The 72,089-nt window shown below is 32.5% G+C and overlaps 2 protein-coding genes across 2 annotated transcripts; both read left to right on the top strand.

Moving 5' to 3' along the window:
- The first annotated feature begins 34,888 nt into the window (after window positions 1-34,888).
- LOC139854717 (uncharacterized) lies at window positions 34,889-35,535 on the top strand. The gene is made up of 2 exons (XM_071844004.1): window positions 34,889-35,088; window positions 35,193-35,535. The coding sequence occupies exons 1-2, from the start codon at window positions 34,889-34,891 to the stop codon at window positions 35,533-35,535; spliced, it is 543 nt and encodes a 180-aa protein (XP_071700105.1).
- A 956-nt stretch (window positions 35,536-36,491) lies between these two features.
- On the top strand, window positions 36,492-37,100 carry LOC139854716 (putative F-box protein At1g67623). The gene has a single exon (XM_071844003.1). It carries the CDS (start codon window positions 36,492-36,494, stop codon window positions 37,098-37,100), a length of 609 nt encoding a protein of 202 aa, XP_071700104.1.
- The last annotated feature ends 34,989 nt before the right edge of the window (window positions 37,101-72,089 follow it).

Below are 72,089 nucleotides of genomic sequence, written 5' to 3'. Positions count from 1 at the left end.
TGTAGGAGACGGTTCGGACCGGGGATTTGGTTAGTGCTTAGGTCTATGTGAACTAACCTTGCACTAATCGTTTTGTGTTGTTTCAGCAATCATCAAGCGAGATAGACGTTGTACTAGCAAGTTAATGCGACGTGCTCACGTAACAATGATTAGCTACCATTGTTACGGGTTCAAGACGTGTCAAACAAGCAATGTACGACGAGTATCAACCAAGATGGGGCGGTGTGGTATATGTATGTCGTTCCTTTTCGTTTCGTTGTTTAATCTATATGCATTCTTTAGAATGAAGACGGAAGATGGAACCGAAACGGACGCGCCTATTCATGAGGGGAAGGATGAGTTAACATTAAGGATTGAGGCGGAGTTCGAATGCTATATCTTGATTTTCGCCAACAAGGTTAAGCAAGTTCTCCAAGAGTCGTTCGAGGGAATAGTGACCAAGATGGTTCGAGACCGAGTGCCTAAGGTCATGAAGGAAGAGTTAGAAAAGAGGTTTCCTAAACCTCAAAGTGACGGTGACGAAGGAGCAACTATGGGGATTGAATCTCATGCTTCAAAATTTGCTAATCACTCTTTGGGTAAGAGAAAGTTAGAATCAAGAGGTGCTCCTAGTAAAAGGGCGAGAAGTACGCCCGGAGGTGTTGAAAAAGTGAAGAAGAGGAGTAAGACAGGTTATGGGCCTACGTGCTTTCGGTGTGGAGGACGAGGTCATTTTGCACGGGATTGTACGAGTGTACCTTTAAGCACGATCAAGTGCTTTATTTGCCAAAAGAAGGGACACCGTAAGTCGGAGTGTTCCGAATCGTTTGTAGATCGGGTTAGGAGGTTAGAGCGTGACTGTCTGATGATCAGTGGAGCGCAAGGGTCCAACAATGATGTTTCAGGTATTTTCGTCTTTGGTACAAATATGCCTTATTATTGTTTATTTGTGCCGATGGATTCGTGTATGTATTAGGGACTTAAACTTTGCTTCGAGATCTATTTAGACTCAAGTGAACTCGGTGAAGATTCGGTTTGTTGATGGTTTTGATGATAGTGCACCAGGGTAGCGCCTGAGTCGTTGACTCGTGGAAACGCGCCCTGGGGACGAATGCATAGTGGTAATACGTAGTATTGATGCGGGTGACATTCCTAATGGAAACACCCTATGATGACATTTGTATTGACGGACGAGGGCGTAAGACTTGGTGCAACCAAGCATTTCTTAGTGATAGGGTAAATGAATCCACTAAGCCATGAGAACGAACTTTGGCGTTAGGTTGTGAGCGCGTGTTCGTGTTTGTAGTGAAGTGGGTGAAACCCTTGAGAGCATGTGTGTATCGTTGACCGGATGCTTTCGTAGTGGTAACGGGTAGAAAGGATTTGATAGTTGGAAAAGTCTACCTTGCGGGTAGCGGTAATTTCGTTCTAAAAGGATACGTGTTATGTGGACATTGTGTCATCACTTTAGTGGCGCAATCGGGTGACAGTAGACGTTAGTATTTATTATTATCGAATTGAGCTCTCGAGAATTCAGGAAGAGTGACCGACGCCAAGTATGGTCGTGTACGACGGTAAATGGCGAAATCATTTGACTTTGTAATCTTGACGATTTGATTTAGGAACGAGGTTCTACGTTGGGAAGTTGGTAGTGTTACATCAAAGAAATTGTGTCGACTTTATTAGGATTTATATTCCTACCGAGGAAGCGTAATGGGATTTGAGAAAGGGTACGATGCCTCATTGTCGTATACTTTGGGTAGTAGTTACAAAATAGCCATTTTGTGTACTACGAGGAAATTAGATATATGTGTTTATTTGGGGTCATCTCTCTGTTGACCGCGTTTGACTTGTGATAGGTGATGAGGGATATCCGGAAGGATTAACTCTTCGTTACCACCCTTGGTTGTGATGGATGGCAAGCGGCTCTCGGGAAGAACCGTTACTTGTATATTTACGATTTTAATTGCCCGTAGGAATTGTGCACATAGCCGTTTTGTGCACATGGTTGTGAGTAATAGTCGGTTTTACTCACACATTGGTATTAATAGTGCGGTAGCCGTGTTTCACACACATATTGTTGGTAGTGTTGCAATAGCCGTTTTTGCGCACTACAGATATATCACGATAGCTGTTTTTGTACACCTTGAGTTTTGTATTGAATAACCTTCTTATTGTTAGTATTGAAAACTACTGGTTGTATACGCCGGTGGTTCGGTCATGAGGACCATGTTGTGTGACTAGTGATACAATAGCCGTGTTCTGATCAAATACTTGTGGTAGATGCGTATTAGCCGTGTATGCGTACTAAGAGGGGTGTTAGGTGGAAGGTGTTATCCGTAAGGATTCATTTTTACTTGGCCTTCATCTTTTGGGTTGTTTACATTAGGTTGAGACTTGGTGGTTTTTAGCATTGTACTTGGTAAGGGTACGCTAGGGGATTGATATCTTGGCACGAGATCGGTTAAGTTCTTCCCGATATAAGGGATTGAGCAAACTTTGTACTCGGACTTGTGGACTTTAGTAAATTGCGGGTGACAATTTGGTTATTAATGTTGACTCTTAGAGAATGATTGCCTAGAGAAGTTGGAAGAATACGTGACGACTTCGCGTATTCTAAGTGATCATTATAGACTTCGGATGTTGTGTGTATTGCACGTTTCGGAATGCGTGCAAGTGTGCATTTAGTTATTGGAATAATCTTCGAATTAATGATTAATTGACGATTCGATTTCAATGGCGGTTTTGTGATTGTGTGGCGAGTGTTGTACGCTCTTGACGGCCACTCTTTTCTTTTATGATTTTGGGGGTGTACGCGGTGTGCCGTTCTAGAGGCATTTTCGTTTATCGCGTTCGTGTGCGAGTAGAGTCTTGGTGGTTAACTATCCTCATGTATGTAGGTAACCGGATTAATGGTTAGGACCAAGTTGGAAAGGTGTAAGCCTTGGTGTTCCAAGCGCCTCCTTAGTGTTGAGATGGAATATAAGTAGACTAGCTATGCGGCCTAGGTGGATAGTGACTAGCAGGTGCCGCTAGGAAGTCATGGGTATCGAGCCGTAAGGTTCGTTAGATTTGTGTGACCGCGTATAGTTAGGTGACGTGTGACATCAGGAGTAGACCCCGTAAGGGTCGAGTCTGGGAGACTCGGTGTTAGTAATCGGAGTTGGATAACACAACGTCAGGTGCCTCCTTATACCTACTAGTGTAACTTTTGACCTCGATGATGTGATTGCTTTGATTTTGGGTACCGGTGAGAAACTCGAATTTACAACGGTGGTATAGTGTAATGTTTAGCGAGCGTTGACACTCAAATGATTTGAAAGACCGAGGTTCGAATATCTTATAGCGAGCCCTTGGAAGGATTATTTAGTATGACCAACGCCGGAGAATGCGGAAAAGTTCCTATCTAGTAGACGTGATGAGCGAACGGGTGTCGCTCATTTAGGAAAGGAAAGCTTCGATGGTCTTCGAAAAAGCCCCAAGTTGGACTTTGGAGTTAATTGCGAATGTAGTTAGCGACGTGAGATGGTATGGCGAAGTTCCCGATAGAGGGATACGAGAGATTTTCGAAAAGTGTCAGGATGATTCCCGAATATTCCACGATTTATAGGCGTGACGACAATGATTGTCGGTGGATTGTACTACTTTTAGGACGATTGTGGAGTGTAGGGTACGAGTTTGGATACTCGGCGTAAGAGCAAACGGTTGTAGTTATTGGGTCTCGTGGGTTAGTTACCTAATATCGTGAAATGATGGAGTACTATGGCTTTTGGAAAGATATATTATGATGTTTTCACAGTGTATTTCCGAGTGAGTGGTGAGAATTTTGATCGAATGGAAGTGTGAAGTACGGTTGTCGTATTATGTTGCGTTAGTGTACGAAGTGAGAACCCGGATGAGTGATTGTTACAAGTGTAATTCCGCATTGGAGATGGAAATGTTCAAGGTAGAGTGCTTAACTTCAAGTATTTGGTGCGGATCACGAGGACGTGATCCAATCTATGTGGGGGAGAGTTGTAAGACCCTAATCAGTTTGTACAGCAGTGTAAATATGTTACATAAAGTGTGGGTGATGTTGTGCAGTTAAACAGAAGTCACTGAGTGAGCTGAGCCTAGTGCACGCCGCGCACACTAAAGGGAGCGCGCCACGCACCCTTACTGTAGTCGGGTTCCAGCTTTTTAAATCCGATATTTTGATGGGCATTTTGGTAAATTCACTTAGGGACGGGTTAAAGACAGATAGGTCAGTTTGTGGAGCACCATTACTCCATTATCAACAACCTTATCACTTTAACTTTAATTCTAGAGAGAGATTGTGATTTTTGAGAGAGAAAGCTTAAATCCAAGAGGAAGGAGCTTTTTTTGGGTTAAAGTTCAAGCATTAAAGTCGTTCATCTTATCTCTAGCTTCGTTGTGGTAGTTGTGGTATGTTCTAATTTTATTTTCCTTACTTTGATTTAGTGTAAGGGTTAGGGTTTGAGTAAATGATGAACACAAAACCCATTATTGGTGATTTTGGGTGTTCTTGGGTAAAATTGAGTCTTGAATACTAATTGGTGACTAGTCTAGGGTTTCAAAGTATTAAATGATGTTTATGAACCCTAATTGGTGAGTTAATTGCTAACACACCTAGTTATTTAGTAAATGGGTGTTGGTTAGTTAGTGGATGACCCGAAATGGGTGTGTTGTCTTAAAATAGTTATTTGGGTAATAAATTGACCTAGTTTGGAAAGATGGGTATGAATTACCCTAATTATGTATTAGTTGGTGTTGTTGGACCTTAATCACTAGCTTTTAAGTGATTAGTGGTGGTCTTGACTTTAATTGGGCGGTTTGGGTATAAATGGGCGATTTAATACATTAAGTCATTAAATGCTCATGTGTAAGTGTTAGTATTGAGTCCACTTAGCTTGTGTGTTGATCAAGTACTTATTATATTAGGTACTTTGCTTTGAAGCTTGTGGAGGTTGAAATCGTCATCTAATTGTTAAGGTGAGTGGAATAATTATATGCGTATGTATATAATGTATCTATTTGTTGTAGCGTGAAAGGTGTAGTGTCGAGGTGTTAAGACACCACGTTTCACGTGAATAGTGTAGCATCGAGGTGTTAAGATGCCACTCGGGCGTAGCATCGAGGTGTTAAGATGCCACCTAGGAGTGTAGTGTCGAGGTGTTAAGACACCACTCCATAAAATAATGAGTGTTGCATCGAGGTGTTAAGATGCCACTCGGGGTGATGTGCCGAGGTGTTAAGGTGCCACCCTAGGGGTTAGTGGTGCGAGGTGTTAACTGCCCTAATGGATGTTATGAACACCGATAGCGTTTTCGCGAGCGCCGTTCCCTTGTACTATTGGTCGACCATGGTTACTTGTGTTTTAAGCATATTATATCATTTCGAGTTATATTATTATGCGGTTGTTGCTAGCTTGTGGTATTGGAGATTATAGCTTGTTAATGTGACGATAAGCTAATTGTGTTGCTAGCATGTTTGCGGTTTGTGTAAGTGTATGCAAGTAGGTATAATTATATATGTATTCGTATAATTATTGCATTCACTAAGCTTTGCTTACCCTCTCGTTGTTTACCATTTTATAGGTTCGGTTTTGGACAAGGGTAAGGGCATCGTATTGGACTAGAGATCCCGCTTGATGCTAGGGGACGCTTTTGGCTTTAGTAGCTCTTGGAGTTTGACCGGTAGTTGGGTAGTTTAATCCCAAACGCCATGCTCATTGTGTAGTTTGGAACTTAAACTTTTTGGTGGTCGAAACTCTAAACTTGTATTAAACTTGTATTAAACTTGTATTTTGGGTCGTGTGGGCCCCGCTTGTAAAACATCATTTTTATGTTTGATTCGTGTTAGTTTTACATATATAAGTTTGTTGTGAAAAGCGTTCGGTCTAAAAATGTCGGGAAGTGGTCCATCTTTTTGTGTGTTAAAAACAGTTCGGACAGAAGCTGGAGTGCTCTGTGTGCGCCGCGCACTACAGGGGATGCGCGCCGCGCACTCCCCTGTCCAGCAGCTTTTAAAATTTTTTTTTGGGACTGTTTATGGTCGGTTATCGGGTTGGGTTGTTACAGGGTAATGGTGCAAATGGGTCACATGTGCACTATGGGTCAAAATGACACTAGGATGGTGAATGAGTTAGTTGACCAACTTGATTGTATGATTGATTATGTGCATAATGTAATAGGTGCATTACATTAAAGGTTGCGAGTTTGGTTTATCGTTCACCAAAGGCGTTAAGGTGAGTGGAATAATTATGCATGTATGTATATGGTGTATTTATTTGCGTGCTATGGTATGAACAACGGAGCCGGTAGTGCCATAGCATGTGCGAGTGTGCTATGATGTGAACCACGGAGCCGGTAGCATCATGGTGCGTGTATTGTAGTGTGAACTACGGAGCCGGTAGCACAATGGTACGTGTGTTGTAGTGTGAACTACGGAGCCGGTAGCACTATAGCACGAGTTGATGAGGTGTGGACCACATAGCCGGTAGCGCCTCAACGTGAGTATGACTCGAGTTGTGATGTGAACCACGGAGCCGGTAGCATAATGACAAAAGCGTATGGTGTGAACCACGGAGCCGGTAGTACCATGACGCGTGTATGGTTAACCATATGGTTGTGTATGTGTTGTAGTGCAGCATATTGTAATTGTTTCGAATACGTGCTATTGGATATGCTAGTTTTGGTATCGGTGGATAATACCCTTATACATGAGATGGTATGCTAAATAAATTGCTAGCGTGTATGCGGTATGTGTATAAGTGATTGCAAGTAGGTATATTATATATGTATATGTATAATTATTGCATTCACTATGCGTTTTGCTTACCCTCTTGTTGTTTACTCTTTTTAGGCTCCGGTGCGGATAAGGGCAAGGGTATTCGTTTGGATTAGAGATCTCCCAATTTTGATATGATAGTTGACGCTTTTGTGTTTTGACCTAGGTTTGAGGTAGTTTAATCCCAAACACCATGCTCGTCTTTTGTCTGGTACTTAATGTGATGACCCGGGAATTTCAGACCAAATTTAAACTTGAATCTTATTTAATTTCGATACGATAAGCAAAGTCTGTAATATTAAGTCTCAAAATTTTTGAACTGTTTTATGAAATCAAGTGACCTTGACTATTACCGATGATTCACGAACCTTTGAATTGTAAATACAAATATATATATATATATATATATATATATATATATATATATATATATATATATATATATATATATATATATATATATATATATATATATATATATATATATATATATAAATGATTATATATGTAAATAACTACATATAATAAATGAGATATATTAATGAACTATTTGGTGATTAAAGATAATTTAAAACAACTAAAACTTGTTATTTTAAATATATAGAGTATATTGAAAATAAATGAATTTGAATATAATTTGTTAACGTTAACAAAGTAGTTAATGTATAATGTTATACCCTGAGATTATTTGTTCAATATATATATAATTAATACATTTATTTACTAGATATTTAAAACGTAATTAATTGTGTAGTGGTTGGTGTATCTACATATATATTTATACATACAAATGATTGGGGTACATAATTATTGATTGTATGTATATTGATATATATATATATATATATATATATATATATATATATATATATATATATATATATATATATATATATATATATATATATATATATCTATATATATATATATATATATATATATATATATATATATATATATCAATATACATACAATCAATAATTATGTACCCCAATCATTTGTATGTATAAATATATATGTAGATACACCAACTACTACACAATTAATTACGTTTTAAATATCTAGTAAATAAATGTATTAATTATATATATATTGAACAAATAATCTCAGGGTATAACATTATACATTAACTACTTTGTTAACGTTAACAAATTATATTCAAATTCATTTATTTTCAATATACTCTATATATTTAAAATAACAAGTTTTAGTTGTTTTAAATTATCTTTAATCACCAAATAGTTCATTAATATATCTCATTTATTATATGTAGTTATTTACATATATATATATATATATATATATATATATATATATATATATATATATATATATATATATATATATATATATATATATATATATATATATATATATATATATATATAATTATTAAATATTCAATGTATGATATTATATATTATGATATTACATAAGTAATAAAAAGTAATATTAATATATGTAAATACAAGTTAAAATATAGTGATTATACAAATACTTCTATGACTATTTTCATTAATATTAAAAAGCAGTATTACTAATATATATCATATAAGTATTTAGTATACATAATTAATAATACGTAATATCTATATATGTTTACAAACTAAAATGTAGTTGTTGTATTATTAAAATAAATATTAATGTTAATATTGATATCAGTACTATTATAATTAGTAATAAAAAAAAAATTATGATATTAGTTATTATTAAGATTATCATTTTCATTATCTTTATAATTACCATTATCATTAAAATCATTATTAATATTTCAAACACTATTATAAATATAATGCAAATTATTGTTATTATCATTAATGATATCATATTTAAAAGTATTATTAACAATTATTTTATTATCAGTGTGGTTAGGATTATTATTAACTATTATTATTATAAATTATTATTATTATTAATATTAATGCTATTATTATTAGAAAATAATACATTTTATAATTATTAACATTAATAATATGATTATTGTCATTTTTATTATTATTAGTATCATTAATAACTATTATTATTATTAATATAACTTTAATAGTACTATTATATTTATTAATTATTAAAATGTATTAAATAAGCTATAAATCAAGAAAATTGTAAGAATTCAGTTACATGTTGTAATCAAACTGTACGTAAATCTTATTTATGTCTCTAATATTATTCTTAATCCAATTCAATCACAGATATAACAAGAATCTGTCATGATCAAATTTTACTTTTCTTAATTTCGTGTTATTTTTCTTCTGCTCGTACGAATGTCTCAATCCAGCTCAATACGAACAAATTTGAATCAATTATAAGTATTATACTTCGATCATTTACACAGACATATTCCATTTTCACTTCAATTCAAGAATTAAATAGAAAATTGCCATAAAAACCGATGAACATCTCTGTTCTTGACCACGAATGGTAGTAATTCGATTTCGAGTATTTTCTCAAAAACTAAAAATGCAGAAACATTTATATTCATCTCGTGAATCTTTCTGCAAATTTATAGTTTCCAATTCCTCTTAACGAATTATAATTTTGAAGTCAAAGTTTCTGATTTAAAAAGTCAAACATTATCCTTTGATCGAATTAGAGTTCTGTGATATGATTTCAGTCCAATTAACGATTTCAAAAGTTTGTAGGAGTGATTTGAAACACCTTTCGTGTTATAACCTTTACCTATAACGTACCAAATATCAAAATCAATTTTTTTTTTGTGAACCGCGAAGAACAGCTAGTCTGTATTTTTTTTTTATTTTGTTTAATTGAATAAAGAGTTCATTACAGGTTGTTTACTTTTATTATTAAATTTCAAGTTTTTAAAACGACCCTCTATTCGTTATCTGTTAAGAGTGGAGTTCTCTGATTGATTAATTGATGTGAAGAAGAAGAAAGTATAGGAACAAGATAAAACGGGTTTTAATAAATTCATAGGGAAATTAAAGCAGAAAAGATAAAATGGAAGAATGGCTGAGTACTTGGTCGGGTTTCGAGAGGTCTCGGGTTCGAACCCTGGCAGGGTCATTATATTTCTTTTTGGGCGAATTTTTGAGGTAGTTTTCTATTATTATTATTATTATTATTATTATTATTATTATTATTATTATTATTATTATTATTATTATTATTATTATTATTATTATTATTATTATTATTATTATTATAATTATAATTATTATTATTATTATTAGTTATTATTATTATTATTATTATTATTATTATTATTATTATTATTATTATTGTTATTGTTAGTGTTATTGTTATTGTTATGTTGTTATTAGTGTTAAGATTATTAACACTATGAAAATAATAAAAAATTTATTATTATTATCATTCATATTAGAAATTGTATCATTTTATCATTATTAGTATTATTATTATTAATAACTTAAGTATGATTATTAATCTTATCATTATTATTATTATTAATATGGTTATTAGTATTGATTTTATTAAACTTAATTATTATTATTATTATTATTATTATTATTATTATTATTATTCTTACTAAAATTATTAATTTATTATCACTAAAATTATATTATTATAAATAGATATTTTTATATACAACACATTACACTCTACTCTTATCATTAAAAAGATATTTATTAAGCAAAATACAAAAGATATTAATTAATGTATAAATATATTTTTTATTTATCATATATAAACTTTAATATACATTTTTGTTATTAATGATAGATAATAGTTATATAAAACATATAAACTAAATATATTAAATTTATCTAAATAATATATAGTATAACAAGTATATTAATAATAGCAATATATATATATATATATATATATATATATATATATATATATATATATATATATATATATATATATATAGTTGCTCGATTACGATTATATGTTTTAATATATATATATATATATATATATATATATATATATATATATATATATATATATATATATATATATATATATATATATATATATATATATATAGGTTCGTGAATCCAAGGCCAACCCTACATTTGTTCGATGTCGTTGTATGTATTTTTACTACAAAATACAATAGGTGAGTTTCATTTGCCCTTTTACTCTTTATGCTTTTGGGCTAAGAATACATGCAAATGCTTTATTAACTATTTTACAATATTTATATGCGTGAGTTTCATTTGCCTATTTACCCTTTATATTTTTGGACTGAGAATACATGCGCTGCTTTTATAACTGTTTTACGAAATAGACACAAGTAATCGAAACTACATTCTATGGTTGAATTATCGAAATCGAATATGCCCTTTTTATTAAGTCTGGTAATCTAAGAATTAGGGAACAGACACCCTAATTGACGCGAACTCTAAAGATAGATCTATCGGGCCCAACAAGCCCCATCCAAAGTACCGGATGCTTTAGTACTTCGAAATTTATATCATGTCCGAAGGAGGATCCCGGAATGATGGGGATATTCTTATATGCATATTGTGAATGTCGATTACCAGGTGTTCACCATATGAATGATTTTTATCTCTATGTATGGGATGTGTATTGAAATATGAAATCTTGTGGTCTATTAAAATATTGAAATGATTATTATGATAAACTAATGAACTCACCAACCTTTTGGTTGACACTTTAAAGCATGTTTATTCTCAGGTACGAAAGAAATCTTCCACTGTGCATTTGTTCATTTTAGGGATATTACTTGGAGTCATTCATGACATATTTCAAAAGACGTTGCATTCGAGTCGTTGAGTTTATCAAGATCATTATTAAGTCAATTATAGTTGGATATAATAAGAAATGGTATGCATGTCTGTCAACTTTAGATGTAATGAAAGATTGTCTTTTCAAAACGAATGCCATGTTTGTAAAATGTATCATATAGAGGTCAAGTACCTCGCGATGTAATCAACTGTTATGAATCGTTTATAATTGATATGGACTTCGTCCAGATGGATTAGGACGGGTCCCTTCAGTTGGTATCAGAGCGGTGGTCTTAGCGAACCGGGTCTTGCATTAGTGTGTCTAACTGATAGTCGTTAGAATGCATTAGTGAGTCTGGACTTCGACCGTGTCTGCATGTCAAAAGTTTTGTTTATCATTTTTGTCGAAAATCATCTACGTATCATCCTTAGGAAATTATCTGCTTATCATTCTTAGTCTAGACACATATTACTGCATTGATTGCATGAATAGTGTATAGATAAATTTATATCTTAGCGTATCTGTTATTGTTACCTTTGTCTGACAACTTCCGTAGATTCCTCCGTAACTTATGGGATTTTAGTATTATATATGCATATGTAAATTATGTATTGCAGGGTACTAATCTACATCCTATAATCTATTTCTTATCGAAAATCCTTCATCTGATCGTACGAGATGAATCCTGCAACCAGTTCGAGTCCCTCAGATTCCGATAGCTATTCCGATAGTTATTCCGACAGCTATTCCGACATAGATGTTCACCTAAGCTCCGAAAACAGCGTCATTGGCATGAATCAACCAATCAGCCATTATCAATTTATCTGATGGGTTCGTAGTCGACTTAATTAATGGAAACGCGCAGAAGGCAATCCCTTCCACCAACCGAATTCACCTCTTGACAATGAACCTGAAGCGTTTACCGGCGAACCTGTTCGAGACATCATTTTCAGTCTCATTTACAGGGTAACTCGACAAGATTACATTCTATCCACAATTCTGAACCTTATTCATCCGCTCGTTTCGACCGACAACCGTCCTGGAGTAATGAGTCAACGAACTTCGCGCTCGAATAATCAATTCGGAGAATATGGTGCAAAATGTACCAGCTTCAGCAACATCACCGGCACCAACAGTACAATCAATAATAGCACCAGTACCATCAACAATCCATGTTTCAATATCATCATCTGTACTTTGAGTATGATCTTCGTTCTACGTATCGTTCTACCTCATTTATCTTCGTGCGACATGGCGAATTTGTAATCTATAAAGTTTTAGAGATAATTTATTCTAGTTCCAACCGAAAAACAAATGAGTTTAATATCATATTATCTCATTAAATCCATTAATACATCTGAAGAAAATATATATGTATATATGTTTTCATAAAGATTGTCATTAAAAATTCTCTTGTACAAACTGTTAATGGTGAAAATATTTTAACGGGTAGGTAATACCCGAGGAATATTTAGATTTCGCATTAATAAGTTACACTGTACATTCTTCGAATCTGATTCAACAGTCATTTACTATCCTACTTACATCTACTGTTATACGAATCCGTTCACCACAGAATAACCATTTTCATTCAATTTCATAGTTGGATTTTGATTTATCAGAATCCAACAAGTGGCATAATGAAGAAACATTTGACAAAATAAAATTTGTTAGAAACAAACAAATTAACTATGAGAAACTTTGTTAAGAATCCACGCTAACAAAATCCTAGCTAACTGTTCCTAGCTAACTGTTAATTCCTTATTGTACATTTAATTATCGCAATTTATTTTTATCGCAATTTAATTCTCGCAATTTTATTTATTGTCATTTACATTCTGTTATTTACTTTACGCACTTTATTTATCGTCATTTAATTTCTGTTATTTATTTTACGCACTTTAAACATCGGGACACGTATACAAGGTTTTGACATATCATATCGACACATCTATATATATTATTTGGAATCACCATAGACACTCTATATGCAGTAATGATCGAGTTCTCTATACAGGGTTGAGGTTGATTCTATAATAATATATATACTTTGAGTTATGATCGAGTCTGAGACATGTACACGGGTCACGATACGTATTAATTCGAATATTATAAACTATATATGAATTATTGAATTGCTAACTGTGGACTATCAATTATGAACTATCAACATTGGACAATTAAAATGAATTAAAACATTGACTATAACATATGAAACTAAATAATTCTTCAAGTTTGCCACTTGATTTCATCTTAAACCTCGTTTGTATCTTGATGATTACAATCTGCGTTCAAAACTTTCATGATTCTTGAAAACACCTCAATCGATAGGATAAATCAACCACACTTCATCTACGGAAGGAAAGATTTATGCATATAATTATGCACCTGAGAAACTCTCGGCAACTGAGTAAAAGTTTAACACGTAGCCGTGTCAGATCCTTTGGCATTTATTAGCAAAAATAACTTTGCGATCCCTTTTCAAATTAGCCAATTTTGTCACAGCTCCACCAAATCAACTTTGACTTTCCGTTCGAAACAACCTTGTTATAACCTTGATATATATACGTGCTCTTTTATTGTTACCGGGGAACCTTTCATATTTTACCATATTACCAGCAGACGTACCAGCAACCTCATTGCTTCTTGGTTTAAATCTCTCTGATAAATCATTATATTTATTCATTGAAACCCTATCATATACTCATCCGTTTCTTGTAACGAGAACTGCCATACCAATTACCAGGAATCAGCTATCAGTACTTTAAAAACTCACAGCATATCTACATCAACAGTTATATGTATCCATATAACATTTATCTCTTAGAATTATGATCTTTCATTCTGAAATTCTAAAAAGCACTCAGTCTGCAAATCAATACTCTGAATGTTGAAAAAGCTGAATGAAGCAGCAGAAACTGTAGGCAACCGTAAATGACCTTAGTCGTCGGAAGTTTGATAATAAAGAATAATATGTTGGAAAAGCTCAGAAATGTTGGAACTGGAAAACGGATAGAGTTAACCATGAAGGAGACCAAGGACCAATATGAAAGGACCCGTCCTAATCCATCCGGACGAAGTCCATATCGATTGTAAACGATTCACAACAGTTGATTACATCGCGAGGTACTTGACCTCTATATGATACATTTTACAAACATTGCATTCGTTTTGAAAAGACAATCTTTCATTTCATCTAAAGTTGACGGACATGCATACCATTTCATAATATATCCAACTATAATTGACTTAATAATGATCTTTGATAAACTCAACGACTCGAATGCAACGTCTTTTGAAATATGTCATGAATGACTCCAAGTAATATCTTTAGAATGATCAAATGCACAGCGGAAGATTTCTTTCGTACTTGAGAATAAACATGCTTTCAAGTGTCAACTAAAAGGCTGGTGAGTTCATTAGTTTAGCATAAATAATCATTTCATAATTTTAATAGACCACAAGATTTCATATTTCCATTTCTCATAAACATACGTCCCATACATAGAGACAAAAATCATTCATATGGATTGAACACCTGGTAACCGACATTCACAGTATGCATATAAGAATATCCCCATCATTCCGGGATCCTCCTTCGGACATGATATAAATTTCGAAGTACTAAAGCATCCGGTACTTTGGATGGGGCTTGTTGGACCCGATAGATCTATCTTTAGAGTTTGCGTCAATTAGGGTGTCTGTTCCCTAATTCTTAGATTACCAGACTTAATAAAAAGGGGCGTATTCGATTTCGATCATTCAACCATATAATGTAGTTTCAATTACTTGTGTCTATTTCGTAAAACAGTTATAAAAACAGCGCATGTATTCTCAGTCCCAAAAATATATAGTGCAAAAGCATTTAAAAAGGGATTAATGAAACTCACAATACTGTATTTTGTAGTAAAAATACATATGACGACATTGAACAAGTGTAGGTTTGGCCTCGGATTCACGAACCTATATCATTGGTATATATATTAAAACACATAATCGTAATTGAACAAATTTATTTATTATATCTTTAATTTATTATGTAGGTTTAATTTGTGTATATATTCGTAATGATTAATATTCATATACTTATATTTATATATCCATATTTATATATAAATGTTTAGTGTTATATTTAAAAATCAATAGTTTGCTATATGTAAGTATTTATATAAATAATATTAATAGGTTATATATATATAGTTATGTAAAATATTAATATAATTATAATATACGTAATAAGTATATTTTATGCATAGAATATTTATTTGTTTAAAAAGATAGTTTTGATAATATTAATGATTTACTAATAATAATAACAACTTTATTAATAATGTTAACACTAATAACAAAAATGGTAATGGTAATAATAAAAATAATAATAATAATAATAATAATAATAATAATAATAATAATAATAATAATAATAATAATAATAATAATAATAGTAGTTATGTTAATAATAATAATACTAATAATTATAAATAATACAAATTCTAATATTCATGATAATAATAATAAGTTTTTATTACTTTCATAATACTAATGATAATGATAATAATAATCATAATCATAATAATGGTAATACTAATATTATTAGTAATATTTTTGATAATAATAATGCTAGTAACAACATTAGTAATAATATTAATAAAGATATTAATAACAATAATTATAATAGTAATAATAAATAATAATGATAATAATAATGGCAAAAGTAATAAAGAAGTTAAATAACTACCTCAAAAGAAAACTAGAAAAAAATGTTGTCGCGAGCCAGACTCGAACCTCCGACCTCTCGATTACCCGTCACTACCCTTAACCAGCTAGGTTGTTGCCCATATTCTGAACTAATAACGAACACCATTCTATATAACTCGTTTAGTTTTCAGTTTCCATTATCCTTTTCGGCCCACCAACCAAATAAACACAGCCCGTAATTAAATCTCGGCCCAACTGTAAGCACAAGCCCAACAGCAAGCACAACCCAACAGAAGCTTTTATTGCTAGTAAAAAAAACGCAGGTGCAAAGGTTCGAACTCAGGACCTTTTGTTAACCTAATAAAACCCCACACCACTCCTCTAATTTGTTTTATCTGATTAAACCTCCAGATTATTTTTTTTTAAGCTATAGTTTTCTGTTTCCTTTCTTCTTCATTCGTATCCATCACCATCGACTTACAACATCATCAAAACATTATCACCGATCGTCATCTTAACATGTATCATCTTTTCTTCATTATTATAAAATCATAATCGCTAATTTCTCATCATTTTTCATTAATCGTAATCACCCTCACTCGTTATTTTCTTCACATCATTATTATTATTTTATCTCATATATTATAATCTTCATATCATCTAACATATACATCATCATGATTATTTTCGTACGTTCTTCATCACTATCATCACCGTTTTATATTCACGGCCTAAACATCCAACATGGCAACCCAATAGACGGTCCATATTGCATATTCATTTAAAACTTAAATGATCCAACATTTAAGAGTTCATCATGACTTAATGGCCCGATAGTTTTAATTTCCTAAGCCCGCATAATATACTAACTTAATATATAGCTTAAGTTTAATAATCGACAAGTATCAATTTAGAAAGGAAACCAGAAACAGAAATATCACATCACTTCTCACCATCACACCTGCTATTGTAACAATACACAGATCATGAAATGGCAGCGGTGGTGTTGACAACAAAATAGCCGCAAAAATTGATGAGTAACTGCGAACTAGAAATCAAAAATATATATATATATATAGTAGTAGCCTTGAATGGAGATCTAAGGTGGTGTTGAATTACAATTAAAAACAACAACAGCTGCAGTCATAGCTGCGATGGCTGCTGTTTCAATACAGAAAAACAGCCCATAAGTAACATTAGTGTTTACGTGGGTGTTTTGGATTCACGACTCAACAGAAAAGAAGAAACAAAATGTAGAGAGAGAGAGAAGAGAGAGTATCGACTGATGGTGGTGTTTATGATGGTCGTGAAGTTATGAATGGGTTGTGACGATTTGTGATTAAAATAGAAGCAGAAAAACAAATCAAGCTCTAAAGGTAATGGTTTTGGTGGTAGTCGTAGAGTTATGGTCATTAATTTAAATTGGTTGAAGGTGATGGAGGATGGTGGTTATGAGGTGACCGAGGGTGGTGAAGTGGTGGTTTACGGTGGTTGATGGAGGTGACTTAATGGTGGTGACTATGAACCAAGAAGAATGGTGTTTGTGTGTTTTCTATATCTCTCACTGTATGCCTATGTATGGTAATATAATATGTATGATTTAGATTGGATCACACAGTAACTTAAATCATTTATCTAAAAGTCACGGATGTATTAACTATACACACTGCCGACACTTTTTACGGATGTTATTTCGTGTCCATTGCTAAACAGTTAAAATATAAAAGTGTTCCTAAAAATCTCAAATTTTCAAATTAAATATAATTAATTATTTCACTCATTAACTGTTTGAAACCTGATCAAAAAGGTTCTATAATTATTTATTTTCTGTTCCAATTATTATGTACGGAGTACACAAACTTAGGTTGAAAAGGTAAAAAAAAATATTTATCAAATTATTATCTTTTTAATCAAATTACGTACCAATTTTTATTTTAAAACTTCATATATATATATATATATATTAGACCTATTTAAAAATAATTAAACGTCAACCGAAAGTTACATACATTTACAATTTAAGTTCAAAATTAATTATATTTAATATACACTATGTATATATATAAACATTTTTAAATAACAAAATTTACTACGTAAATAAATATATATTAAATAATTAGATTAAATATAACAATATATATATATATATATATATATATATATATATATATATATATATATATATATATATATATATATATATATACAAGTAATATACATATATCATATATAAAATAATAGTTTTTATTACAATGTATTTTATTTTACATATTTATTTATAATAATAAATATATTTAATAGTTTATTAATGTTCATGTTATTATATATATATACATATATTTATATATACACATATTTACATATATTCATATATTTACAAGCAATGGTTTGTGAATCATCGAGAACAGTCAAAAGGTAATTGATTTTATAAACACAACATTACAGACTTTGCTTATCGTGTCGAAATCAATAAAGATTAAGTTTAAAATTTGGTCAAAAATTCCCGGGTCATCACAGTACCTACCCGTTAAAGAAATTTCGTCCCGAAATTTAAGTGAGGGGGTCATGGCTAACAATAAAAATGTTTTCATGACGAATATGAGTTGATAACTTGAGTTTTATCATCATTGAGTAATATGGATAAAAATAATTAGATTATTCGAAGAGTACGAATGAAGCTATCACCAAAAAGTGAAATAAAAAAAGTAAAGATTCATCTTAACTTTTGACAGAGTCAGGGTTGAATTCCGAAATTCAAGGGATTTAAAGAAAATCTTCGAAATCTAAAAGATTTGATTCTTCGGCTAGTAAGGAAATTAAGATCTCTATAACTAAATACGGTGATCTGCCTTGATTACTATGTCTGATATTTCCATTATAAATTAAGCTCTTCCGTTCCATTATTCTCACTATTCCTATACTTTCTTTCTTAGTTCATACATCCAAAAGATTGTGAAAATGCTTAGTCTAGCTCTAATCCTTAGTATTTTCCTAATTATTATTTCTGTCATCCTTCTTTTCAATATTCCATCAGAAGAATCTGTTTACTTCTACTATTACCTTGGGGTGATACTATTCTTAATTATACCGTGTCTTTATATTGCTATTCGTATTAATATCCATGGTTTGTAATTTCTGAGTTGTTGTTGGATTTTATATCTTCCCTTATATTTCAATGTCCCTGCTTTTGTCTCCTATAATTATTGCCATCGACCGTTAATGTGCTCTCTTATTTGCTGCGATTTATACCCCCTTTATATTTCGGAGTTTCATGCTTTTATTTACTTTTCGCAAGTAATGGTCCAAAATTCATAGGTATGGAGTTTCGAATTATCATAATATACAAGATAGAAAGGAAAGGTAGTAGCACGATTTGTTTTGTCAAATTACCTGAATCACTGAGAATAGAACTATCAAGAATATATTTTCTTGATATGTTCAGAAGTTAAGCAGAATGAAAGAGTTATGTAACATGGCACATGATGACGTTATGATTTGTGAATCATCACGTCCCATTAGAAACTCAGCATGACTTACTGTAATATAATCACGTTGATCAAGTGTCATTATATTATACTAACTCATGCATCAATTCCCAACATTACTTCAATAACATTCATATTTTAAGCTCGAAAGTTTACAGAATATAGAAACTAACAGTTTCTATATGATGTAAAACTGATAGTACGAAGAGATTAACGATTTCAGATAAGAATAGTTATGAAAACATCTTCAGAAATATGGAGGATATTTATAATGAAAGATACGATGATATCTTAGAATTTCTAATATCGAAGGATGGTGAAGAAAATTTGTCCGCAAGAGTTTGGAGTCAGAAGCAAGATATTCACTAAAGATTTCATCAGAAACAGAATCATCAGGATTCTTAATGTACAAGTTTAGTCCTTGTGATTTGTTCAGAGACTCTTTTCTAGTTTGCTCAATCAGTTTTTCAGTTTCAAACTTTTTCTGAGCTTTGCCAACATACAATTCTTTATCATCAACTTTTGGTTGTTGAGGTCGTTTACAGTTTTTTTGTTGCTTCATTCAATTTTTCAAAATTCAGAGTATTAATTCGCAGAATGAGTGCTTTTCAGAATTTCAGAATGGAAGATCATAGATCTAAGAGATAAATGTTATATGGATACATATAACTGTTGATGTGGAAATGTTGCGAGCCTCACAATACAGATTTGCTGATTCCCGGTAATTGGTATGGCAATTCTTGTTACAAGATGCGGATGAGTACATGATGAGACTTCAATAGATAAATTTAGTGATTTGTCAGAGAGATTTAAACCAAGGAGCGACGAGGTTGCTGGTACATCTGCTGGTAATATGGTGGAGCATAATAAAAGGTTCCTCGGTAACAATAAAAGAGCATACATATAAATCAAGGTGATAATAAGGTTGTTTCGAACGAAAAGTCGAAGTTGATTTGCTGGAGCTGTGACAAAATTTGCTACTTTGAAAGGAATTACCAAGTTATTTTGGGTAATAATAACACTAAAGGAATTATCACAACTATGTGTTAAACGTTTACTCAGTTTCCGAGAGTTTTTCAGATGCATAACTAAATGCATCAATCTTTTCTTCCATAGATGAAGTGCGGTTGATTCATCCTATCGATTGAGGTGTTTTCAAGAATCATGAAAGGTTTGAACGCAGATTGTAATTGTGATGATATGAATGGGGTTTAAAATGAAATCAAGTGGAAAACTTGAAGAATTGTTTAGTTTCATATGTTATAATCAATATTTTAATTCATTTTAATTGTCCAGTGTTGGTAGTCCACAGTTGATAGTCCACAGTAACAGTCCAGTAATTCATATATAGTTTAATATATAATATTCGAATTAATTAATAAATATCGTGACCCGTGTACATGTCTCAGACTCGATCACAACTCAAAGTATATATATTATTTGAGAATCAACCTCAACCTTGTATAGAGAACTCGATCATTACTGCATATAGAGTGTCTATGGTGATTCCAAATAATATATATATATATGCGTCGATATGATATGTCAAAACCTTGTATACGTGTCCCGATATTTAAAGTGCGTAAAATAAATAACAGAAATTAAATGACGATAATTAAAGTGCGTAAAGTAAATAACAGAAATTAAATGACGATAAATAAAATTGCGAGAATGTAAATTACGATAAATAAACTGCGATAAATAAATTGCGATAATTAAATGCTAATACGGAATTAACAGTTAGCTAGGAACAGTTAGCTAGGATTTTGTTAGCGTGGATTCTTAATAGAATTTCATATTGTTAATTAATCTGTTTCTAATCAATTTTTATTGTGTCCATTATTTCTTCATTATGCCACTTGTTGGATTCTGATAGGTTAAAATCCAAATATGTAATTGGATGAATATGGTTATTCTGTGGTGAACGGATTTGTATATCGGTGGATGTAAGTAGGATAGTATATGACTGTTGAAACAGATTCGAAGAACGTACAATGTAACTTATTAATGTGAAATTTAAATAGTCCTCGGGTATTACCTACCCGTTAAAATATTTTCGCCATTAACAGTTTGTACAAGAGAATTTTTAAATACAATCTTTATGAAAACATATATACATATATATTTTCTTCAGATGTATTCATGGATTTAATGAGTTAATATAATATTAAACTCATTTGCTTTTCGGTTGGAACTAGAATAAATAATCTTTAAAATTTTAGAGATTACATATTCGACATGTCGAACGAAGATCATACTCAAAGTACAGATGATGATATTGAAGCATGGATTGTTGATGGTACTGGTGCTGTTATTGATTGTACTGTTGGTGCCGGTGATGTTGCTGAAGCTGGTACATTTTGCACCATATTCTCCGAATTGATTATTCGAGCGCGAAGTTCGCTAATTTCTTCTATTATTTCAGGATGATTGTCGGTTGGAACGAGCGGATGAATAAGGTTCAGAATTGTGGATAGGATATAATCTTGTCAAGTTACCCCGGAAATGAGACTGAAAATGGTGTCTCGAACAGGTTCGCCGGTAAACGCTTCAGGTTCATTGTCAAGAGGTGAATTTGGTTGGTGGAAGGGATTGCCTTTTACGCGTTTCCATTAATTAAGTCGACTACGAACCCATCAGATGAATTGATAATGGCTGATTGGTTGATTCATGCCGATAACGCTGTTTTCGGAGCTTAGGTGAACATCTATGTCGGAATAGCTGTCGGAATAACTATCGGAATAGCTTATCGGAATCTGAGGGACTTGAACTGGTTTAGGGATTCATCCCGTACGATCAGATGAAGGATTTTCGATAAGAAATAGATTATAGGATATAGATTAGTACCCTGCAGTACATAATTTACATATGCATATATAATACTAAAATCCCATAAGTTACGGAGGAATCTACGGAAGCTGTCAGGCATCGGTAACAATAACAGGTACGCTAAGGTATGAATTAGCAGATATGCTAAGATATAAATTTTTGTCTATACACTAATCATGCAATTAATGCAATAAGATGTGTCTAGACTAAGGATGATAAGCAAGTGATTCTCTAAGAATGATAAGCAGGAAATTTTCGACACAAAATGATAAGCAAAACTTTTGACATGCAGACACGGTCGAAGTCCAGACTCACTAATGCATCCTAACGACTTATCAGTTAGACACACTAATGCAGACATGGTTCGCTAAGACCACCGCTCTGATACCAACTAAAAGGACCCGTCCTAATCCATCCGGACGAAGTCCATATCGATTATAAACGATTCACAACAGTTGATTACATCGCGAGGTATTTGACCTCTATATGATACATTTTACAAACATTGCATTCGTTTTGAAAAGACAATCTTTCATTTCATCTAAAGTTGACGGACATGCATACCATTTCATAATATATCCAACTATAATTGATTTAATAATGATCTTTGATAAACTCAACGACTCAAATGCAACGTCTTTTGAAATATGTCATGAATGACTCCAAGTAATATCTTTAGAATGATCAAATGCACAGCGGAAGATTTCTTTCGTACCTGAGAATAAACATGCTTTCAAGTGTCAACCAAAAGGCTGGTGAGGTCATTAGTTTAGCATAAATAATCAATTCATAATTTTAATAGGCCACAAGATTTCATATTTCCATTTCTCATAAACATACGTCCCATACATAGAGACAAAAATCATTCATATGGATTGAACACCTGGTAACCGACATTCACAATATGCATATAAGAATATCCCCATCATTCCGGGATCCTCCTTCGGACATGATATAAATTTCGAAGTACTAAAGCATCCGGTACTTTGGATGGGGCTTGTTGGACCCGATAGATCTATCTTTAGAGTTCGCGTCAATTAGGGTGTCTGTTCCCTCATTCTTAGATTACCAGACTTAATAAAAAGGGGCATATTCGATTTCGATCATTCAACCATATAATGTAGTTTCAATTACTTGTGTCTATTTCGTAAAACAGTTATAAAAACAGCGCATGTATTCTCAGTCCCAAAAATATATAGTGCAAAAGCATTTAAAAAGGGATTAATGAAACTCACAATACTGTATTTTGTAGTAAAAATACATATGACGACATTGAACAAGTGTAGGTTTGGCCTCGAATTCACGAACCTATATCATTGGTATATATATTAAAACACATAATCGTAATTGAACAAATTTATTTATTATATCTTTAATTTATTATGTAGGTTTAATTTGTGTATATATTCGTAATGATTAATATTCATATAGTTATATTTATATATCCATATTTATATATAAATGTTTAGTGTTATATTTAAAAATCAATAGTTTGTTATATGTAAGTATTTATATAAATAATATTAATAGGTTTTATATATATAGTTATGTAAAATATTAATATAATTATAATATACGTAATAAGTATATTTTATGCATAGAATATTTATTTGTTTAAAAAGATAGTTTTGATAATATTAATGATTTACTAATAATAATAACAACTTTTTTAATAATGTTAACACTAATAACAAAAATGGTAATGGTAATAATAATAATAATAATAATAATAATAATAATAATAATAATAATAATAATAATAATAGTTATGTTAATAATAATAATACTAATAATTATAATAATAATAATAATAATAATAATAATAATAATAATAATAGTTATGTTAATAATAATAATACTAATAATTATAAATAATACAAATTCTAATATTCATGATAATAATAATAAGTTTTTATTACTTTCATAATACTAATGATAATAATAATCATAATCATAATAATGGTAATACTAATATTATTAGTAATACTTTTGATAATAATAATGCTAGTAACAACATTAGTAATAATATTAATAAAGATATTAATAACAATAATTATAATAGTAATAATAAATAATAATGATAATAATAATGGCAAAAGTAATAAAGAAGTTAAATAACTACCTCAAAAGAAAACTAGAAAAAAATGTTGTCGCGAGCCAGACTCGAACCTCCGACCTCTCGATTACCCGTCACTACCCTTAACCAGCTAGGTTGTTGCCCATATTCTGAACTAATAACGAACACCATTCTATATAACTCGTTTAGTTTTCAGTTTCTATTATCCTTTTTGGCCCACCAACCAAATAAACACAGCCCGTAATTAAATCTCGGCCCAACTGTAAGCACAAGCCCAACAGCAAGCACAACCCAACAGAAGCTTTTATTGCTAGTAAAAAAAACGCAGGTGCAAAGGTTCGAACTCAGGACCTTTTGTTAACCTAATAACACCCCACACCACTCCTCTAATTTGTTTTATCTGATTAAACCTCCAGATTATTATTTTTTTAAGCTATAGTTTTCTGTTTCCTTTCTTCTTCATTCGTATCCATCACCATCGACTTACAACATCATCAAAACATTATCACCGATCGTCATCTTAACATGTATCATCTTTTCTTCATTATTATAAAATCATAATCGCTAATTTCTCATCATTTTACATTAATCGTAATCACCCTCACTCGTTATTTTCTTCACATCATTATCATTATTTTATCTCATATATTATAATCTTCATATCATCTAACATATACATCATCATGATTATTTTCGTACGTTCTTCATCACTATCATCACCGTTGTATATTCACGGCCCAAACATCCAACATGGCAACCCAATAGACGGTCCATATTGCATATTCATTTAAAACTTAAATGATCCAACATTTAAGAGTTCATCATGACTTAATGGCCCGATAGTTTTAATTTCCTAAGCCCGCATAATATACTAACTTAATATGTAGCTTAAGTTTAATAATCGACAAGTATCAATTTAGAAAGGAAACCAGAAACAGAAATATCACATCACTTCTCACCATCACACCTGCTATTGTAACAGTACACAGATCATGAAATGGCAGCGGTGGTGATGACAACAAAATAGCCGAAAAATTGATGAGTAACTGCGAACTAGAAACCAAAAAAAAATATATATATATATAGTAGTAGCCTTGAATGGAGATCAAAGGTGGTGTTGAATTACAATTGAAAACAACAACAGCTGCAGTCATAGCTGCGATGGCTGCTGTTTTAATACAGAAAAACAGCCCAGAAGTAACATTAGTGTTTACGTGGGTGTTTTGGATTCACGACTCAACAGAAAAGAAGAAACAAAATGTAGAGAGAGAGAGAAGAGAGAGTATCAACTGATGGTGGTGTTTATGATGGTCGTGAAGTTATGAATGGGTTGTGACGATTTGTGATTAAAATAGAAGCAGAAAAACAAATCAAGCTCTAAAGGTAATGGTTTTGGTGGTAGTCGTAGAGTTATGGTGATTAATTTAAATTGGTTGAAGGTGATGGAGGATGGTGGTTATGAGGTGACCGAGGGTGGTGAAGTGGTGGTTTAAGGTGGTTGATGGAGGTGACTTAATGGTGGTGACTATGAACCAAGAAGAATGGTGTTTGTGTGTTTTCTATATCTCTCACAGTATGCCTATGTATGGTAATATAATATGTATGATTTAGATTGGATCACACAGTAACTTAAATCATTTATCTAAAAGTCACGGATGTATTAACTATACACACTGCCGACACTTTTTACGGATGTTATTTCGTGTCCATTGCTAAACAGTTAAAATATAAAAGTGTTCCTAAAAATCTCAAATTTTCAAATTAAATATAATTAATTATTTCACTCATTAACTGTTTGAAACCTGATCAAAAAGGTTCTATAATTATTTATTTTCTGTTCCAATTATTATGTACGGAGTACACAAACTTAGGTTGAAAAGGTAAAAAAAAATATTTATCAAAATTATTATCTTTTTAATCAAATTACGTACCAATTTTTATTTTAAAACTTCATATATATATATATATATATATATATATATATATATATATATTAGACCTATTTAAAAATAATTAAACGTCAACCGAAAGTTACAGACATTTACAATTTAAGTTCAAAATTAATTATATTTAATATACACTATGTATATATATATATATAAACATTTTTAAATAACAAAATTTACTACGTAAATAAATATATATTAAATAATTAGATTAAATATAACAATATATATATATATATACAAGTAATATACATATATCATATATAAAATAATAGTTTTTATTACAATGTATTTTATTTTACATATTTATTTATAATAATAAATATATTTAATAGTTTATTAATGTTCATGTTATTATATATATACATATATTTATATATACACATATTTACATATATTCATATATTTACAAGCAATGGTTTGTGAATCATCGAGAACAGTCAAAAGGTAATTGATTTTATAAACACAACATTACAGACTTTGCTTATCGTGTCGAAATCAATAAAGATTAAGTTTAAAATTTGGTCGGAAATTCCCGGGTCATCACACAATACAAGAACCATACCCTATATTCAAAGAATCCAGATAATTCTGGATCCGTTGAAATCTTTGGAGAAGATCTTGCTCCGTAGTCATGTAAAATCTTACGGAAAATCTTTCTCCATCCACCATTGAACTTAGAAATACCAAAATATCATCATCAATATCTTCGATATTTCTGAGGATATTTTCATAAATATTTTCGTCCGAAATTATATACCTCTTCGTGCTTCCTGTGTATCAATATATTGGGAACTTTCAATAGAAAATTTAGTATCGAAAAGCGAATTATGTGAAACTATGAAGGAAGCCGTGGACAAATCACAAAGAATAAGTTTGACTTCAAAGAATCTAAATGATTCAATGCCTGCTGAAGTCTTTAGCGAATATCTTGCTCCTTACTCTAAATCCTTGTGAACAATAGTTTCCATCATCCTCTGATCTTAGATATTCAAAATATTTATCGTATCTTTCATTATAAATATCCTCCATATTCTGAAGATATTTTCATAACTATTCTTATCTAAAATCATTTATCTCTTCGTGTTATCAGTGTTACATCATATAGAAACTATTAGTTTATATATTCTATAAACTTTCGAGCTTAAAATATGAATGTTATTGAAGTAATGTTGGGAACTGATGCATGAGTTAGTATAATATAATGACACTTGATCAACGTAATTATATTACAGTAAGTCATGCTGAGTTTCTAAATGGAACAGGATGATTCACAGATTATAACGTCATCATGTGCCATGTTACATAACTCTTTCATTATGATTAACCTCGGAACATATCAAGAAAATATATTCTTGATAGTTCTATTCTCAGTGATTCTGGTAATTTGAAAATCAAATCGTGCTATCACATTTCACCCTGCTTAAAACATTACAATCATTCAAAACTCAATATCTACGAATTCTAGACCATTATTCGCTTGACTTGGAGTCGGGAAGAGAAAACAAGAGCATGGAGCTCCGAAAAATAAAGGAAAACATAAAGCCGATCATAAATCCAGAAATTTCAAACCGTGTATATCAATGTTTATAGCAATATAAAGACACGGGAGAATTATAAATACAATAATCCCTAAAGCATAGTAGAAATAAACGGATTCCTCTGGTGGAAGTTGGAAAAGGAGAATGATTGTTGCGATAATCAGGATAAGGACAAGGATCAGAACTGGATTAAGCATTTTCACGATCTTTTGAATTTGAGAATTGAGTATTGAAGTGGTGAAAATTAATGGAACGGAAAAGGTTAAATTTATAGTGAAAATATCAGACAGAGGAATCGAGGCAGATCACCGCATTTAATTATAGAAATCTAAATTTCCTTATTCGCAGGAGAAAGATTTCGAAGATTTCCTTTAAATCCCTTGAATTCCGGAATTCAACTAAGACAACGTCAAAAGTTAAGACACACCTTATTATCTAAATTCAACCATGACTACATCAAAAGTAAAAACGAATATCTATTACCTTATCTCCATCTTTTGTGATAGCTTCACTCGTACTCTTCGAGAAATCGAATCATTTTATCCAAATTATTCAATAATGATAAAACTCTATTTATCAGCTCATAAGTGTCAGGAAAACATATTTATTGTTAGCCATGACGACCTCACTCAAATTTCAGGACGAAATTTATTTAACGGGTAGGTACTGTGATGACCCGAGAATTTCCGACCAAATTTAAACTTGAATCTTATTTGATTTCGATACGATAAGAAAAGTCTGTAATATTAAGTCTCAAAATTTTTGAACTGTTTTATGAAATCAAGTGACCTTGACTATTACCGATGATTCACGAACCTTTGAATTGTAAATACAAATATATATATATATATATATATATATATATATATATATATATATATATATATATATATATATATATATATATATATATATATATATATATATATATATATATATATATATATATAATGATTATATATGTAAATAACTACATATAATAAATGAGATATATTAATGAACTATTTGGTGATTAAAGATAATTTAAAACAACTAAAACTTGTTATTTTAAATATATAGAGTATATTGAAAATAAATGAATTTGAATATAATTTGTTAACGTTAACAAAGTAGTTAATGTATAATGTTATACCCTGAGATTATTTGTTCAATATATATATATATATATATATATATATATATATATATATATATATATATATATATATATATATATATATATATATAATTAATACATTTATTTACTAGATATTTAAAACGTAATTAATTGTGTAGTGGTTGGTGTATCTAGATATATATTTATACATACAAATGATTGGGGTACATAATTATTAATTGTATGTATATTGATATATATATATATATATAATTATTAAATATTCAATGTATGATATTATATATTAAGATATTACATAAGTAATAAAAAGTAATATTAATATATGTAAATACAAGTTAAAATATAGTGATTATACTAATACTTCTATGACTATTTTCATTAATATTAAAAAGCAGTATTACTAATATATATCATATAAGTATTTAGTATACATAATTAATAATACGTAATATCTATATATGTTTACAAACTAAAATGTAGTTATTGTATTATTAAAATAAATATTAATGTTAATATTAATATCAGTACTATTATAATTAGTAATAAAAAAAAATTATGATATTAGTTATTATTAAGATTATCATTTTCATTATCTTTATAATTACCATTATCATTAAAATCATTATTAATATTTCAAACACTATTATAAATATAATGCAAATTATTGTTATTATCATTAATGATATCATATTTAAAAGTATTATTAACAATTATTTTATTATCAGTGTGGTTAGGATTATTATTAACTATTATTATTATAAATTATTATTATTATTAATATTAATGCTATTATTATTAGAAAATAATACATTTTATAATTATTAACATTAATAATATGATTATTGTCATTTTTATTATTATTAGTATCATTAATAACTATTATTATTATTAATATAACTTTAATAGTACTATTATATTTATTAATTATTAAAATGTATTAAATAAGCTATAAATCAAGAAAATTGTAAGAATTCAGTTACATGTTGTAATCAAACTGTACGTAAATCTTGTTTCTGTCTTTAATATTATTCTCAATCCAATTCAATCACAGATATAACAAGAATCTATCACGATCAAATTTTACTTTTCTTAATTTCGTGTTATTTTTCTTCTGCTCGTACGAATGTCTCAATCCAGCTCAATACGAACAAATTTGAATCAATTATAAGTATTATACTTCGATCATTTACACAGACATATTCCATTTTCACTTCAATTCAAGAATTAAATAGAAAATTGCCATAAAAACCGATGAACATCTCTGTTCTTGACCACGAATGGTAGTAATTCGATTTCGAGTATTTTCTCAAAAACTAAAAATGCAGAAACATTTATATTCATCTCGTGAATCTTTCTGCAAATTTATAGTTTCCAATTCCTCTTAATGAATTATAATTTTGAAGTCAAAGTTTCTGATTTAAAAAGTTAAACAATATCCTTTGATCGAATTAGAGTTTTGTGATATGGTTTCAGTCCAATTAAAGATTTCAAAAGTTTGTAGGAGTGATTTGAAACACTTTCGTGTTATAACCTTTGCCTATAACGTACCAAATATCAAAATCAATTTTTTTTTTGTGAACCGCGAAGAACAGCTAGTCTGTATTTTTTTATTTATTTTGTTTAATTGAATAAAGAGTTCATTACAGGTTGTTTACTTTTATTATTAAATTTCAAGTTTTTAAAACGACCCTCTATTCGTTATCTGTTAAGAGTGGAGTTCTCTGATTGATTAATTGATGTGAAGAAGAAGAAAGTATAGGAACAAGATAAAACGGGTTTTAATAAATTCATAGGGAAATTAAAGCAGAAAAGATAAAATGGAAGAATGGCTGAGTACTTGGTCGGGTTTCGAGAGGTCTCGGGTTCGAACCCTGGCAGGGTCATTATATTTCTTTTTGTGCGAATTTTTGAGGTAGTTTTCTATTATTGTTATTATTATTATTATTATTATTATTATTATTATTATTATTATTATTATTATTATTATTATTATTATTATTATTATTATTATTATTATTATTATTGTTATGTTGTTATTAGTGTTAAGATTATTAACACTATGAAAATAATAAAAAATTTATTATTATTATCATTCATATTAGAAATTGTATCATTTTATCATTATTAGTATTATTATTATTAATAACTTAAGTATGATTATTAATCTTATCATTATTATTATTATTAATATGGTTATTAGTATTGATATTATTAAACTTAATTATTATTATTATTATTCTAACTAAAATTTTTAATTTGTTATCACTAAAATTATATTATTATAAATAGATATTTTTATATACAACACATTACACTCTACTCTTATCATTAAAAAGATATTTATTAAGCAAAATACAAAAGATATTAATTAATGTATAAATATATTTTTTATTTATGATATATAAACTTTAATATACATTTTTGTTATTAATGATAAATAATAGTTATATAAAACATATAAACTAAATATATTAAATTTATCTAAATAATATATAGTATAACAAGTATATTAATAATAGCAATATCTATATATATAGTTGCTCGATTACGATTATATGTTTTAATATATATATATATATGTATATATATGTATATATGTATATATATATATATATATATATATATATATATATATATATATATATATATATATATATATATATATATATATATATATAAATGATATAGGTTCGTGAATCCAAGGCCAACCCTACATTTGTTCGATGTCGTTGTATGTATTTTTACTACAAAATACAATAGGTGAGTTTCATTTGCCCTTTTACTCTTTATGCTTTTGGGCTGAGAATACATGCAAATGCTTTATTAACTGTTTTACAATATTTATATGCGTGAGTTTCATTTGCCTTTTTACCCTTTATATTTTTGGGCTGAGAATACATGCGCTGATTTTATAACTGTTTTACGAAATAGACACAAGTAATCGAAACTACATTCTATGGTTGAATTATCGAAATCGAATATGCCCTTTTTATTAAGTCTGGTAATCTAAGAATTAGGGAACAGACACCCTAATTGACGCGAACTCTAAAGATAGATCTATCAGGCCCAACAAGCCCCATCCAAAGTACCGGATGCTTTAGTACTTCGAAATTTATATCATGTCCGAAGCAGGATCCCGGAATGATGGGGATATTCTTATATGCATATTGTGAATGTCGATTACCAGGTGTTCACCATATGAATGATTTTTACCTCCATGTATGGGATGTGTATTGAAATATGAAATCTTGTGGTCTATTAAAATATTGAAATGATTGTTATGATAAACTAATGAACTCACCAACCTTTTGGTTGACACTTTAAAGCATGTTTATTCTCAGGTACGAATGAAATCTTCCGCTGTGCATTTGTTCATTTTAGGGATATTACTTGGAGTCATTCATGACATATTTCAAAATACGTTGCATTCAAGTCGTTGAGTTTATCAAGATCATTATTAAGTCAATTATAGTTGGATATAATAAGAAATGGTATGCATGTCTGTCAACTTTAGATGTAATGAAAGATTGTCTTTTCAAAACGAATGCAATGTTTGTAAAATGTATCATATAGAGGACAAGTACCTCGCGATGTAATCAACTGTTGTGAATCGTTTATAATCGATATGGACTTCGTCCGGATGGATTAGGACGGGTCCTTTCACTTAAACTCGTGGGTCGAAATTTTGTTGGTAATATAAGGGTCATCATGCCCTTTTTGTAAACTCGAAATCTTTGGACTTGATTAAATTATATTGGTCGTAACCGAATTAATGATGTAAGCGATTGTGTTTGGGAAATTTGGCTTTTATATGTAAAAACTGCCGTGCATCAACTTTTATGTGGTAAAGCACGCTGTGCAATTGGGGGCGCGCCGCACAAATGGGGGAGTGCAAGTACCTGGTGCCAAGCTTAATTTCTGACCTGGTATCACGTTTTAATGCGCGCCGCGCTTGGGTTTACACACCACGCAATTTTGGTCTGGTCAGGATTACAAAAAAAAGTTTGCATGTTTTTCTCGTTTAAACGTTTTGGGTCGTTACAGCTGATGACAAGAAAGTAGTTTTGTTCCATTCTGTTTTGATATCAAGTGGTTCTAGGATAAAGTTGATGAGAATGGGTTTACGACACTCGATTTTCGAGGTATGAAGCAAACTAAAGAGCCTTATATCCTAGCTTCGCAAGCACAACAAGTATTTTATGTTGAAGATCGTGTTCGTAAAGGTTGGAAAGTTGTGATCAAGACAAAACCTAGAGATAATTTTGACATGGATGAACAAACGTGTATCGATGATGTAGAAGCAGATTTACAGCGTGACACACCGATGGGTCCTCAACTAGTATAAAATGTGACTATTGAATTGGTTACAGACGATTTGGATGAGGCTATTGTTGATGATGATACTTTAGTTTCTGCTACAAATAAATTTCAAATTGGAGACGCTTCCTGATGAAATATTAAGGATTATTCTGAAGTTTTGTATCGTGTAGTTTTCGAGTTTTGTTCTTTTTTCTTTCGTTAAGTTGCAACCTTTGCAACATCATTTGACATTTGTTCGTATAGTTCAGATCGTTTGTAACTGGCTATACTCGTGATGTATTATTTCGTGTTAATAATATTTGCTTTTCGAAAAAAAATATTAAGGATAATTAGCGGAAGAGTGTTTGTCATTTTGTTCTTTTTGTATCTATCAAAAATATCCCAAAACTATAGTTATTATTGATGATGACGGATTTTATGTTTCTTATGATATATATATGATCTCAAATTTCAAATAGAGAGAATGGTTAGTGTTGTAACTTGTAATTTACTTGTGTTGTAATTTCTATATTGAACAGATAAAGAAATGTTTTGCTTGTGTGGTAACTTGTAATTAATTTATCGGTAACAGTACTAAGTTACATGCATCCCTAATATGTAGGTAATAATACTTTAGGTCATGATTAAAAGTGTACATGTCACTCTCATATTAATTCTAGTGTTTGACAAATGAGGTTTAAAAAGTAATTAAGTACGTTTTTGTAATAGTAAAACGTGGTTTTGAAACAACACCACATGCACAACCGTTTGATTACTTTATTATTTTATAAATCATTTTACTTTTCTTTATTCACCTTATGTGGGTAAATATGAGATTTCAAAAATTAATAAGGATAGTATATGATAAAAAAAAACCTATCTCGTAATATTGGCAAATACTGAATTATGTATTGTGTTTTGAAATACTAAAACACTGATTTTTTATTTTTTATTTAGAATAAATTATTGTAAAAGGCAGTTAATGGATGGTAACAAATTTTGAGTTAATTTCGAAATAGATTGCTCAAATGACTCAAATTGTCTAATTTTGTTTTAATCATAATTTAATATTATTATGTTATATTTTATTATATTTTCGTATTAAATAATTGAACATGGATATCATTTACTTTCATCTAATGGTCCTCATCCAAAGTTACATTTAATCTAAGGGTTAATTATTTGCCATGTAATCCTTTAGTTAATATGATTTGCTAATAAAATTAGAAGTATATAATGTATAATTTATTTATACTCTAAATCATCATTAAGTGCACACGTGGAACTATGACGTCGGTTGAGTATACCAAAAATCAACGTTAAAAGGACGTGGGCAGTCGACAAGTTGCCTTTTCTGTCTTGTTATTTCCCATCATCTTCTTCTACAAACCTAAGTACAATTTTCATCTCTTTTACAGTATCTTTTTAAAAAAAACAAAAAAAAAACAAAAATGGATGTTAGGCATCTCGTAAAAAAACAAAAAATGAATGTTAGGGTTAGACAACTGAACATTCTAGAAGATCTTCCACAAGATATGCTTGTGGAAATCTTGTCTAGAGTTGGTCTGAATTCATCCGCTCAATTGTTCATGGTGAAGTCGGTTTGCAAAGCATTTGAGAAGCATTTCGAGGATGCTTTGGTTTATAAAAGGCATTCCTTTGATAGGTGGTGTATCTCACCTTGGGGAAACCCTAAGTTGACCCATATTTTCCTTTTTTCTATGTATTTGTAAACTCTATTCGCTATGGTTTGAGGGCTTATTTTGATTCCATATACCCTGATATAGGGCTTCGTTTATTAGAAAAAGCTTCGAATATGCAACTTAAAGAGGCATTTTATGTTTATGGTTTGGTCATGTTTGCCTCTCACCAAATAGAGGAAAAGGACATCGGATTACAAATTATTAATCAAACATTTCCACCGGTGCCGAATTTGGTGGTTGAGGTGAGAACCATGATTTTTGATTTGTTACGACGCTTATGGGTATTATTTAACCCCCATCCTTTTGATGACGTCGCAACTTGCTGCACTATCAAGGGCCACAATGGTTATTTTCCACTTGACCTTAGGTGTGCAATTATATTGACTAAACCGTAATGCATGTCTTGTTTTTGGTCATATGAGTTACGTGTTTTTGCTGAACGATTTAGGTTTAACTAGATTTGTTAGTATTTTATGTTTTCTATATTTTAGATTTTGTATAAATTTTACTCATCAGTTAATGTAAATATTAGTAATTATGTCTATTATCATGTATTAGTTTATTTCCATTTGTGATGTTAATTACGGAGTACTAGTATTTTTCTATATCTATGTTAGTATTTTTGCAGAACGTTTGTGATATTATTGTATTTTTCTAATCTATGTTAAGTAATAATGTAATATACAATACTGAGTGGAAAGTAAAATCATCATGACGTTAGATTATTACCTACAAAATAGGCCAGGAATTACCTGCATAATAGGCCATGAAGCATGTAACTTTCTGTTACATATAAAGTAAATTACAAGTTACAAAACATACAAAACATTTCTTTATTAATTGGATTTAGTCACTAAATAACCATTCTCATTATTATCGTGAAATTTAAATTCAAAAAATTAGCTTTCAATCTATATACGTATATCTCATAGGGTTTTTATAATATATACCCCTCTTAACCTTTAAAATTACATATTTACTCACTTAAATATGTTACTTTTAGACATTAAAACTGGACATATATGATATTATTCACCTTAAGTGGGTAAATATGAGATTTCAAATATTAATAAGGATAATATATGATAAAAAAACCTATCTCGTAATATTGGCAAATATTTTATACTTAAATAAAATAAAATCAGCGCATTAAATGCACGTCGATTCAGTATCACCAAAAATCCCCTTTAAAGGTTAAGATGACAGAAAAAAAGTTGAATATTTTTTCTCAAATACAGTCTTCTCGATCTTTGTTGTATTTTTCCATCATCTTCATCTACAAAAACTCTCTCTCGTACACACTAAACACAAAAAATTAAAAAATCATTTTTATTTTTTAAAGAATTCAAAAATGGAAGAAGTTAATCAAGCGAACATTCTCGAAACTCTTCCACAAGATATGCTTGTGGAAATTTTTTCTCGAGTTGGTCAGGATTCATCCGAGCAGTTGTTCATACTTAAGTTGGGTTTGCAAAAGCTTTTTGAAGCTTTCAGATGTTGTATTTTTTTTGGAAACCCTAATGCGATTTTTCGCAGGGGTTTGATAAATTATTTTGATAAATCTTACACCAAGTTAGGGCTTCATCTTTTAGAAGAAGCTGCAAACGGCCAAATTATAGAGGCAGTTTATGTTTATGGTTTGATCATGTTTTCCTCTCACCAAAATGAAGCAAAGCATGTCGGATTACAAGTTTTGAATAAAACATTCCCACCAGTGCTGGACTTGGTGGTTGCGGTGAGGACCAAGGTTTTTCATCTGTTGTATGACTTATGGTTATTTAACCGCCGTCCTTTTGATGACATGACAACGCGTTGCCCTATCTCTGGCCACAAGGGTTATTTTCCACACAACCGAGGGAGTGGGTTTGAAATGGGGATACCTGAATGCATGTCGTGTTTTTTGGCCTATGAGTTGGGTGTTTTTGCATTCCGATTTGAGTATCTTACCCAATTAATGTAAATATTAGTAGTAAAAAAAAAACTAGATTAATGTTAGCATTTTTTAGATTTTGTATAAATGTTACCTAGTTAATGTAAATATTGTTGGGGGTTTTCAAGTTTTCGGGTAGGGTAACTATTCGACCCTTATTGCCCGGGTTACACGAATATCACTTTGGGATAAGACAGCGATTATGTTCTAACTTCTGGCACAAAGTAAGAACCCGTGTGATAGAGAGTTTTAGGTGATTTGTTTGTATATCCTCATGAATAGTTTATTATCCTTATATAGGCACCCAAAATATGGAAGACATTATGTGAATTAATGGCCAATTAATCCTTCATAAGTATATCCATCTCAAGAGTCATAAAGACCTTTGATCTTCAAGAAGGTTAAAAGTCTCATCATAATGATACTAACTCATGATTAGATCATTATTTCTTTTAACCACAATCCTTTAGTCAGATTTCGTTCTTACTAAGAAAACTTAGCATGAAAACACTTAGTCAACATTTTGTGCTTAGTAAGAAGACCAAGCACGAAAAAAGTCATTTTTGTGCTTACTAAGAAGACCAATCACGAAACTACTTAGTCAAATATCGTGCTGACTAAGAATACCTAGCACAAAAACATTTCGTGCTTACTATGAAGACTAATCACCACAATTCGTGCTTACTAAGAAGACTAAGCACGTGCTTACTATGAAAACTAAGCACGAAAACACTTGGTCAGATTTCGAGCCGACTAAGTTATTATAGTGACTAAAGGAAAACCACTTGGGTCCGGGTAATCTATTACTTAATGGGTGTACACTCCGTACCTCCTAACCCATTTACAAGTGTAGACTAAATCCCTCAACTGCACTAAATTTCCAACAATCCTCCCCAATTTAGTGCAATTCGTTTCATTAGAAATAAACAAATAAAACAAAACTACTGCATAAATGAAAATATCTTGAAGATTGAATTTCCACCTTAGTACATTACACATTCCAAATATTCGAGAATCAGGGTGTTCTAAGAATTGAACCCTTCAACCCATTTGAATACCTGAAAATAACATACACATAAGTTTTGAAATACTCTAAAGCTATCCTGACACTTTACAAGCCATATGTCCATATCCTTTCATGAATGTATCAAAAGCTAAAAGTCCAAAGCTTTCTTGAAGCGGCAAAACTTCACATTCAAATTGGTAGTTCACTTCAGTCATGCACCTATTCTTGCACTTTTCAAATGAACTATTAAGAAGCTAGACTTTAACCTCACCTTCAGCAGGTTCGAGTACATACCTTACCTTGAGATGATACAATATTTATGTACTCCAAATTTCTAAGTATAAGCCTTCCACATTGAATTCAGCTTATGATTTTCATCAGAAGGGAATTGGGTATCTTATTATTAGAAATTTATGAGGACTTTAAATCCATCCCTACAGCAGACTTGTCAACCAAGTCTCTTGCCAATCCCTTTAGTTGAATACCTCACAAACACTATAGGAATTACCCCATTCGTGATGAGTTCCCGAATCATGCTATTTCTGACACCTAAATGTCTAGACTTCCCAGTGTACATATGGCTATAAGTCTTTGCCAATGTAGCAGCACTATCACAATTGATAGACATGGGTGCAATAGGGTTAGGAGATAACGGTATCTCTTGGATTAAGTTTCTAAGCCATTCTGCCTCTTTACCAGTAGCAGCTAAAGCAACAAACTTTAACTCCATCGTTGAGTTGGTAATACATGTCTGCTTCTTAGAAGCTCATGAAATGGCATCTCCCCCAAGCAAGAACACCCAACCACTTGTTGAAGAATGATCTTCAGCATTGGTTATCCAACTAGCATTAGTGTATCTTTCTATTACCGAAGGAAACCCACTATAAGATAAATTATAGTCCATAGTTTTCTTCAAATACTTCATTACCCGCGTAATTGCTTGCCAGTGATGAGTACTAGGATTACTAGTATATCTACTCAGTTTTCCGACATCAAAAACAATATCAGGTCTTGTACAAGTCATGGCATACATCAAACAGCCAATCACTTGAGAATACTCAAGTTGTGATACAGCTTCACCTTGGTCAGGCATAAGCTTCTCACTTGGATCCATAGGTGTACTCACATGAGTACAATCAAAGCAATTGAAATTTCTCAACACCTTCCCAATATAATGAAATTGAGAAATTGAAATTCCTTTGCTTTCACGTTTGATCCTAATGTCAAGGATAACGTCAGTCTCCCCGACATCTTTCATGGAGAACTTTGATGACAAAAATTCTTTTGTTAAATCAACCTAACGTCTGTCAGTCCCAAAGACTAACATGTCATCAACATATAGACAAATTATAACTCCTTTACCCAATCATCAAATTTGCTATATACACATTTATCTCCTTGGTTTAATTTATAACCACTAGATAAAACCAATTCATCAAACTTTTGATACCATTGCTTAGGTGCTTGTTTTAATCCATATACGAACTTCAAAAGTTTGCACACCTTGCTTTCATTACCTAGCATGACAAAGCCCAATGGTTGGTTCATATAAACTTCCTCATCCAAATCACCATTAAAGAATTTTTTCTTCACATCCTTCTGGTGAACAACCAGATTTTGAATTGCAGATAATGTAATCAGCAATCTTATGGTAGTGATACGTGCCACTGGAACATAACTATCGAAATAGTCAATTCCATACTTTTTGTTTAAAGCCTTGAAGAACTAACCTTGCTTTGAAATTTTCAATAGTTCCTTCTACCTTCATCTTTTTTTTGAAGATCCATTTACAACCCAAAGGTTTGTAACGAGGAGGTAGATCAGTTAACACTCAAGAGTTATTGCCCATGATGAAATCCATCTTATCATTAATTGCCTCCTTCCAAAATGCAACATCTCGAGACCTAATTGCTTCATCAAATATTTTAAGATTATCCTCAACATTGAAGCAATGCGAATATTGGGTAGAAATATCATCCCTGGAACCTTCAAGTAAGAATAATTGAAAATATGGTCCCAATGATTATGTTTCCTTTCTATTTTGCTTTTTCGAAGCTCAAGTGACTGATTATCATCCTTTTCAGAGACTTTATTATTACAATCCTTATTGATTCCATTAGTACTTGAAATCATATACTTTGGACTAGGTATAAATGAAATGATTTTCAAAGATTATACTGAAAGTGGTTACTGTTAGACTACATTATTGTCCATGTATTGAGTCCATGTCTCTCGTTATTGGGCTCAGCCCAGTGCTAGTTGTCTAGGGTTTTTGGCTATATAATAGCCCTTGTACATGTACTGTCATCAGGCAATCAATAACACAATTACGATACTTATCATGGTATCAGTCGCCAGACATCAACAACCCTAGTTTATTTTATTTTATTTTCCTCACAGCCTCTCATCTGATCGGTACTCATCCGATCCAATCTCTTCACCATGACCACTAACAATTACGACAAGATCTACACGGTCACTTCCATCTCTCCTCTCATTCCGGTTAAGCTTGATCTCACAAAATTAAATTATGTACATTGGAAGAAATTGTTCACAACCCACTGTCCAGGGTTCGATGTTTTGAAGTTTATACTGGGCACTTCCACAGCCGAGGAGCGTGCAACTACTGAATGGATCAAAGCAGATGCGATGGTCTCAACCTGGATCTTCAACACCATCTCTGAATCTCTTCTTGAGCGGGTTTTAAACTCTGAACCCGCTACATCATGTAACGACCCGGAATTTTCTGATCGTTCTATACTTATGAGATTAATATTTACATAAATTAAACTTTACCAACATGATAAGCAATCCAAACTGTTGAGACTTATATTTTTGAAAAGAGTTTTACACAACGTTTGACCGTCCAATTTGACCGATGATATCATGAACTATATAACACACGATAATTATATGATTATGTATATGTACATATCTATACATATTTAACATGATTTAAGGATGGTTTAACATTTCATTGTGAACTAACAACAATGAGTTATAAGTATACTTTGAGACCACTAACTTAAGTTTTCAAAACGATAACTATATGTAACGTTCTTAGACATATATACTTACAATCTATAATATGTTGTGATTTATGTCACCAATATGATTTAAGTGTAATGGGATTAATTTCTAACCAAAATAATCTTGATAAATATCGAACAAGTTTGGGGAAGTGTGGAGTGCACACTTGTTTGAACTTATCTTGATTATGACGGGGGTTCGGGGGCAGCGCCCCCGATAAGCGGGGTCCAAGGGGTGGCAACCCCTGGCGGGGTCCAAGGGGCAGAGCCAAAATAAAAGCCCGATTTTGAGCTTCTTTTACCGTATCATACCCATCATCTATACGTATTTACTATTGGTAAATACACATCAAATCAATATCCTTATCAGCCTTAGATCTGCCCTAGATAAGAGGGAATCTTATTTGTAAGCTAGCATACATTATTACTCAAAAATTCAGTACAATAATTTGTCCTTGTTCCCTCAACAACTAGACTGTCCTATAAGTATCACCATCACCTTGGTTTTTCATTTCATTCTTACAACCATCTTTCTCTAACCAAAAACACACTCTTAGGAACTCTAAGTGTTCTTCACAATCTCAGCAAATACTCATGAAGAACTAGCTTCATGAACAACCTATAATCATCATAAGAAAGTTTGATCAAGATTATTTTCTATCTTTTCCAGTAGCTTTATCCAAGTAATTTGAGGTAGTAACCTTATTCATAATCTTATTCGATTCATATTTATATAGCTATCTTGTTTTGTGTTATAAAATTTTTAACAACAAGAACATAGTTTGAATGATTTCAAACCTGTTCGCAAACTAAATAGATCCTTCTAATTTGATTTTTAAAACACTTCAAAACCTGTAATATATCATATTATGACAAAATCGGATTAATCATATCTTGGCTAATTAACATAATATTTAATATATATTTACTTATGATTAGATTTTATATATTTCAGGACCACCCGTAAACAACACGAGAAGATTAAACATAAGACCTCATGATTGTACGCAACACGTCATCTGACAACACGGTACTTTATGTACGCAACATGTCATTTGACAACATGGTACCATGGATCGAGATTAATTCTAATCAATACGAATACGATGGGGTCTTTATTTATTTTATTGAGCAACTAATTGTGGACCATTAACAACAGACTGCTAACTACGGACTAAGAAAATATTAAAAGTATTAAAAGTATATATATATATGTAACGATTACTTGAAAATAAAATATGTTGATATATTATATATATGGTTAGATTCGTGATATCTATCGGAGACCAAGTCGAGTTAAATACCTTCAAGGAAAAGGTGAGTATATAGTCCCACTTTTAAACTCTAAATATTTCGGGATGAGAATACATGCATTTTATGATTTACGTTATGGACACAAGTGATTAAAAATATACATTCTACGTTGAGTTGTACCACTGGCATACTTCCCTGTAACTTGGTAACTATTATTTACATGAGGTATTGTAAACGTGAATCCTGTTGATAGATCTATCGGGCCTGACAACCCCAACCGGACTGGACGACCAGTATTCAACGGTTGCACAGTACTTCGTTTCGGTAACTACACTTGGTACGGTGTAGTAAGATTTCATAATAAAGGGAATATGCGACGTTGATTAAATGTTAAGTATGGTTATCAAGTGCTCAACAACTTAGAATATTTTTATTAAAACGTTTATATATGAAATCTTGTGGTCTATATTCATAACGCTGCCGGCATTAAACCTATATCTCACCAACTTTATGTTGATGTTTTAAGCATGTTTATTCTCAGGTGATAACTAAAAGCTTCCACTGCAACATGTTGAATTTAAGCAAGATCTTGAGTATGCATATTTGTGTCAAAAATAAAACTGCATATCGGAGGATTTGTAATGTAAAATATGTTGGAAGTCGTATTATTATTATCACATGTAAAGTTTGTAAGTCTAAGATTATCGCTAAACGATAATCATTATTATCTTGTTTAAACCTTGTATTTGTAATAAAAGTTATGGTTTGTATTGTAAAAACGAATGCAGTTTTTGAAAAATATCGCATATAGAGGTCAATACCTCGCGATGAAATCATATGTTATTGAATTCGTCCTTATGGTTAAGGTCGGGTTATGACACATCACATGCTGCATGGGTTTTCCTTGAAAACCTTTTCAAAGACAACAAACATTCTAAAACAATGGAACTCACTACCGAGTTACGAAGCCTTGCTATTGGCAATTAGACAATTGAAGAATACCTTCGAAACATTGATAAAATTTCTGCTCAACTTTGAAACCTCGGATCCACCATTGAAGACCGTGATCTTGTTATGTATGCTGTTAATGGGTTGAATGATAAATACCCACATGTTTCTCACGTTATACTGAAGGATTTTCGTATGCCCAAGAGACATATTTAATTAATGTGGCTGATGTGTTGTGATCCAAGTCGGGTCATACCCAATAACAAGCTTACCGACACTTTATATGTATTTATTTAACAGTCGGATCATTAAGTAAATACGCGACACTTGAACTTTAGAAAATCGGTTTTCTGAAATATTATCACTTGAGATAAATTATTTGGATAATTTATATTTACAAAGGATTTAATTATTTATAGGTTTAAATAATTAAGATGTGTTATGTTTTATAAATTGGTTTATAAAACAAAATAAAATGCAAGTAACATAATACAAGCATGGTATTTTATTACAAGTTTAAAAAAAAACTATTTTGTATAAAACATGGGGGTGGTGGACGGTTTTGTAGAGACCAAGACACCACCCATGCTTGTTCCTTTTATGTTATTTTAGTAGCACATTTCCTTAGAAGAATGGAACACACATATACCAAGTAATTGACTAGCTCTTTCAAAGATACAAGTTTGAAAAACTCTTCTTCTTTCCAAGGGTGCTGCTGGCCGAAATTTTTGGGAAGAAAAGAGAGGGATTAGCTAGTGTATCTTGGTCATTCAAGTGTCTAAATCCTAACCAAATACAAGGTAGTGTTGGTGTGTAAAAGAGCTTGGGGTATTACACACTTGAGGCTTCAAGTTAGAGGCTTTATTCCATCATCTTTATCATCCATATTGCTGTCCAAATTCAGCTCTTATCTCATCATAGAGGAGGTATAATCTTCTTCTTTTACTAGTTTTATATGTAAGCATGATTTCATAACTTGATATTACATGGAATTCAATTAAAATGGTTTAACTTTCCTACTTGTTTTCTTGTAATTATGCTTCCGCTTGTTATAACTTAAAATGAATTGGTTTCAAGGTTTTATTAACATTAAGAAACTTCTTATTACATTGAATTTCATCAATGGTATCTAGAGCCGAAGTCTATGAAATATGCTTCTTATATATGGTCTTTAAAACCCACCAACTTTGCATTCTATTAACATGCATGAAAGTAGAATGTAAAAATGTTCGGGTTTGGGTGGGTATGAAATATAGGCCGATTTCTAAGGGGTACCAAAGTGGTTTTGGGTTGGCTATTTGGTTCATATTTGTTGTATGTTGAAGTTCACAATCAAGCCTAGACCTTGTGTTTGAATGGTTGCATGCATGGTTGATTTATTATTATTCATTTGGCATGTAATAATTAATTCATTCATTTGGTTGTAATATTCATTAATTTTGGTTTTGTAATTTATTTTATATTTGGTATGTAAAATAGATTAGGTTGTATTTTCATTTTTTAGAAAAATGTATTAGGATATATTTTTTGTAAAAATGAAGATGAAAAGATGGAGTCAAAGGAAGAACACAAGGAGAATCTACTTGGTTGCAAGATTAAGTGGGAGTGGTAAAATCTCCTACTTTGTGTTATGACCCATTACCCGGTGGCATTTTGTTTTCGGCTAAACAAAATGCTTACCAAAAGGCTTGATTGTGAACATAATTGTGTTTGCGTGCATGGTTGTGTTGTTTGATTATAGTTTGTATGTTTGATTACTACAAGTTATCACACATGTTAACAACAAGCTAAACTACATTTAATTGGTTAAATTAAAAATAGTTAACAACATGCATAACGACAAATATAATTGGTTAAATTAAAAGTGGCCAAAGACCTTAATAAATGGTTATTAAGAACAAGAAAATGATCACGTATAAAATGGTGTATATCAAGTAATTGGCTAAATTACATGACATGAAAATGGATTTCAAATGAACCATACACTAAATGCATATTGGTGTATGGCATAAAAGTTTTCTCAAACTAGAAATAATGAAAACTTAAAATCCCTTTAACAAACAAGGTAAACAAGTTAAACGCCATCCTTTTATGTGACACTTAGACATATTAGGGAACTCATGATGGGATAAAGGTCACCTAACCGTCATGAACAAACTAATGTGATTAAGGTGAATTTCGCATGCTTGTGGGATAAAGGTCACCTAACCACTTGTATGTTAAGTTTACACGTTTACACAAGTAGGACGACTTGATTTGGAAATCATGAACTTAGGGTCACCGAAGCATGATGAACAAATAAGCGTTGATGGGATAATATGCCATGCAAAAGGATTGCATGATCCCATAACTTAGAAGTTGCAAAAGGATTGCAATTGTCATATAATGACTACCTAGCTAAATCAAATGACGGGATAAAGGTCACCTAACCGAAATTTGGTTTACCGTTGGATTTCTAAAATTTAATAAATATCAATTGGATTTAAAGGGTATTGATCGTTAAATTAAAATTGATACTTAAACAACTTTGTTAAATTTTATAGATGGCCGCCAATAACAACAACAACATTCCAAACGCACCTATCAACTTTAACAACCGATCGTTGAGGTCAATCCTCGAAAAGGAAAAACTCAACCATACGAACTTCATGGATTGGTTTCACAATCTAAGAATTGTCCTTAAACTAGAGGATAGGGCGTATGTGTTGGAAGACCCCATTCCCGATCAACCGGACGAGGATGATACGGAAGGCATGGCTTATTGGGAGAAATATTGCACCGATTCGGTGCAAGTTTCTTGCCTCATGCTTGGGACTATGATACCCGAACTCCAAAGGGATTTCGAGCATCATAATGCATACGACATGATCACAAAGTTGAAGGAGATGTTCCTTCAACAAGCTAGTGTTGAGCGCTTTGAAACGGTCCGAGCGCTACATGCATGTCGGATGGACGACTCCCAATCCGTTTCATCTTATGTCCTTAAGATGAAAAGCCTTATTGATCGGGCAAACCGTCTAAATTGCAACGTATCTAATGAATTAGCCACGGACCTTATTCTCAACTCATTGTCAAAAAGGTTTGACACATTTTTAATGAATTACAACATGAATGGTTGGGATAAAAGCATTGGCGAATTACATGCCATGCTTAAGACGGCAGAAGCAAGCATGCGTAAAAGGGCTTCACCCGTGTTTACGATCAATGAAGATGGGTCCAAAAACAATAACACTTCTAAGCCAAAGGCGGCTAAGAGGAAAGGACCCGCCGACCTAGGCAAGGGCAAGGGAAAGGGGAAGGTGGTTACCCTAACCAACAATAACAAGAAGCAAAAGGTTGCCGGAAAGGCTAACCCCAAGGAAGATCCGTGCTTCGGTTGCGGTGAAATGGGTCACTGGAAACGCAACTGCCCGGTCTACTTCAAGGAGTTAAAGGAAAAGAGGGATGCAGGGCAAACCTCAGGTAATGTATATATGGTATACATTGAGCTTAGTATTACTTCTTCTAATACATGGGTATTAGACACAGGATGTGGAACTCATATTTGCAATTCTTTGCAGGGGTTCAAAAGAAGTGATCAGAATACGGGAACAACAAGTCTCTTCATGGGAAATGGAGCAAGGGTGCAAGTGAAAGCTCAAGGAGACTTTGTTTTAAAGCTTCCAAGTGGTTTGGAGCTTATTTTGAAAAATGTTTTGTATGCACCCGATTTATCTCGAAACATTATTTCTGTATCCCGTTTGAAACAATGTGGTTTTAATCTTAATTTTATTAATGATGATATCCATGTTTCTTTAAAAAATGTGTTCTATTTTAAGGCTTCGCCTTCGAATGGTATTTCTGAATTGGTTCATGATGACACAGCATACAATAGCTCAATATACCATGCAAACACCAAGAAACTCAAAAGGGATTTGAGTGATTCCTACTTATGGCATTGTCGCCTTGGTCACATAAACAAGAACCGAATGCATACACTTCAAAAGAATGGACTTTTGAAATCAAATGAACTAGACTCGTTTGATGTATGTGAGTCTTGTTTACAAGGCAAAATGACTAAAGCACCTTTCAAAGGGACCTATGAAAGGGCTAAAGACTTATTGGGATTAATACATTCGGATGTATGTGGACCCTTTAAGCCCATGACTAGGAAAGGTGAAAGATACTTCATCACTTTCATTGATGACTTTAGTCGTTTCGGATATGTCTACTTGTTAAGACATAAGGACGAAACTTTTGAAGCATTCAAGGAATATCAAAACGAAGTACAAAATTAACTCAATAAGATAATCAAGGTACTTCGTACCGATAGAGGAGGTGAATACCTAAGCGAGGCTTTCCAATATCATCTTAAAAGTTGTGGGATTATCTCGCAACTCACTCCTCCTAGAACACCCCAACTGAATAGTGTTTCCGAAGGAGGAACCGAACCCTAATGGATATGGTTCGATCTATGATGGCTAGAAGCTCGTTACCTCTATCATTTTGGGGTTATTTTCTATGCTCCGCGGCTCGTATTTTAAATATGGCCCCAACCAAGAAAGTGGAACGAACACCTCATGAGATGTGGTTTGGAAAACCTCCATCTCTATCATACTTAAAGGTGTGGAGATGTGAAGCTTACCCTAAGCGTTACGTCCCTAATAAGTTGAGTGCTAGATCCACAAAGTGTATCTTCATAGGATATCCCAAGGATGATATGGGATATTATTTCTATGATCCTTCCGAGCAGAATGTATTTGTTGCTCGGAAGGCAGAATTCCTTGAAACTAAGTTCTTAATGGAAGGCGAAAGTGAAAGGAAAATAAATCTTGAAGAGATTCAAGATCAAGTAGATGATACACAGTTGGTTGACACTAGCACTCAACATGAAAATGTTGAGAATGATCAAATGGATGATCAAAATACACAAGACGTTCATAGATCTGGTAGGATTAGTAATCCTCCTGAGAGATATGGGTTTCTCATAGATGGTTGCTATGTGGTTGATTTGGATGAACCAGCAAACTACCAAGATGCTTTATCAAGGATTGATAAGGATAAATGGCAGGAAGACATGAACGATGAGATGCAATCCATGTATGACAACCAAGTTTGGGAACTTGTCGCACAACCTGCTGGCTCAAGGCTAGTTGATTGTAAATGGCTTTTCAAAATGAAAATCGACATACATGGAAACTTGGATACATATAAAGCTAGACTTGTAGCAAAAGGTTTCACTCAAACTCAAGGGGTTGACTATGATGAAACTTTTTCGCCAGTGGCAATGCTAAAGTCTATTAGGATACTACTTGCCATTGCTGCTCATTATGATTATGAAATATGGCAAATGGATGTCAAGACCACTTTCCTAAATGGATATCTTGTGGAAGATGTCTACATGGTTCAGCCTGAAGGTTTTGTTGATCCGAAATATCCTAAAAAGGTATGCAAGTTAAAAAAGTCAATCTACGGATTGAAACAAGCATCTAGAATGTGGAATCATCGTTTTAATGAGGAGGCTGAGAAATTTGGCTTCATTAAAAATGGTGATGAAGCTTGTGTATATAAGAAAGCTAGTGGGAGCACTATCATGTTCCTTGTACTATATGTGGATGATATATTGTTATTTGGAAATGATATTCTGACAATGCAAGGAGTTAAAACTTGGCTAAGTAAATGCTTCTCCATTAAGGATCTTGGAGAAGCACAATACGTTTTGGGGATTGGGATCTACAGGAATAGATCCAAGAAACTGATATGTTTGAATCAAACTGATATGAAGAGAGTCCCTTATGCATTTGCTATTGGGTCAATCATGTATGCAATGATATGCACTAGACCGGATGTGTCATGCATCCTAAGCTTGACAATTAGATACCAGAATAACCCAGGAAACAGTCATTGGATTGCGGTTAAAAGTATATTGAAATACCTTAGGAGGACTAAGGATATGATTCTAATATATGGATCTGGTGAGGAGGAACTTGCTGTAAAGGGTTACGTGGATGCGAGTTTCCAAACTGATCGAGATGATTCTCGATCACAGTCCGATTATGTCTTCACGTTAAATGGAGGTGCGGTCTCTTGGAAGAGTTCAAAACAGGATGTTGTTGCATTATCCACTACAGAGTCGGAGTACATCGCCGCCTCATTGGCAACTCAGGAAGCTGCATGGATAAAGAAATTCATCGACGACTTAGGAGTAGTCCCTTCCATTCAGGACCCTCTTGAGATCTTTTGTGACAACGAGGGTGCGATTGCTCAAATCAAAGAACCTCGTACTCACCAAAAGACCCGTCACATTGAGCGGAGATTCAACTACATAAGGGATGAAGTTGAAAATGGAAAGATATGTATTCTCAAAGTTCACACAGATCTTAATATAGCGGATCCTCTCACGAAGCTCTTACATGGATCAAAACATACAGGACATGTTTGTGCATTAGGGCTTCGATATTCTAGTGATTGGTCATTATCTGTTTTAAGTATTGTATCAGAACGAAATTGTTCAAACTCATTAATATAATTATGGTATTAATTTATTTTGATTCATGTTTCTATTTTTCATATTTTATCCATGAATAAGTAATTATTCTAAAATTCCGTAGTCGATCACATTAGTGGGAACAAGTGTGAGGTTTAGACTATTATGAACTTGGATTGGTATACATTCACAGTATGAATGGTAGGGCAAGGTTGCTACCAAGGTTCATAGATATTTGTGGGATACAAATATTGGAAGACCCGCTCTCAAGATTCACTAAATGGAGCCTTTGTGGTTGATCACATGTAATCTTGAGTAAAGGCGAATATCATTGTATCCTCTGACCTGAGATACATATTGGGTTCAGGTATTTGCCAAGTATTGTGCCTTGATTCTTTCCTTCGCTATTCTGAAATAAGGTAGTTCATAAGGAAGAGCTCAGGTACAATGCAAGGTACATATTTAGGACGTATGTAGTCAAGATGGAATTTGTCCCTCTTATTCGTTGAGAGCCAGATGTCTAAGGCCTGATAAAGTTAAATCTAGAAGAGAGTGATCATTCTATGTCTCTTGGATTTAACATGACATCTAGGACGAAAGGAAATAATGAAAGATTCACCTATTCATATTCGAGATGGGAACTCGAAAAGGATGATGTTATTGAATGGCACAAAGTCGTAACATATTGGGGGTGATGGACGGTCATTAGGTGGTATCCATCACTTGCATTAATTTCTTATGTTTCTCGTACAAGTGGGAGATTGAAGGATTTTCGTATGCCCGAGAGACATATTTAATTAATGTGGCTGATGTGTTATGATTCAAGTCGGGTCATACCCAATAACAAGCTTACCGACACTTTATATGTATTTATTTAACAGTCGGATCATTAAGTAAATACGCGACACTTGAACTTTAGAAAATCAGTTTTCTGAAATATTATCACTTGAGATAAATTATTTGGATAATTTATATTTACAAAGGATTTAATTATTTATAGGTTTAAATAATTAAGATGTGTTAGGGCCCTTTATTGTTGATCCATGCACTTAGACTCAGGAAACTGTTCTACCCCATGCTTTTAGTGCCATGACTCTTCAAGACTACCGAGCCGCTGGTTGGCACATGGATATTGGTGCGTCCTCTCATCTTACCTCCTGTATTAATAATCTCAGTATTGTTTTTAATAATTGTAAATATTCATCAGTTGCCGTAGGTAATGGGAACACCATTCCCGTCACCAACACCGGCCATAGCTTGTTACCAAATCTTCACCGACTACTTCACCTAAATAATGTTCTTGTAACCCCCAACATTGTTAAAAATCTTATCTCTGTTCGTCAGTTTACTCGTGATAATATTGTATCTGTTGAATTTGATCCTTTTGGTTTTTCTGTGAAGGTTTATCTGACACGACGCCTTCTCCTCCGATGTGATAGCACCGGGGATCTCTACCCACTCACGTCTCCCGCAACTTCTTCTCCTCAAGCTCATCTCACAAGTTCAGTTACATGGCATCAACGTCTTGGTCATCCCGGACATGATGTTCTTCGAAGACTTATTTCTAATAAAGACATTATTTGTAATAAAATGACGTCTCCCGTGCTTTGCAACGCCTGTCAGCTTGGCAAACATGTGCGACTTCCATTTACTATATCTACTTTAAATGTTACTGCACCTTTTGATATAGTTCATTCTGATTTATGGACTTCACCTATTACTAGTCTTAGTGGTTTAAAGTATTATATTATATTTCTTGATCATTATTCACATTATGTATGGGTTTTTCCATTACGCAACAAATCTGATACACTAAATACATTTATACATTTTCGTGCTTTCATACGTACTCAATTTAAACAATAAATAAAAGCCTTCCAATGCGACAATGGAGACGAATTTGACAACACCGCATTCCATCAACTCCTTCAAACAAATGGCATTCAATTTCGTTTTTCATGTCCTCACACATCTCAAAAAAATGGCAAATCCGAACGCATGCTTTGCACTATTAACAACCAAATTCGCACTCTACTTTTTCAAGCTCATCTTCCACCTACATACTGGGTGGAAGCTCTTCATATGGCAGCCCATCTCCTAAATATCCTTCCCTCTCCTGCCATCAACCACGAGATCCCACACTTCCGTCTTTACAAACAGAAACCCAACTATGAATCTCTTCATGTCTTCGGGTGTCTATGTTACCCACACCTAACCACCACCCATAAACTTTCTCCGCGCTCCACTCCCTACATCTTTCTTAGTTACCCTTCCAACCACTGGGGTTACCGTTGCCTTGACCTTACCACTAACCGGGTCATTCTCTCTCGCCATGTCACCTTTGACGAGACTTCTTTTCCCTTCGGTTCCATGACACCCACTCAACCTCCATCATATGATTTTCTCGATCCTCCGCCTAGTCTGTTCTCCAGATCTTTTTATCTGTCTACACCCACTCCTATCTCGGAGTAACCGCCTCCTCCTAATGAGGATACTGCCACCACCTCTACATCGGAGATACAGCCTCCTCCTACTGGGGCTACCGCCACTGCTCCTACTTCGGAGACACAGCCTCCTCCGACTGGGGCTACCTCCACCGCACCTACTTCGGAGACATTGTATCCTCCTGCAGAGGCTACATCCTCCTCTATCTCTACTCATCCTATGGTCACTCGTAAGCGCCTCGGTATCTCCAAACCGGTACAACATCTTAACCTTCACACACCACCACTATCTCCCCCGTTCTACGCACTTACCCTGACGCCCTTCGTGACCCTAATTGGAAACAAGCTATGACTGATGAATATGATGCTTTAATTAAAAACAGTACTTGGACACTTGTGCCTCGCCCATCGGACACGAACATAGTTCGCTGCATGTGGCTTTTCAAGCACAAGTTTAATACATATGGTAATTTGAGTAGATACAAGGCTCGACTCATTGCTAACGGTCGTAGCCAACAGGTTGGCATTGATTGTGATGAGACTTTTAGTCCGGTTGTCAAACCGGCATCGATACGGACTGTCCTCAGTTTGGCTGTTTCTCGACATTGGCCTGTTCACCAACTAGATGTCAAGAATGCCTTCTTACATGGTCAGCTTTCAGAGACTATTTACATGCACCAGCCACCCAGGTTTCACAATTCTCGGTATCCGGATCATGTCTGCTTATTGCAGAAATCTCTATATGGCCTTAAGCAGGCCCCTCGTGCCTGGTTTCAGCGCTTTGCTGGATACGCTCAGCGGCTCAGCTTTCATCAAAGTCATTGTGATACTTCTCTGTTTATTTATCGTCAGGGATCTGACACTGCCTACCTGCTTTTATATGTTGATGATATTGTACTTACTGCATCCTCCACAGACTTACTTCAGCGGATTATTTCTTCCTTACATAAGGAATTTGCTATGACTGATTTGGGACCGTTGAACTACTTTCTTGACATCCACGTAACGCGTACTACCTCTGGAATGTTCCTCTCTCAGAGACAGTACGCTACTGAGATCATTGAGCGGGCTGACATGACCACCTGTCATCCCTTTTGGACCCCGGTTGAACCGGGTTCCAAACTCACCAGTCATGGTCCCCCGGTTCCTAATCCGACACTTTACCGTAGTCTTGCAGGCGTCCTACAGTATCTTACCTTTACTAGACCAGACATCTCATACGCAGTTCAGCAGGTTTGTCGTTACATGCATGATCCCCGCGAGCAGCACATGCATGCCCTTAAGCGGATTCTTCGCTACATTCAGGGTACCGCCGATCTTGGCTTACAGTTATATGCATCATCTCCTACTCCTCTTGTTGCTTACTCAAATGCTGATTGGGCAGGATGCCCCACTACTAGACGCTCCACATCCGGTTACTGTGTTTTTCTTGGTAATAATCTCATCTCATGGTCATCCAAGCGGCAACTCACACCCTCTCGCTCCAGTGTCGAAGCAGAGTACTGTGGGGTTGCCAATGCCGTTACTGAGACTTTTTGGGTGCGTAATCTTCTTCGTGAGCTTCATTGTCCTCTCACCTCAGCCACTTTGGTTTATTGTGACAATGTCAGCTCGGTTTATCTCTCTACTAATCCTATACAGCACGAACGGACTAAGCACATTGAGATTGATATACATTTTTTTCGAGACCTTGTTGCACAGGGACATGTTCGTGTTCTCCATGTTCCCTCCAGATATCAGTTTGCGGACATCTTCACCAAAGGTCTCCCATTCGCATTATTCGGCGAGTTTTGGTCCAGTATGAGCGTTCGTCGCACTCCCGCTCCAACTGTGGGGGGATGTTAGACTACATTATTGTCCATGTATTGAGTCCATGTCTCTCGTTATTGGGCTCAGCCCAATGCTAGTTGTCTAGGGTTTTTGGCTATATAATAGCCCTTGTACATGTACTGTCATCAGGCAATCAATAACACAATTACGATACTTATCAGTTACAAGATTTAAGGATGCGTAGAATTAAACCACAAGTGGTTACAAGACTAAATCTTTATGGCACTAAACCATGAGCGGTTACAAGACTAAGTCTTTACATCATTCAAACCACGTGGTTACAAGACTTAAGGTTTTATGACATTAAATCACAAGTAGTTACATATCTAAGTCTTCATGACATTAAACCACAAGTGGACTCAAGACTAAGTCTTTAATTAAATTACTAGTGGTTACAAGACCAAGTCTTAATAATATTAAACCACAAGTAATTACAAGACTAGTCTTAATCTTGTTTGTGGTTACAAGATCATCTCTTATGTAACACCCCAGCTTAACATGACCACAATATTGTCCGCTTTACCCGCAGGCGCACGGCTTTTTCTTGGCGACCACACACGAGAAGAACTTTCCCAGGAGGTCACCCATCCCGGTAGTGCTCTCGCCCGAGCACGCTTAACTGCAACGTACTCGCACATCTGCTCTGCCTGTGATCCCAAAACGCGTTGTGTCATTTAAGCGTGAGTATTACCTTATAATCCCATGATCACTCATGTCTGTGGGCGATGTAGGATTTGCCTAGGGTGTTACATCTTAGGTCATTAAGCCAAAAAGGTTACTTGAATAGTCTTAATGGCATTCAAGCACAACGGTGGTTACAAGACTAGTTGATAAAGTCATTAAACCACAACCTTTGTAATTGTCAATTAATAATGTTCAGACAATTACAAAACTAATTTTTGTTCCAAATTTCATAAGCTGTAATCTTGTTCCTTTTGTTAGGAACTCTATTAAGCAAATAGCAAGATGTTACCATAGCTTCTCCCATAAACCTTCACTCAAGCCAGAATATTAAAACATGAAATTAAAATTTTCATTAAGGACTTCATTCTTGCTTTAAGATTTACCATCATATTCTGGTGTATAAAGAGTCGTAGTCTCATGAATAATTAAAACGAATTTGAAATAATATTCATCAATATAGTCACCTCCCCAATCCGTTCTACAAAAGCCCTTTTGTAAAGGCCTTTTATTGTAACTCTACTTCAGTTTTAAATATTTCAAATTTATCTAACACTTCATAGTATGTAACAAATAAACATAGCAAACCTAGAAGCATTATCAATAAATCTTACAAAGTATTTATTGTTCCCCAAAGTAAACATAGCATGCAAATCACATAATCACTATGAATTAGTATCAAAATTTCAATATCACGATTCACATATTGAAAATATCTTTGTAAACATATATGTTTCACACTTTTTCTTTTTCATGTCAGACGCCGGTATAAATCCATATATAGACATAACAATCATTCTCTTAAAGTGTACATGTCCTAGTCTAGCTTGCCAAAGAATAGAATTATTTATGCTAGAAGTAGACATACAAGCAATGTCAACACTTACATGTTCAATGTTTAGTCAAAACATTCCATTACTCAAATAATCAAATCCATCAAATATACCATGTTTTGACAACAAACTTATCAAATTCAATAACTTGATTGTAATCAAAATTATTCAACAACATGTCATGTTTTGTCTAAACAACCTTAGCATCAGATTCATTATCTTGTTTATTACCATAGTTATTAAACAAACATGTCAGTTTTTTTTGACAAAACAAACTTTACAAATTCACACATGTCATAATATTTAACAGATTACGATTTTGCCAAATATTAAAAAAAAAATCAACCACACCATTGAGGATTAAACCTCGAGAACTGTGGTCATCGTTTCCCCATTTGTTCCTTTTCTACATCTCTTCAATAGTAGCACCACCACCACCATCGTTGGGAATTGGTGTACTAAGTACACATACCACACTCATGCTAGTAAGAAAGAAATGCATCTTCTTCTTCCACCATCTCTGAAAATTCATTCCTTCAAACTTATTAAGTTTGGAGAAATTAGCACTCATATGCTTCATTGTAGCTGCCATCGATTATATTAAAATAGTTACTTTCGATTGTTGGAGGTTTTCATGTTTTCGGTGTAACACCCAGCTTTTTTTTAAACACAGCGGAAGTAAATATTTAATTACCAAAGTAACATTAGTTAATGTTTACATAACATTGTTTACAAACCAACTTTATACAACAACGGTGTTATGTGAAAACATAATTAAATTAGAAAACATCAGAGTCAACGCATAGTCAAACATGTCTTCAATCCGTCCGCAACACCCGTTCTAACCAGCAGTACCTACACCTGCTGTAGTGACCCGAACTTTTCCATGTTTATATATATATTAAATGAAATTGTTATTTACATGATTAAGTGTTTCCAACATGTTAAGCAATCAAACTTGTTAAGACTTGATTAATTGAAATAGGTTTCATATAGACAATTGACCACCCAAGTTGACCGGTGATTCACGAACGTTAAAACTTGTAAAAACTATACGATGAAATATATATGGTTATATATATAGTTAACATGATTTTATTATAAGTATGTATCTCATTAGGTATTTTAACAATGAGTTATATACATAAAAATGAGACTATTAATTTAAGAAACTCGAAAACGATATATATAACGATTATCGTTATAACAACGTCTTACTAGGTACATATGAATCATATTAAGATATTGATACACTTGGTTAATTATGTTAAATGATAAGTAAATATATTATTAAGTGTATTAACAATGAAATACATATGTAAAAATAAGACTACTAACTTAATGATTTCGAAACGAGACATATATGTAACGATTATCGTTGTAACGACATTTAACTGTATATATATCATACTAAGATATATTATATATCATAATATCATGATAATATAACAATTTAACATCTCATTTGTTATAATAAACAATGGGTTAACAACATTCAACAAGATCGTTAATCTAAAGGTTTCAAAACAACATTTACATGTAATGACTAACGATGACTTAACGACTCAGTTAAAATGTATATACATGTAGTGTTTTAATATGTATTCATACACTTTTGAAAGACTTCAAGACACTTATAAAAATACTTCTACTTAACAAAAATACTTACAATTACATCCTCGTTCAGTTTCATAAACAATTCTACTCGTATGCACCCGTATTCGTACTCGTACAATACACAGCTTTTAGATGTATGTACTATTAGTATATACACTCCAATGATCAGCTCTTAGCAGCCCATGTGAGTCACCTAACACATGTGGGAACCATCATTTGGCAACTAGCATGAAATATCTCATAAAATTACAAAAATATGAGTAATCATTCATGACTTATTTACATGAAAACAAAATTACATATCCTTTATATCTAATCCATACACCAATGACCAAAAACACCTACAAACACTTTCATTCTTCAATTTTCTTCATCTAATTGATCTCTCTCAAGTTCTATCTTCAAGTTCTAAGTGTTCTTCATAAATTCCAAAAGTTCTAGTTTCATAAAATCAAGAATACTTCCAAGATTGCAAGTTTACTTCCAAGTTTTCTAAATCCATTCCAAGTAATCATCCAAGATCAAGAAACCTTTGTTACTTACAGTAGGTTATCTTTCTAATACAAGGTAATAATCATATTCAAACTTTAATTCAATTTCTATAACTATAAAATCTTATTTCGAGTGGAAATCTTACTTGAAATTGTTTTCGTGTCATGATTCTGCTTCAAGAACTTTCAAGCCATCCAAGGATCCTTTGAAGCTAGATCCATTTTTATCATTTCCAGTAGGTTTATCCAAGGAACTTGAGGTAGTAATGATGTTCATAACATCATTCGATTCATACATATAAAGCTATCTTATTCGAAGGTTTAAACTTGTAATCACTAGAACATAGTTTAGTTAATTCTAAACTTGTTCGCAAATAAAAGTTAATTCTTCTAACTTGACTTTTAAAATAAACTAAACACATGTTCTATATCTATATTATATGCTAACTTAATGATTTAAAACCTGGAAAAACGAAAAACACCGTAAAACCGGATTTACGCCGTCGTAGTAACACCGCGGGCTGTTTTGGGTTAGTTAATTAAAAACTATGATAAACTTTGATTTAAAAGTTGTTATTCTGGGAAAATGATTTTTATTTTGAACATGAAACTATATCCAAAAATTATGGTTAAACTCAAAGCGGAAGTATGTTTTCTAAAATGGTCATCTAGACGTCGTTCTTTCGACTGAAATGACTACCTTTACAAAAATGACTTGTAACTTATTTTTCTGACCATAAACCTATACTTTTTCTGTTTAGATTCATAAAATAGAGTTCAATATGAAACCATAGCAATTTGATTCACTCAAAACGGATTTAAAATGAAGAAGTTATGGGTAAAACAAGATTGGATAATTTTTCTCATTTTAGCTACGTGAAAATTGGTAACAAATCTATTCCAACCATAACTTAATTAACTTGTATTGTATATTATGTAATCTTGAGATACCATAGACACGTATACAATGTTTCGACCTATCATGTTGACACATCTATATATATTTTGGAACAACCATAGACACTCTATATGTGAATGTTGGAGTTAGCTATACAGGGTTGAGGTTGATTCCAAAATATATATAGTTTAAGTTGTGATCAATACTGAGATACGTATACACTGGGTCGTGGATTGATTCAAGATAATATTTATCGATTTATTTCTGTACATCTTACTGTGGACAACTAGTTGTAGGTTTCTAATGAGGACATCTGACTTAATAAACTTAAAACATCAAAATATATTAAAAGTGTTGTAAATATATTTTGAACATACTTTGATATATATGTATATATTGTTATAGGTTCGTGAATCAACCAGTGGCCAAGTCTTACTTCCCGACGAAGTAAAAATCTGTGAAAGTGAGTTATAGTCCCACTTTTAAAATCTAATATTTTTGGGATGAGAATACATGCAGGTTTTATAAATGATTTACAAAATAGACACAAGTACGTGAAACTACATTCTATGCTTGAATTATCGAAATCGAATATGCCTCTTTTTATTAAGTCTGGTAATCTAAGAATTAGGGAACAGACACCCTAATTGACGCGAATCCTAAAGATAGATCTATTGGGCCTAACAAACCCCATCCAAAGTACCGGATGTTTTAGTACTTCGAAATTTATATCATATCCGAAGGGTGTCCCGGAATGATGGGGATATTCTTATATATGCATCTTGTTAATGTCAGTTACTAGGTGTTCACCATATGAATGATTTTTATCTCTATGTATGGGATATGTATTGAAATATGAAATCTTGTGGTCTATTGTTACGATTTGATATATATAGGTTAAACCTATAACTCACCAACATTTTTGTTGACGTTTAAAGCATGTTTATTCTAAGGTGAATACTAAGAGCTTCCGCTATTGCATACTAAAATAAGAACAAGATTTGGAGTCCATGTTTGTATGATATTGTGTAAAAACTGCATTCAAGAAACTGATTTCGTTGTAACATATTTGTATTGTAAACCATTATGTAATGGTCGTGTGTAAACAGGATATTTTAGATTATCATTATTTGATAATCTACGTAAAGCTTTTTAAACCTTTATTTATGAAAAAAAGGTTATGGTTTGTTTTAAAAATGAATGCAGTCTTTGAAAAACGTCTCATATAGAGGTCAAAACCTCGCAACGAAATCAATTAATATGGAACGTTTTTAATCAATAAGAACGGGACATTTCACCTCCAAGGGGTGAAAATGTGGGGGAATTAGCACAACTACTAAGTGAATGGATACTATCTAACAGACCAAGCATAAGCAACTGAAAATGCAAGGGGTCACAACTATGCTAACTTCCTGAACTAGCATACAACAACTGACAATATGAGGATCGGCGGCTTGTACGAGCACACGACTTAGTTGATCAGGCTACAGTCTACCGATAGTTCGCTTTACTGATTCCACTGCATAACTGTCCAGACGCAACACATGCGTCCTTCTATGCTATACTGAACAATCAGTAACATCATAACCTGAACAGGCTACCATGGTTGACCTCACATCAACCCTACATTGCCGCCTCGGTGGTTCCCAACCTTGCCACCTCGGTTGGTGTCCAACTAATAGTGTGCACATAAGATCACAAATAAACAGTCATGCAATCGTCCTAACTAGCATGGCAATATCTAACTACGCATGGTAATCATACTGAACATAAACATAATATAAAGTGTCTGAACAAGTAGTGTGTCAGCTACTTAATACTCTATCCGGAGATAGACCCACTCATCGAATACCAGCAACTAGCTCAAATAATCTATCACTGAGCGGTTTCCTTATCCTTATCACCTGAACATAAGGTAAATCAAGTTACTTTCTGTCTGTTAACATAAAATAGCACAGTACAGTAAATCAGTCACAAAAAATGCCGCTAAAAGTCCACCTAACACTTATGCATTTTCATAATTTACATCCTGATCATCATATGTCACGCGGATAGCATAACAGCTAGGAAACAACACTTAGTAAAATATTCTGCCCACAAAGACACTCGGCCGACTGACTCACACAGTCGGTCGACTGTGTCCATACACATGGTCGTGTGTCCTCTCACTCGGTCGACTGAGTAAAATAAAGCATCTGGTCAGAACTCGGACACACTCGGTCGAGTGTGTCACTCAACCGATCGATCGTCTACACAGCTACAGGTTTAACCTAAAATTCGCAATTTCTTGCTCTCGAGCTCGTTTCTTACCTCAAAACTGACCAAATCGACTACACTAAACATCAATAAACACAAACCCACAAGATTTTTGACACTAACAACATCAAAATCAACCATTTTGACCCAATTAACAAACTTGACACAAAAACCTCAATTTCACAAAGATTAAAGCTTGATATACTATGATTCTTACCTCAAAAGACTCAGTAATTCGTAAGGAATAAGATGATATGAATGATTTGAGCTCTAGAACACAAATTGGAAATCTAGGGTTTAATGGAATGAGATGAGAGTGTACGGAGTATTTAGAATATTCAAGAAGAAATGAGAAGAAAAGGACAGCACTATACACTTAATTGGGATTAAAATCCCATACCCCATCACATACGGGTATTTACCAGTTATCTAATATCTTTCGTACTTAATTTGACTGTCCTAACGGAGTCCAAATTAAATAAACGAACTTGTTCTGTGACCCTTATCACAAACTGGTCTTAACTAAATAATAAAATAATATTACACATATAAATAAAATAAAGGCATAAATAATCGCACAAATATGCCTAAGGGCACAATAGTCATCTTACTTCTAGGCCCGATCTGAGGATGTTACAAATCCACCCCCTTAAAGAGATTCCATCCTCAGAATCTGGTCAAGGTCAAACAGATGTGGATAACGAGCCTTCATCACCTCTTCGGTCTCCCACGTAAGGGTCGATCCTAAACTATGCTTCCACTCAACAAGCACCATAAGGATCTCCTTCTTTCTCAACTTAGTCACCTTTCTATCGACAATTATTACCGGTTCTTCAACTAACTTTTGATATAAGTCCACCCTCAAATCACTTAATGGAATCAGTTGCGTCTCATCATCAACCTTACACTTTCCAAGGTAACACACATTGAAAGTGTTATGAATTCCTACCAACTCTGTCGGGAGCTCTAATACAACTGTCTGATCATTAACTCTCTGAATAATCTTGAACGGTCCAATGTATCTCGGAGCTAACTTTCCCCGCTTACTGATGTGTGCGAGGTGTAGTACGAAATAGATTATATACGATATAATTTTACACAAGTTATTTATTTATTTATAGAATGGGATATACTTAAACCTTGCTACAACACTTATAGGCAGTGTACCTAATCGTAGAGTAGTGTAGTTTTTAGTAAATCCGGTTCGTTCCACAGGGATACAACTAAGTTTAACGCTATAATTTTAAAAACTATATTTGTATATATATATATATGTATATATATATATATATATATATATATATATATATATATATATATATATATATATATATATATATATATATATATATATATATATATATATATAAGTAGTATTATTATTATTATAAAAAGGGGGCTTTACCGTTTAATGACCGGTTTGTCGATTTTAAGAATTAAATCACAATTAAAACCTAATGTAAAATAATAAATATAAATATGACTTAAATTAAAGTGTAAAGTAAATGACGATAAAAGTACAATTTAAAGTACGATAATTAAAATGATGATAAATAAAATGACAGTAAATAAAAGTGCGATGAGATATAAAATAGGAGAATTATGCTTATTTAAACTTCCGTAATCATGATGTTTGACGTGTTGATTTTAATTTATTACCATGGGTTAATTGTCCTTTGTCCTGGATTATTCGATACGTCCATCTAGTTTTTGTCCATAATAGTCCATCGGTCATAAATATAAAGTGCGAGTGTCCTCATCAATTTACCCTTATACCCGAAGTCAAATATTCCAACTAATTGGGGATTTAAACTGTAACAAGGTCTTAATATTTTGTTAATAATTACACCAGGTTATCAACTGCGTGTAACCCAAGGTTTTAATACGTTGTTAACAATTACACCAATTTTCCTTGTATGTAATCCACCCCTGTTTTAATGAGTCCATTGACTATTAATCCATTCTCGTGTCCGGTCAAATGAACCATTATTACCGCCCATCGTATTCGATCGAGTGTATGTGGTTATTTATAGATACATCAAATTTCAATTCTCTATATTAAATTAACGAACTATCATGTAGTTAAACAAATATAAAGCCCATTAATAGCCCATAGTTCAATTTCCACAAGTGTCGGTCTTTTGTCCAAACCCCAATTATGGTCCAAAGCCCAATAACCCAGTCTTTAATATTTAGTCCAACATCACGATTACTTCGGTTTAAATAAGCATAATAATAACTTAGCTACGAGACATTAAAGTAAAAAGGTTGAACATAACTTACAATGAGTATTAATCGAGTAGTGTTACACGGACAGAGTTTCGACTTTACAAACTTAAAACATTCGCTACTATAACCTTATTATTATTAACTTAATATTAAAATTATAATTATAATTATAAATATATTTAGAGAGAGTAAGAGAAGTAGTTGTTGAAGGTGTGTTTTAACGATTCTAACCAATATTTGGCTTCTCCCTTTAAAGTCCAGGGAAACAACATGAGATAGATCTGTTCATCCTCAACTTCTCTAATTTTGAATAGAGTACAGATCCTATTAAAAATTCGAAGATGTTCGTTTGGAACTTCATTTGGCGTACCACTAAATTGGCATTGATTAGTTACCATGTGTAGGATTTGTCCTTTGATTTCATAATCTGGCGCATTAATGTCTGGTTGAGTAATGGCATGACCTTGGCCAGTGCGTGTAGCTCTCATTCGATCTTCCATACTTAGAGGTTCCTGATTTTCCATGATTGAATTTGTTGAATCTGAATCACTAGAAGATTCTGATTTAATGGTTTCTTCCTCTACAATCTCTGGTTGAATGATTTGTGGTTCAGGAGGAATAATTAGTGGTTCAGGATCTCTGAATTGTCCCTGAATATCCTCCGGGTTCTCAATTGTGAGGTCGGGTTCAAAAAATGGATTATCGGAAATTTGAATTGGAGTACTCGGTCGACCAGATGATGATTCTAAAGAAAAATCAATGGTGGCAATATTGGCTAGATGTCTTGATCAAGTTACAGGTGGTGAACGTATGAAAGGTGGTGAACGTTTTGCTCGGTGCATTCACTGAATATCCTATTAGTTATAAAGATAAAAATTACTAAAGTTATCAAATTAATAGACTTTTCTGATTTTGCTCACGTTTCGAATAGCTAATAGATGCAGCAGGTAGCCAGGACCCTTTAAATCGGAAGCCCACAACTCGCCACTAACAAATCCAACTATTGCTACGAACCAGAAAAATTTTGGATGTCTATCAATTTAACCGCTTAAAATCATTTTTTCTTCGAAATTTAAAGAAAATAAAGAAAATTCTATGTCCTAAAAACTAGAGCGTAGAAATGAAAAAGAAAAAGCGCGTCGAGAAATAAGAGTCGAAAAACGTCGAAAAACAAACAGTGGAAAAATAATAATAAGGAAGTAAAGCGTCGAAACTTAAAAGCCTTAAAACTAAAAATTAAAGATTGCGTCTAAAGGTATTAAAGCTTAAAAGGAATTCTAAATCTAAAACGGCTGTAACTTAAAAAGCACTAAAATTTATTTAAAACTAAGGCTATAAGCGACGTCGTAAGATTCTAAAGCGCCTAAATCTTAATCTAAAGAAAAAACACTTAAGGGAATTTACGGCAAAGCCTAAAAATCTAGAAATATAAAAGTTTCTACGGCAAGATACTAAGTTTAAAACTAGTTACGAACGAAAAATATACAATTTACGAATTAAACAAAAAAAGACGATATAAATATAAAAAGAAACTAAATTGATAAAAAAAACAAATTTTATAAAAATATTATTTTTATATTATTATTTTATAAAAGTATTAATTTATAAATTAATATAACTAATTAAAACTTATAATTAATTAAAACTACACTTAAACTAATTATATTAAATTAAAACCCTAATCTTAATTAATTAATAATAATAATAAAATACAAACCTAACCTGTACGTCCAAGGTTTCAGGCGTGTCAGTCTAGTCCATGTCGTCGCATGGGGTTAAAGGGTCAATCTCATGCGGTCGCATGGAGTTCAAGTTCAGTTCACATGCAGGTTCAAAATCGACAGGTTCAACGTGTATTTTTTTTTAATAATGTTTACAAAATTAAATATAAGTAATATTTATTAAAATAAATTTATATTTTCAAGAACTAAAAAAATACTTTTATACTTTATATAAAAAAAATATTTTCTTTTTATTTAAACACCTAAATAGATATATATATATATATATACTTTTTTATATATTTTAGTTTTAATATTTAAAACTTATATAAATATATTTTTACAAAAATAGCTTAGAAACTAAATATATATATATATATATATATATATATATATATATATATATATATATATATATATATATATATATATATATATATATATATATATATAGCATTCGCTTTCGGGTCCCCGGCAGCGGCGCCAAAAATACTTGCTGTGTGCGAGGTGTAGTATGAAATAGATTATATTTTACTACTAAATAATATTAAATACGATATAATTTTAAATAAGTTATTTATTTATTTATAGAATGTGATATACTTAAACCTTGCTACAACACTTATAGGCAGTGTACCTAATCGTAGACTAGTGTAGTTTTTAGTAAGTCCGGTTCGTTCCACAGGGATACAACTAAGTTTAACGCTATAATTTTAAAAACTATATTTGTATATATATATATATATATATATATATATATATATATATATATATATATATATATATATATATATATAAGTAGTATTATTATTATTATAAAAAGGGGGTTTTACCATTTAATGACCAGTTTGTCGATTTTAAGACTTAAATCACAATTAAAACCTAATGTAAAATATTAAATATAAATATGACTTAAATTAAAGCATAATGTAAATGAAGATAAAAGTACGATAATTAAAAGTGTGATAATTTAAAGTACGATAATTAAAATGACGATAAATAAAATGACAGTAAATAAAAGTGCGATGAGATATAAAATAGGAGAATTATGCTTATTTAAACTTCCGTAATCATGATGTTTGACGTGTTGATTTTAATTTATTACCATGGGTTAATTGTCATTTGTCCTGGATTATTCGATACGTCCATCTGGTTTTTGTCCATAATAGTCCATCGGTCATAAATATAAAGTGCGAGTGTCCTCGTCAATTTACCCTTATACCTGAAGTCAAATATTCCAACTAATTGGGGATTTAAACTGTAACAAGGTCTTAATACTTTGTTAATAATTACACCAGGTTATCGACTGCGTGTAACCAAAGGTTTTAATACTTTGTTAACAATTACACCAATTTTTCTTGTATGTAATCTACCCCTGTTTTAATGAGTCCATTGACTATTAATCCATTCCTGTGTCAGGTGAAATGAACGGTTATTTGTATTTATAAATATCCCGCCCATCGTATCCGATCGAGTGTATGTAGTTATTTATAGATACGTCAAATTGTAATTCTCTATATTAAATTAATGAACTATCTTTCAGTTAAATAAATATAAAGCCCATTAATAATCCATAGTTCAATTTCCACAAGTGTCGGTCTTTTGTCCAAACCCCAATTATGGTCTAAAGCCCAATAACTTAGTCTTTAATATTTAGTCCAACATCACGATTACTTCAGTTTAAATAAGCATAATAATAACTTAGCTACGAGACATTAATGTAAAAAGGTTGAACATAACTTACAATGAGTATTAATCGCGTAGTGTTACACGGACAGAGTTTCGACTTTACAAACTTAAAACATTCGCTACTATAACCTTATTATTATTAACTTAATATTAAAATTATAATTATAAATATAAATATATTTAGAGAGAGTAAGAGAAGTAGTTGATGAAGGTGTGTTTTATTCGGCCAGAAAACGTTCCAATTTATAGATGTGGCCAGGTTTCCTCAGCCATGCGATCGCATGGGAATAAGGCCTCCAGGCCATGCGATTGCATGGCCTACTTTTCCAGCACCAAATGCTTTCAAAAACGTGGGCGGCTCTTGATTTATTTATTATATAATATAATATATATAATTTTATATAATTATATATATTATATTATATTCTTATGCATAGTTGACTTGTAATTTTAGGTCCGTTGCGTCGCGCGTTGATACTCGGTTCAGGTCCCGGTTCTGGATTTTCGAACGTCCTTTCTTACGATTTAATATCTTGTACTTTGCGTTTCGCGGCTTGTACTCTTGTAATTTTGAGACGTTTCTCATCAATAATTTGAACCACTTGGATTGTACTTTGTACTTTTTAGCTTTTTGGTCGTTTGCGTCTACAAATCGTCGAATCTGTCTTTTGTCTTCACCTTTTATTATTTAAACGAATATTACTTGAAAATAGAACAATTGCAACTAAAAGCTTGTCTTTCTTGAAGGATAATGCTATGAAATATGTGTTCGTTTTTAGCATTATCAAATATTCCTACACTTGAGCATTGCTTGTCTTCAAGCAATATAGAACTTGAATATAACTGTACTAGAATCAGTTCTTTATTCTTCACACTTTGTACATCAGTGATTTTGATACGGCGGTATGAATAATGATAGTAGCGTTGTGGTTTACAGTCCCACATGACTATAAAAATTTAGTTCCTTTAGGAAATTGGATCTTTATGAAAACATTTGATCTTTTGAAAATTCAATCTAGTTTTTTCACCCTAGATAAGTTTTCCGGAATAACCTTTCACCGGTGTTTGCAAAATATTTTTGTGGGTTTTGTGGGTTTTAGATTTGAAAATTTTAGCTCAAAACTTATGGTTTTGTGTCACCCACTTGCTAACCTTGTATAGGAAAGCAACACGTCCAGTTTACTTGCTCCGTATATTACCTTTCGGTAAACTACCGTCCGATTGTAAAGGAAAGCGTTTAACAAGCAACTGTTAAGGCAATGTCTAATGACATGCAGATGTTCATGGTCCATAACGTGTCGAATGCAATTACTATCCTTTGTAGGAGCAATAGTAAAGATCACCCTATAGTTTTTCAGTCTGGCACAAGGTCCTATCTTCGACCATGCTATGCAACCACCGTTCTTACGGTTGACGCCCGATTTGGTTCAGGTGACCTAATGAATTTCGATGAATTCTCAGGATTTTACGTTCAATGGTAATTAACGCATTGAAAATAGGTTTTCAGAAAACAAATCGGTTTGTAATTTGATCAAAATATTTTCTCGTTCAAGCTCGAGTTTAGATATCATCGAATTCCATGAGTTTGTAATTCTCAATCTTTTAAAGTTAATCTCAAGGATTGAGTAATATCAGGCTTAAATGATGATTTTTGATCTTTAAGGAGATTATCCTTTCTGGGGATCTGATTCATTAGTCTTATAAGCTAATTTGCACGGTGCCTCCCCAATTGAAAGAGACAGATCCTCTCATGGTTAGGATAAGTCTGACCACTTGGCGACCCTGTTTGATGCTGAGGTCCGTGGATTTCCAGCTGATTTTCGAGAAAACTTTTCAAGGTTTTTCGTAGACTCAACAACTGGTCTGGACGACTACTTCCTGACCTAAATCAAGAAGCACGTGTCTTTTTCTCGAAAGACTTTACTTCCTTTTAAATTCCATTTATATTATAATAAAATGGGTAAAACTGATTAATATCGTTCAAAACAAAAATATCTTCAATTATTTGTACAAAAATATGTGATATATGTTTTAAATAACTTGGTAAATTTTTCCCACACTAGGCTTTTATTTTTCTTTCTTTGCCTTTTTATTCTCTTATATTCCATTTTAAATGAATTCAAGCATTTTGGGTTGTTTCTCAATTTATGTCCTTTCCGAGGTAACAATAATTTCGATGTTAATACCTAGTTTTATCGTTCATAAATATGTATAAACATGATTTTGAGTTCATTTAGTTAAAAAAAAATTAAAAATTTTACTAGAAGTGGGTAGTCAGTATATAAGACTAGGGCTGTTCTTTATTATCAGAGAGCACTAGATTCTAATACAACTACTGCGTTACTAGTAAAGTTTAACAGTGGCTATTAAACCAAGTGTATAAGTCAAATTTTTAAAACCGAAAGAATTTAATCCCTTCCCACACTTAAGATCTTGCAATACCCTCATTTGCAAGAAATCAGTAACAATTTAAATTATTGAGGGTGATTAGCGTAGAAAAATGATTATTTTTTACCAAAGTTTCCAAACATATTGTTGTTTGTTTGAATGATAAATGGTGCACATCATTTGTTCATTCCTGCAGTTGTTATTTCACATTAATTTTGCATCTTGTCGTCAAAATTAATAGCTTTTACTGAACTTAATGCCAATCTTTGAAAGTGCGTAGTTTTACCCTGTTGTGTACATGAGATAAAATACATACAATACAAATATAAACATGCATAGTATTTTGAAATGGGACTTAATATCCCACTTTTAAATTACAAAAATGAAATATTAGTACAAAATAATAAAAATGTTAAACATTACATAAAAGTATCAAAATGTTAAATGTTTAACATAAAAAGATAAAAATAATAAAAGATAAGAAATCACCAATGGAACACTATCAATTTGGATATGGATTCTAGTTCATATCATCGCTCGGGTTCCATGGTTGGTGATAGGTTTCCTGATAGGCTCGATTGGGGTCGTACAGGTTAAAGGGCGTTCGGATGTCAGGCTGATGTGGTGGATAGTATGCAGGCCGAGTCGGGATATAGTTATGTGGTACCTGATATGATAGCTGGCTCATGATCTGGTGCTGATGAACTTTCCAGCTATCGTGTTGGCGTCGCCTGGATTGCTCATACTCATCTGCGGCTCTCCACTGCTCATACTGAGGATGCCTAGCCTGGTTATTCATTTCCACCTCATCTATATGCTGATAAACATCAGTATAACTATCCCTAATGACATCCCTAACGTCATCTGCTTCCTCCATCTCCTCATCCGAACCCCTCTCTACCTGTGGATGGGTGCCGTGATATGGTATTGGCATATTGTGCCTCTGTTTTAGTACCTTTGCACCTTGATAAACCCGCAAGCCTATTCTCTCGGCTTGTTCCTCAATCTCTACCATCGGACCCCCATGCTCTTTATCTACACCTAAGTACTCTCCAATGAGAGTAACAAAAATACCTCCCCCTATAATACCTCCTGCTTGCATAACCTCAACCACTTTAGAAAGATAATGGCCAACGCAATAAGGAATGTTAACAAAGCTCCTCGGGTCTCGAATATACTTAAGGTAAAATAAATCATTTAAGGTCATTTTCTCCTTGTTTCTACCCCGTTATGTAATCGAGTTTGCTAAAAATCTATGTATTACCCGGAGTTCTGCCCTGTCAATATCTAAATATGAGTGTCTTCCACCCCGCGTAAATTCCCTAAATCTTGACATACGCCTCCATATGGCGTTAGCGTCAAAATCTCTATCTACTCTTTCACCTTCGGCAATTAAACTATTACAATCAGGTGTATTAATCTCAGCGGGGGTATAGATTAATAAAGCTCTAGCCATGTCCAACATGGACATTTTGTACATTGTACCTCCTAAAAGAAATCTAATAAAACTTTTATCTCCTAACATAGTAACCTGATTATTTAACTCTATAGTGCTAAGCAATTCAACACACCATTCTCTATATATAGTTCTACGCGTAGTAAATAAGCGAATCCAATCGTTAAATGTAGAGTTACCATACCTCCAAACTAGTAAATTCCTAACCGGTTCGGCTAGGTTAACCGCTTCCAAAGGCTCCCAATCGATTACCCAAGGCATTTCAATATTTTTGTTGTAAATGATGTGCATGTTCATTTGAAATTTTGGGTACTCTGTCCAACAACGGTCGAATCTTAGGTTGGGATGTAACTGTTGTTCATTTATAAGTAGGTGCGTAATTCTAGGGTGGGGCTGGAATTGACGATAATGAGTGTAAAACAGTGGTTCCTGTGACGACCCGGAAATTTTCGACCAAATTTAAACTTTAATCTTTATATGTTTCCGACATGATAAGCAAAGTTTGTTAAGTTAAATCTCATGGATTTTAAATGATGTTCATATATTCATTTAACCTCGACCAAATTCCAACGATTCACGAACCATTAATTGAACGGATATGATTATAGGTATATGTGTATATATTAACTTGAAACATTAACAAAGTACTAAACGAATAATACTTTACATGAACGTAATTGTTTCAATATGATTAGCGATGAAATTAGAAGATAATATCAAATGATTGAATTATCAGATACATTGAATTATGATTACGAGTCTCTGTGGAGAGGTCCACTTTGATTTAGGAAAGCTTTCCTTTTTGACGATATTCGGAATAATTAGTGACCTACGAGTAAGAACAAATACGTCAATTAACGATAGTTGGACAAGGGTTAGTAGAAATTCCTACTTAACTTTTAATACATGCCCTACAATAATTGCCCCGTGACTTTGATAAGATAAAATTAATTAACCTACATATTATGTATTGTGAAAGTGAAATTTAGGGAATATAGGTAAATTAGAAAATAGATATTGATAAGTTAAAATATAAATGATATATTAATATTATGATCATTATTATTATTAAGGTTAATGTTAATATTAATATTTGTGTTATTAATATTATTAATTCTAATATAAAAATACGTATATATATATATATATATATATATATATATATATACATGAAACTTGATATGTATAAATTATGATATTATTATTGTCATTAGTATAAGTAGTATTATTATTAGCATTATTAATAATATTATTACTATCATAAATATTAAACTTATTCAAATTATCATCTTTATGATTATTAGTATTATTATTATTTACCATTATTATTATTATATTTATTATTACTATTAGAATTACTAATATTATTATCATTATTATTAATTTTATTATTGTTATTATTTATATAATTATGATTAGTATTAATATTATTATTAATATCCTTATTTATTTATTAATATAAATTATAAATAAAATCAGATATATATATTTAGAATCGGTTATACATTATAATCAAACTATATCTAATTTGGTTTGCTGTCTCCTAAATTGAGAAACATAGAATCGATTGTACCAATCAGCTGCACTAGAAACAAAACCATTGCAATCTCAATCTACTTTTTTAATTTTTTTTTATATTTATTTCTGTTTCCAATTTGATTCTGTCGATTTTTCTATGATTCAAGACAAGCAGATATATAAATTCACTGTATCTCCTTTATATCCCTATCTTCTTTTTCCTTTTCTCTGTTCCTGACCTCAGTAATCCATCTCCACCATCACT

The sequence above is a fragment of the Rutidosis leptorrhynchoides genome, chromosome 6 (assembly GCF_046630445.1).
Source record: "Rutidosis leptorrhynchoides isolate AG116_Rl617_1_P2 chromosome 6, CSIRO_AGI_Rlap_v1, whole genome shotgun sequence".
Classification (NCBI taxonomy): domain Eukaryota; kingdom Viridiplantae; phylum Streptophyta; class Magnoliopsida; order Asterales; family Asteraceae; genus Rutidosis; species Rutidosis leptorrhynchoides.
Note: the sequence above shows the minus strand (reverse complement) of the source record. Positions and strands in the feature narration are given on the sequence as shown.

What these genes read in the sequence shown, in the direction of transcription:
- LOC139854717 (XM_071844004.1), top strand. Translation starts at nt 34,889, where the DNA reads ATGGATGTTAGGCATCTCGTAAAAAAACAAAAAATGAATGTTAGGGTT. An exon ending in GATGCTTTGGTTTATAAAAG is followed by an intron (nt 35,089 to 35,192) that starts GCATTCCTTTGA and finishes CTATGGTTTGAG; the next exon opens with GGCTTATTTTGATTCCATAT.
- LOC139854716 (XM_071844003.1), top strand. Translation starts at nt 36,492, where the DNA reads ATGGAAGAAGTTAATCAAGCGAACATTCTCGAAACTCTTCCACAAGAT.